This window comes from Gymnodraco acuticeps, unplaced genomic scaffold (genome assembly GCF_902827175.1).
Source record: "Gymnodraco acuticeps unplaced genomic scaffold, fGymAcu1.1, whole genome shotgun sequence".
In the NCBI taxonomy this organism is placed as follows: Eukaryota; Metazoa; Chordata; class Actinopteri; order Perciformes; family Bathydraconidae; genus Gymnodraco; species Gymnodraco acuticeps.
The window spans coordinates 34,272-106,360 of record NW_022991584.1 but is presented as its reverse complement, the minus strand read 5'-3'; the positions used below and the strand labels follow the sequence as shown (position 1 = coordinate 106,360).

The window sequence follows — 72,089 nt, the reverse complement described above, 5'->3', positions numbered from 1 at the left end:
GTGTGTATTTTGCACTTTGTTGTATTGTTTGAAGGTTCTTGCTAATTCTGGCTAACTTTGTGGTCATTGAAGCTAGCTGCTGTATACCTTGTGGTGCCGCTGAATCTGGCCGTTTGTCATGTTGTTAGCAGCTAAGCTAGGCACTGTTGCATTCACATGTCCATACATATGTTGTTTTACCACTGTTAAAGAGCTAAAGATAAAGGAGAATGTAGTCATAATTATTGGTCCTGAAATTTGAGTGTATTCATTGTAAATGTACAAGCTTCATTATAAAGATGGCTCGATTCAGACGAGTGAAGGCGGGAGCTGCGTGATTGTATGTCTTCACTTCTCTCACTCACTATTTCCCTTGTTAAGGGTACAACACCATGTCTGAACGACTCACAAAGCCATGCTTTGAAAAAGAAAAGAAAGGAGAGAAAGAAAAGAGAGAGGAACTAAAGGGCGACAGTATGTCACCCAGTATTTCAAGAGAAAAGGTGAGTGTGGTCCATGAGTGGTGGAAATTAGTCTGTTAGCTAAGCGTAGTCCATTGTAAATAATAATTTTTATGTTTTTTTTTTTACTAAGCTGACATTAAGTACTGTTCATATCTATAAAGAAAATGCAGAGGTTTTTAATTTCACTTTGAAGGAGGTGAGCTGCATTGTGTTGAATTGCATGCCACTTAACATATCTGAAGGGAGACTGGAATACAATATATATATATATATATATATCAAAACAAAAAGACATCTCATTTCAATTATACATTTCAAACACAGTATTTTCCCACATATTTAAGTTATATTTATTTGGATTGATGAATTTGTGTTGAGAATGTTCCATTCAAAAATGTTATTATTAAAAAGGCATTTACACCGTAAAAGATGACTATTGAAATCTATTGTCAGGAATGTTAGTCTTATATGTATGGCCAGAGGGCAGGACCTATAAACACATTTACTACCCAATAGCATGGTGAGGCTGAACAAAAGGACCTTTTGACTATGTAAATGTAGTCTTTTAAAAAAACAAAAACATTTACTGACTTTTTTGGATAGCTTAAAGTAATGTTGCAAAATTACAACCGGGGGCCTTACAGGGTTAAGGGCTATTGTTTATTGTTATTTACTTTAAGATGTTTATTCTTAACCTATCATTTGATTTAAAAACTCTTATTTAAATGATGTGTGTGTGTCTCTGTATTCCTGATGATACACTGAGAGAATGAGCTCATAGGGCTGCTGATCACCATAAGCTAAACAGTCTGTATATTGCATTACATTTGTATAATGTAAGCTTCGTTGATACTTTGCCTGCGGGAATACGAAAAAAATAGTTAGATATACTGAATATTATTTGATCTATTCCACCACTAGCTTAATCCCAAATAATGTAGAGGTGTGTTAAGTAACCCCTTATTTTATAGTGCGATGTATTTTTATGTTCATATAATAGTGATTTCAATGCCACCCCAAAATGATCACTGGTTCCATCCTGGCCACCCCACTGAAAATATCCTGGCTCCGCCACTGTTGGCGAGTGGTGTACATTTGAAAAACTGAGTGACCACCTAAATAAAAATGATTAAACTACATAAAATAGTTATGATTTTACTTAAAATAAAATTAGCTGTATATAGTAGGCTAGCATATAATAGTCATAGTATATATTTGTGTATATATCAGGTGGCTTGAATTTATTTTCCAAATAAATAAAATCCGAGTCATCTAGGTCGTGGGAGAGTGACGTAATTGACGCGACACACACACTGCAGAGTGACAACTTTCTAGAATGGCGCAAAAAAGGATTTTGGATTTTTTTCTCCAACAAACAACCCAATAAAAAGAGTGGACCACAAGCTACTCCTCAGCCCACCACCTCTACAACTAGAGTAATATGACACAGAAGAGACTGACACATCTGACTTTAATGCATGTTCATAGTAACATTTTGGACAATGTGGATGTATCTGCTCTAATGAGGGTCTTCATTAGTGCCACCCCAGAGAGGAAGGCTACATTTGGAGTTTTGTGAAGCCCCAACACAAGTTAAGACGATATTTTTCCTTTAATGCTGCTGCCGCTGTGCAGTGTTTTGCCTTGTCAATCAGTTAAAATTGAATTCATAGTTTTATTAATATTGTAAATAATATTTTATGACTATTTGTAATGTTATGTACGTAGATTTGTAAGACCCATAGTTAGCATGTGGGCATGTGCAGCTGTTGCTAAGTGATGTAGGTCTATAATGGTTTATTAAGCCTAGTTAAGGCGAGACACCCCAGGTGAATAGGGTAATTTCTCCATTTAATTACCTACAATAAGGGAATTGTTTCTTATATTACACGTTTTCTGAATATCCAAATTACCATTATCTCATTACATTTGCGCATATTTTAACACATTTCAGGAACCGAAATTTGAACTTTGGATAAAGCCAGGTTCAAAATTCTCGTTTCATTTTGTAGTCATATTAGCATCTAAGGCTTTTACAGAAGGGATATTGGATATCTCTTTGTATCACTCCATAAATCAGAAAATACTGTCAACAGCCCTAAAATATCAATTTTCGCCATGTTTCTAGGTATAAAATCTTATATAATTCAGGCTATGAATTATATATGAACAAACCCTTTTGTAAAAGCCTTCATAATATTGATAGGAATATAACTGGAAGGTTTGGTGTATGTAAGTGCAACTGAAGTGGAAATTTCGGACTCAGAGTAGGAGAAAAAACTCATTTTGAGAAAATGACCTTTAAAGATTGCAGTGAGGCGCTAGCTAAACCCTCCTGTTCTTTGGATGACAGCTTGCGCCTCAACGCACTCCGTGAAGGTATTTCATGTTCGGGGTCATTTGTTTTTTGTATAACCTTGCTTCGTGCAAGTGACAATTGTTGTCGTCTTCTCTGTGAACGTTTTTTTCGCTGTTCTTTTGCCATTTACATTTCTAGCGGAAAGCTAACCAGGAAGTATTTTAGCACACCACGTGACGCATCTGAACGAATCACGTTGTCAGAAATTGACACCAGCCAATGAGATTTCGTTTCTTGGTTTAAGACCCTTTTGTGCTTTCACGATTGGTTGCTGATACAAAGAAAATGACCATATTTGGATCCGATGAGCAGTGGCGGCCGGCCCATAGGGGCGCCGCCCCACCTCTTCCCACATTAAAAAAAAAATTAAATAAAAAAAAAATATTAAAAAAATATATATATATATTTTATTTTTTTATTTTTAATGAACAAGGTAAATATCATACAATTGGTATCAGTAAAATGTATAATCTACAATAAAATCTCGTTTAAAATTGTGTTACGATGTCTAAAGTTACTGATAAGTCACATGTTTCCTGCCTGGCCTTGCCCATGGCATTAGTTTATCATTACCGGGCGGAGCCCCCGAGACAAACAGCAGCAACCAGCACGTTGCAAAAGTCTCAATAGTAAACTGCCGCCGAAACATAATTTCAGCCAATCAGCGCCGTCAAATATTTTGGTCACGAGGGCGCTCACGTTGGCTCCCACGTTGCTTACGTGCGTTGAGTTGTTTTTTAGACTCGTGAGTGACCAAGGTGGCGCAGTATTTAGAATGGTGTGCAGGTGGAGTCGCCGGTCCTCGGTCCGCACCCAATTCCGTGCAAGAGCTACTCTCCAATCCTTTCCAAAGGAGAAGTTTGGGAGATAAATTGATACTTAAAGACCTTGGACCGGACCAACCCGATTTGTATATATCACAGCAAGCTCGTGAAAAAGACAAAACGTATCAACGAGGCTAGCTGGATGCAAACGATGCAATCAGGTAAATGCTATCTTTTGTTTCCCATGCTTGCTCTTCAAACAGCCGGGGACAGGCAGATCTGTTCAGAAACTAGACAAAAGTTAAACAAGAACAAACCACAGACTGTCTGTGTCATGGAGAATACAGTCGCTGGTTTATTTATGTCTGTATAGGCCGTTGTTGTGAGTGTGGACGGTCGGAGCATATATAACGTTAGCTTAGCCAAGCTCCATTCAGAAAACAAGCATTCTAAAAGGTTTTTCGCCTGCCGTCTGTCTGCAGACTTGTCAAAGCATTAATTCATGGTTTTTACTAACCGGTATCAGTATGTTGTTACGTCGGCATCATTTAGAAACAAATGTATTACAATTTAATCACGGTAAAATATGTTCATTTTGTTGTAGTTGTAGCTCCCGAGCCAGCGCGTCTTGTTTGAATGATGCGAGTAAACACAGCTGGCAGCCGCGGTGAAACTCGAGGGACTAGAGCGATGCGATAGGAGCGTTTAGAGCGAAGCGAATATTCGCATCGCGTCCGGTCTGAACGCAGCATTAAAGCGAGCTCCGCGCTGCACTGGAAACGCGCCATTACATCACCAGAAGTCCTAATTTAAGGGGTAATTTCTCCCAAAAAAAAATGTTTTACTCACTATATCAAAAGCCCCACCAAAAATATTTTCCACCAGCCGCCACTGCCGATGAGATTGTGCAGGAGAGACGGAGCTTTTCCAACGATATCTCTGATGACATGGTGCAAACAGCGATCACGGTACTTTATGTTACATTAGAATGCTAACTTTTGGTGAATGTAGGAGAAATATACAGATGCAAATAGACAAACTATAGTAAAATGAACACTTAAATGTGTATTTTGTACGTTTCCTTCCAAAAGCCTGAAAGAAAACATGTTATGGAATCAAAATAGCACAACATCTCAAAATTGACCAGTGCATGAAAAACGATGTTTTTGCCTGCCGTGTCTCGCCTTTAACAAACAATTTATGCGGCTTGTATCGCTGACAGCCGGGCCCGGCCCGCACCGCCTTTTTAAAAAAAAATGTAAGCGGCTCCATTCACACTTTTGGCAGCACCCCCTGAGCAAAATGACTTCCCGCGGCTATGGAGAGAGGAGACGTCCGCAGCTCCATAAGATCAGTTTGCGTGCCAGCATGTGTAACTGGAGAGAACGCATACCCCCTTGGCGGTTTATATACGATATTGTGGTCGTGTTGTCTGTCCTCACGAGGACATGATGTCCTCTGAGAAAAGGCAGAAAGCGTTTCAGGGTGAGGAACACCGCTAAAAGCTCCAGATAATGTATGTGTGACCGTTGGAGGTCTCTGCTCCAGAGACCCCTCACAGGTCGACCTTCGTATATATCCCCCCAGCCCGTCAGACATGCGTCTGTGGTGACCACCTTCCGCGATAGGACAGCACCCATAGGCACGCCCCGTACTAGAAAAGTCGGGTGCAGCCAGTGGCGCAGTGCCATTATGCATTTAATAGTGACCATCACTCTCCGCGCGCCATGACGCACGGGGTCCAGTCTGAGGGCAGCTACCCAGTGCTAAAACTCCCTCATGTGTAAGCGTCCCAGTCGTACCACCAGAATGGCTGACGTCATGAGCCCCAGCAACCGCAGACATGACCTGAAGAGAACATATTTGCGTGGCAGGAAATGAGCGAGGCAAGCCCTGAAGGCTTTCACTCTCTCTGTTGACAGGCGGGCTGTAAAGGGCACCGAATTCAGGCGTAGGCCCAGGAAGAGTACAGTCTGGGCTGGGGACAACATGCTCTTTTCTGTGTTTATTACGAAACCCAGGTCGAGCAGGTGTTTTACGAGGACATTCGTCTGCGTAATAGCCTCTTGCTCCGACTGCTCTCAAAGCGAGTGGAGATGTCACATCCCTGTCGTCTGCCCTCTGTGTCTTTATTTGTTGTGTTATGGGACCCTCTAGTGTCTGAACACGGTGGTACCCCAGGTCGACAACCCTGGTCGACACTGCGCATGCGCGTGGCGGTGATGCCTTCACAGCCCCGTCCATCGTCCGCCTTCTGAAAGAGGTAGCAGCCACTCTTAGAAGGGGGGTAGACGTCAGACTGTTTATTGTTTTTATTGTTTTTCATTTCATTTTTATTGACTGCGCCCTTGACTTTAAGCCTGGAAACGACAGTGGAAAATGATTTATTAAAAAACAATAGTGATGACATGTGTTTGTGTGACTTAAACAAGCAGCGGAGCTTGCTGTCTTTTATGTTAAGTCCATTTCCCTCATGGCGCGAACTTGAGGATGACGTTCTGACTTCACTCGAGGCGGCGGGAAGATGGGGGCATGGTTGCACCCCGGAAACACATGAGCATCTAACACTGGAATGTGTTCTGGAGCTGGAGAACAGGGAACTTCCAGCTCTTTTATCGAGGAGAGGAGAGGAGGCTGTCAGGCCGCCCTTTTCTTCTTCCTCGTCTGGTGGCTGAAAGTCTGGACCGGCTGTGCCTGAGCGGCTGTTGCCGGAACCGGAGACTTTCTTGGCCAGCTCGTCTTCGCCTCGTGTCTGGGCTGGAGACCCGGGGCGGGCTGTGGCCCCTGCTGTTTCGGGATCTTGAAACGGGCAGGACGTGAGGCAGCCTGAGCGAAGGACTGCCACGGGGCCGTTGAAGGCGGCGGCTGGACCCTCATCCTCCTTCTTTTTGGATTCACACCGCTGCTGCATCGAAGCTAGAGCGGAGCCAAATATGCCCTAGGGAACAATAGGCATGTCCAAGACGTCCTCTTTTTCCCGGTCTGGAAGGTTTGTCAGGGTAAGCCACCTGGCTCTCTCCTGTACCACCATTATCCCCAGTGCTTTGCCCGTGGCTTGGACTGCACAGCGCTGCACACGGAGGCAAATAATCCGTGATCGCTGCGATTTCGTCCCACACGGCAGGCTCAGGTTTGATCGTCATGTCCTCGCAGAGCTCCGCCTGGTAGGCGGTCAGCAGCGAGGAGACTTTGAGCGCCCTGGCGGACAAAGCTGCGGCTTTATAGGCTCGTTCGGTCATTGCTGACTGGAAGCGGTCTGCCTTTGCCGGTAGCGTGGGGTTCCTGCTCGGTGCTGAAGCCAGCCGCGGTTGGAGGTGGGCTGCCACCAGCGGCTCCATGGGCGGCATGCGGAGCAGGCCGAGCTTCTCCATGCCGTCACAGTCCAAAGAGGAGGCACCCATGATTGGGGCCTTGTTGCTGAAAGGGCGGTCTCTCCACGAGACCGACACCTCGTTCAGCATCTCTGGAAAGACTGGGAGAAGCTGCTTCTTCATCCTCGCTGCTTGGGGCAAGTTCTTCCCCTCATAGCGAGATCTGGAGGTCTCCTTGGCCACTTCAGGCCAGGGGATGTCCAGCCTGGACGCAGCGCGTTGGCACACGGCCTGCAAGTCCATACTGAGGCAGGGTGAAGCTGGTGTGCTTTCGCCCGGGGGAGCGGACATCGCCTCCGGCTTGGCAGCCTGGGCAGAGGAAACAAAGATGTCATCTTCGTGCTCATCCGAGTCGGATAAGAGGAACTCAGAGGCATTCTCTTCATCCTCCTCCATATAATCCAGCTGTAGGACATCCTCCGCGGGTGGAACCACGGTGAGGTCCAGTTGGGAGCCCCAGCTTGACACAGCGCGGGGCTCCGCTCTCGCGGCTCTTGCCGCCACCGGGCCCCAGCCTGACACGGCGCGGGGCTCAATCTCCGCGGCGGTCGCTACCATGTCCCGATTGCCGGCCGGCGAATCAACGGACATGAAGGGGTCCCGTACCGACAGGCTAGCTTGGTGCGCTAGCCGTCGGCGGAGGCTCTTGATGGTGAAGCGGGCACAATGCCCGCACGAACCGGGGGTATCGATAGCTTCCTGGGCGTGTTCCAGCCCAAGGTAACCCGTATCACTAGGCTACCAGGGTGGGTGGAGGGGGGTCAGGAGGACGGGACTGAGCTGACCGCCCAGAGGCACAGCAGAAGACCAGGAAGGGATCTCGGGCGGACGGCCCGGGGGCAAGGCAGAGTTCAAAAAGGGGGATTCGGGCGGACGGCCCAGGGGCAAGGCAGAGTCTAAGGTGGGGGACTCGGGCGGCCGAGCATGAGGGCGAAGGCAGCGGCAGGAAAAGTCAGGGGGCCGGGCTCGCGGGCGAAGACCACGGCTCACAGAGGGCCGGGATCGAGGGCGAAGACCGCGGCTCAATGGGGGCCGGGCTCGAGGGTCGAAGACCGCGGCTCACAGAGGGCCGGGATCGAGGGCGAAGACCGCGGCTCTCAGGGGGCCGGGCTCGAGGGCGAAGACCGCGGCTCTCAGGGGGCCGGGCTCGAGGGCGAAGACCGCGGCTCTCAGGGGGCCGGGCTCGAGGGCGAAGACCGCGGCTCTCAGGGGGGCCGGGCTCGAGGGCGAAGACCGCGGCTCTCAGGGGGCCGGGCTCGAGGGCGAAGACCGCGGCTCTCAGGGGGCCGGGATCGAGGGCGAAGACCGCGGCTCTCAGGGGGCCGGGATCGAGGGCGAAGACCGCGGCTCACAGAGGGCCGGGATCGAGGGCGAAGACCGCGGCTCACAGAGGGCCGGGATCGAGGGCGAAGACCGCGGCTCTCGGGGCCGGGATCGAGGGCGAAGACCGCGGCTCTCAGGGGGCCGGGATCGAGGGCGAAGACCGCGGCTCTCAGGGGGCCGGGATCGAGGGCGAAGACCGCGGCTCTCAGGGGGCCGGGATCGAGGGCGAAGACCAGAGAGCTCCGGAGGCCGGGCAGGAAGGCGCTGACGGGCCAGCGCCGGAGGCCGGGCAGGACCCGGTGTCGGCCGGACAGGAACCGGAGCTGGTGGGACAGGCCTCGGCAGGATCCCCCACGGAAGAGGACCAGGACACGGGATTGGCAGGACCCCCGGCGAGACAGAGGATGGCGGGGCCTCCAACAGAACAGGACAAGGGGTTGGCAGGACCCCCGGCAGGAGAGTAGATGGCGGGACCTCAAACGGGACAGGACAAGGGGTTGGCAGGACCCCCGGCAGGAGAGTAGACGTCGGGACCTCCAACGAGACAGGACAGGGGGTTGGCAGGACCCCTGGCAGGAGAGTAGTCGGCGGGACCCCCAACGGGACAGAACATGGAGTTGGCAGGAGCCCCAGCAGAACCTCCAACGGCACAGGACGTAGGGTTGGCAGGACCCCCGGCAGGAGAGTAGATGGCGGGACCTCAAACGGGACAGGACAAGGGGTTGGCAGGACCCCCGGCAGGAGAGTAGACGGCGGGACCTCCAACGGGACAGGACAAGGGGTTGGCAGGACCCCCGGCAGGAGAGTAGTCGGCGGGGCCTCCAACGAGACAGGACAAGGAGCTGGCAGGACCCCCGGCAGGAGAGTAGTCGGCGGGACCTCCAACGGGACAGGACAGGGGGTTGGCAGGACCCCCGGCAGGAGAGTAGTCGGCGGGACCCCCAACGGGACAGAACATGGAGTTGGCAGGAGCCCCAGCAGAACCTCCAACGGCACAGGACGTAGGGTTGGCAGGACCCCCGGCAGGAGAGTAGTCGGCAGGACCTGTAACGGGACTGGACATAGGATGGCAGGACCCCCGGCAGGAGAGTAGTCGGCGGGACCCCCAACGGGACAGAACATGGAGTTGGCAGGAGCCCCAGCGGAACCTCCAACGGCACTTCAGTAGGGACTTGAGTTGGAACTAGAGAGGGGACTCGAGGAGGGACTAGAGGAGGGACTAGAGGGACTAAAGGAGGGAACTGGAGAAGAGACTCGAGAGGGGACTGGAGGGGTGACTTGGGAGGAGACTCGACAGGGGACTCGAGAGGGGACTCGAGAGGGAACTCGAGAGGGGACTGGAGAGGAGACTGGAGAGGGAACTCAAGAGGGAACTGGAGATGGGACTAGAGAAGTGACCTGAGGAGGGACTAGGGAAGGGACTAGAGGGGGAACTCGAGAAGAGACTAGAGAGGGGACCAGAGATGGGACTATGGCAGCTGGGGCAAGAGCTGGGTCTGGAACCATGGCTGCGGGGGCCGGAATTGAAGCCAGAATCATGGCTGTAAGGTCCGGTTCTGGAGCCGGAAACATGGCTGAATGGGCCGGCTCTGGAACCGGAATTGAAGCCAGAATTATGGCTGTAAGGTCCGGTTCTGAAGCCGGAAACATGGCTGTAAGGTCCGGTTCTGGAGCCGGAAACATGGCTGTAAGGTCCGGTTCTGGAGCCGGAAACATGGCTGTAAGGTCCGGTTCTGGAGCCGGAAACATGGCTGCTCGGGCTGCTAGCCTGGCCTTGCGACGACTCCTCTTAGCAGCCGTCTGAATACTCCGTGGACCTCCATAAGCCAGAGTTCCAGAGAACGGCTCCTGGACAGGAGCAGGAACTGGGGAAAAAGCAGAGGTTGACTGCAGACGGAACACACCGAGACGTATGGTGTCAGGTTGGGAATTGGGAGGCAGGGGGCTAGCAGGCCGGGAAAGAGGTTTGACCTCAAAGCTGCCCAAAAAGTCCTCCACCCACTCGGGGAGCAACTCCCTCAACCAGGGCCTTGAGGTTACCTCCTGGCGTGCCGCAGAAATAACTAACTGCCTCTCTTCAGTACTGGAGGCATATCTAAAGTCATTCCTCAAGCTTGTTAAATTGTACTTCACCTCGTACAAACTGTCTGCTGGGTCCATTCTTGGTCGGTTTGTTCTGTCACGGTGGAGCGAAGGAAGCAGGACCCAAATGCAGATTAAACTGATAATACCTTTATTTCAAGGATAATGAAATAGAACTTGGACAGACAGAACACTCACCGGTGAACACAGTCAACAACAAAAGACGAACCGACAAAGACAGATAGAAAAACCAGAACTTAAATACACACAAGACTAATCACACAAACAAGACACAGGTGAGGAGGGAGGAGAAAACACAGGGGCTACAGGTGAACACAATCGGGTAATCAGACACACCAGGGAAACTAACGACAGGGAACCACAGACAGATCCAAACAAGACAAAACACAACGCAGACAGAAAACCAAAAACAGATCGAGACAAGACAAAACACCACAAAGACAGATCGTGACATTGGCGTAATGAGATTGATGCTTCTGTTTGCATACGCGTTGAGGCGCATCCCATAGTGAGACATCGAACGGAGTGTTATGAAGGAGAATTGCGTGCACGAAGCCCACACCTTTTTGTTTTAGACTGTATGTGAGTGGGGAGATTCCCCTTCGATTCTATTGGCTCTAACGGTCAGAAAGAGATGTCAATCGCCAAAATCGACCAATGGATTCCAGAGAACCGGTAAAACCCCCATTTCCACCCAAATCACCTCAGAGGTGGAGTTTTTTTTGCTAAACCTCTAAAAAGGTCAAATGTCACTTGTTTTGCATCAATCTTGATACAGGGTACTTATATGTTGTACTTTGGATTCCTAAAGCTTTTAGTCTACCTTACCATCATCCAAGGGTAGTTTTCACTATAAGTAACAATTTTTGGACGGACACTATAATTTAGTTTTTTACTATGTTCAATCTGAATTTTCTTTAAAATAAAAAACATCTATATTGATTCTGACTTTTCTACATCCAACTCACAGGTTTATCATTACTTTGAGAAAAACGATTATTAATTTAACCCTTTTAGAAGGGAAGATATGGTCATTTGTTCTGGGAATGTCATTTTCGAGCCTGAGACCTGAAAAACAGGCTCAGGGCTAAACTGGTTAAAGATGCAAAGCATTCCTCCTCACAAGACTGACCCCAAAAGCGTTACACGTTTTAAAGCAGATTCAAATCACACTGACTTTTATCCAGAGAATGGGCTGAAGAGGACAGCAGGATTATGTGTGTACTGTGAGATGAACTTGAATTATGACTTCCAAGTACAGAAATTGTCCTGACATATGCATAAAAAACACCAACACTGTATTTTTCCCAACTTGTTTGCTTTAATTTACATAAAACAACATTAACTTAGAAATGTGCCAGTTATAACAACAAATATTTTGGCAAGGTATAAACAAAATTCCCATCCTTCCCCCTCTATATAACAGAACTTAACATTATATACCAGGTTCAATGTTCAACAAAACATTTAACATTGCTTAGTATTAGAACTACTACTCGTCGCCGTCTTGACTACTTTGTTCATTTATGCCACGATCTGGGTCTTTGAGACGGAGGATACGGATATTTTTGCTCTGTGGAAGAGAGCTGAAACAAAACAAACAAACATGACAATGTGACTTGGAGAGAAAGTGTCTGGTGCTCTTTCCCAGAGAAACTAGGCAGCATATTGAAATCACATGACCTTTACTCCTGAACAGATTTACTTAATCAAAGCTAATTTATTAAGAATATATAAACAGTAACCAAGTGAATAAATCACATTTGGGTGGTCCTACTGCTTTGATATACAAATATATAAACATATAAGGCGCCTCTGTGATGGCCCAAAGGGAGACCACAAAGCACACGGTGGAGAAGGAGCGCTCGCCTCCGGACAGAGAGCGCATGTCACTCAACTCCACACTGCTTCCCTGGCCTGGCTGCACCTACAGAGGAAAGAAACCAAACAAAAACATTTGATCTAAGCCAAACTTTTTTCACCGAGGGCCACATACAGAAAGATATTCGAAGGGCTGGGCCACTCACTAGAGGTGAGGTTTATTGCCTCATAAGTGAAGTTATAAGTTAGCTAAATCAATCAAATGTAAGTCAATTGTGCTTGATACAGCAGCCTACATCACAACTCTCCAGAGGGTTTCATTTATTTTGTTAGCAGCTTATTCCTTAAAACAGGAGCCTCAGATTGCTTATCATAAGAGGAAATAGGAAGGGTATATTTCAAGGTTGTTATGTAAATAAGTTATTGGGCTTTTTTCTTATCAACTTAGAATATATTTTCAACTTTAATTGACTGAAAGTGGGCTTATTAACACATGAAAACTACTGTGTAATATATGTTTACAGATATATTTAAGAAGTACAAGACAAGCTCAAGTTTCATTAGTGGGCCATATTCCATTATACTTTTTTAATTTGCTGATGGCCGATTCAAAATGGCCTGCGGGCCGCATTTGGCCCCCAGGCCGTAGTTTGGACACCACATTTTACATCACGTGGTTTAAAAACTGTAGCAGTAATGTCTCATGTTTTTGACAATCAAAGAAAAAGATCAAAGTGGTCTCATTTAGACTTTAGCCATGCTGCTATATTGTTTAGTTGCTCTGGTGTGAACTGAGTGATGAACTTACTGAGATAGAGAGGGTTTCACTCTTGTGATTAAAGGTCATACTTCCAGTGTAGCCTCTCTGGGCCAGTGTGCAGTCAAAGTAATATTTACAGCGGGCCGAGAGGAACCTAGAGGACGCAGAGAAAAACGTGAGCAAATGGACAAAGAAGGAAAGATGGCAGCATGATAATAAATCTAGGAACCAAGAAACAGTGAGGGTGAAGAGAAACATGAAATAAATGTATACGCTTTTAAGTTAAGCGTACAATATTTTTCCCTGGACACAATTTGTCTCCAACTGACCTCTTGAGCTCAGAGTGCACCTGGAGTCTCTGCTTCATGACACCATCGAGACATTGGATGAAGCCGTTTAGGTTTTTAATTTGCATTGCCATGTTCTTGTATTTATGCAGAGCCTCACGATACTGCCTAGTGATTGGAGAGAAAGACAAGCGGAAGAAAGCAACGTAGATTGAATTTATTTGATTTAATGCAAGACAAGACAACAGCCGGTCGTGTTAAAGTAATAAAGTGGCATGACACTACATCATTGCATTTTAATGATCAGGGTGTTCTTCACATACCTCACTACCTCGTCACGGTTCCCCTGCTGCCTCTGCTGGGGGCTGATCTTCACGTTGAGACGGCTGATCTCGTTGTCCAGACTCCTGGCTGTCCTTCGTACCTCCACTCGCTCCGGACAGATTTCGGTGGCTTTGGCCACAGACGTCTGAAATCACAGGGTGAACAACAAAAAATGCTTCTGAGATTCAATGCAGAAGATTCTAGAAGGAACTAAATCTATAAGATTCAGAATGCATAGTTCATGGTTCATACACTTTTTCACCAATGATTTTCAATGACTTTTCCATGACTTCTCAATGACTACCTAATTTTCCATGACCAACATTTTTTTACCACTGAAAATGGTTTATTTGAACATGGAACAGGAAAATAAGGTCTGCATATGAAACATGTAGTGCCTATCTAAAACAAATCAAATAGTAGGCTTACTAGATTCTACACGCTAAAGCAACTGTAGTCAGGGATGCAAACTCATCAGGTATGAAAAAGGTGAAAAGCATCCGAGCCCCCCGACCCCACGGAATATCGGCTTTAAAATTTGGAATAACAGAGGATTTTAGCAGTCAGAACAACTAAAGCAGCAGTGGTAATAATAACAGAAACGCCAAAGAGTCACATCTAATAGAAATATATAAAAGCATTTATTTTAATTGTGTAGCAGTCAGTTTATAATTTTGGCAGCACTGTTGAGCATTTTGAAAATGTATTGTCATGCCTCTGTGCAAGGCTTAGTCTTTCTATCTTTATAGCCACTGGTGTAAAGTAACTAAGTTCATAAACTCAAGTACAATACAAGGGTACCATTTTGAGATACTTGTACTTTACTTAAGTATTTCAATGTTTTGCTACTTTGTACTTCTACCGTTCAGAGGTACATGGTGTACTTTTGCTCCACTACATGTATTTAATACCTTTAGTTACTTCACAGATGTGGATGAATGATGTTAAATATAACCAAGTGTTGAATCAGACATTAGTTCCACCTGGAGTAAATTCACAAGCTACCCTGCAGTATACAAAGTCATTCAAACTAGCTGCACCTTTACCAGCTTTGAGAACACTTTCATGATCAATCATTATAAAACATCATATATATTATTCTGAAATGGACCAATCTGCACAATGACTACTTTTACTGTCGCTACTTTAATAATAATAATAATTCCTTACATTTATTATAGCGCTTTTCCAGATGCTCAAAGCGCTTTACAAATACACATTACACATATTTTTTATACATGCAATGGTCACTGTGGACAATACCCACAGGAGAAAGTTCAGGTGAAGTGTCTTGCCCAAGGACACAACGGCTTTACAGACGCAGCAGTGGCGAGTTTCACCCCTTGATCTGATGATCATTGCACAGCACACTGCGCCACACCGTCCATCTTCACGCCTCGAAGTCATCGAGGCGCTTTTACAAGTACACATTGATATCATACATGTACTGTGGACATTACCCACAGGAAAAAATCCGGGTGAAGTGTCTTGCCCAAGAACAGTGGCGGCGCCAGAGATTTTTTCTAGGGGGTGCTGTGGGGTAGCTTGACGTTTCATAGAGGGTGCTCAAACATTAAGGGTTTCCCATTAATGCACCAGCGCTACAGTTGAATTGTCTACTGCAACACTCCCCACACACACACACAGTGTACCCGCGACTGTTACAATGAAGGCTCGGTAATCAGCTCACGGCATATAGGTGTAAGCAGGGGTAAAGTGCTATTTTTACAAGTGGGGAGTGGACCTCACCTCCTCTAGGAAGGTCCTCACCTCCTCTAGTGGGGTCCCCCGGGAAGAGTTTTTTTTAAATATTGAAGTTAAAAGCATCAATCTGGTGCACTTTGAGAGCAACATTAAGAGATCTATGGATACATCTCTCAACACCCATATGAAACAGAACTGTAAACAGATTTTCTATTTCTTTATAGATATTTTACAAATCACTCCCCTTTTAAAACAAACCGTTTGAGACCCACTGAGATAACTAGACTAAAGTTAACTATCTAAACACTGAGAGTCCTTTACTTCACCTGAGCTGAGGTTATCTTAGACTCTCAGTCTGACAGGAGAGAGTTCTCCCTCCACCCATCCGAAAATCGAATGGGTGCTGGCCATTGGCCTAATCATATCACCTGTGTTGGCTTTATGTTTTTGGTCTCAAACATTTATTTGTTTCACATTTGCATTGATGTAATCAATAATTTTTCTGATTTGATTTAATAAAAATAATAATAATTTTTTTTTAAAAACACATATTTATTGGGGGTGCTTAGGGGGTGCTTTGGCAATCCTGGGGGGTGCTTCAGCACCCCCTAGCTCCCCCCTGGCGCCGCCCCTGCCCAAGGACACAACGGCCTGACGCAGTGGCGGCAGGAGCGGTTTCGAACTGGAGTTCCCCAGCACCCCCTTGATCTGATGATCAGATGCACAGACCACTGCGCCACCCGTCCCACAAACTTTCCCACTTTAACTATATTTTGATGAGAATACTTTTCTACTTTTACTTGAGGAACATTTTGAATGCAGGTCTTTTACTGTAACAGAGTATTCCTACACTCTGTTACTTCTACTTTTACTCAAGTACAATATCTGAGTACTTCTACTTTTACTCAATGTACAATATCTATACTTATACCACCTCTGTTTATAGCCTATGAAAACAACTATTAGAAAACGAAGGCTAAAGCTAACGTTAGCTAGATAGATAGATAGTGACAATGTATGCTAGCTAGCTAGCTCAACGATTCCTTAAATAATATTGCGACAGAAAAACGTTTCAGTTCACATCACGCTCTGCCGCTCTGCTCTGAACACCTGAACGGGCCGTTCTGACAGCTGTTCACCAGCGGCTCAGTCTCTGCCACAGTGACTCCGCACAGTTAACGAACGCACCGTAGATAATGTAGCTGACCCTCATCCCGGAGCAGCAGAGTTCAGCCGGCCCGACAGGCAGGAAGACCCGAGCACACAGTTTGCACTTCATATATTAAAAAATAACACCATGCGCGTCATGATGGCACATAACAGCTCGCGACCGCAGATTATTTCGGCGATTAGATAAAATGTAAATTATATTTGACGCAACTTTAGTTACATTTCCATGACTTTTCCAAAACTTTGGGAAAAATATTGTTTTCCATAACTTTTCCAGGGCCTGGAATTTGCATTTTGAATTTCTATGACTTTTCGGTCTGTACACAACTGACGGGGGGGGGAGAGCACGCTCGTGAACTGTCAACGGGGGTGGGGGGGGCACTCGTGAACTGTTAGCGCTGGTGTTATGCATGCCCACTGCACCTCGCGGGAGCGCGCCACAGCGTAAAGCACAAACTCCCAGACATTTCAATGATTTGTATGGCAAAGTTAGGTCAGGAAACGATATAATTTCCTTTTTTGCGGCCATCCATAACAAGACATAACACCGGAGCCCTGCTGCGGGGAAACTTTGGTGCTGTTTTGAGTTTGTTCTAATCCGTCAAAATGACGGACTGCTTTCAGATTTTTCAGTCATTGTTAAAAAAAATCACACACAAAGACAAAATAAACCACTTGTAAGTGCAGCCTTTACATGTTCATAATGTAACTGTAATGTGTATTTTCTAAGTGTACTAATTATTATTGTTGTAATGCATGCAATATTTCGTCTTTTATTTTGAAGTCCAAGCTCACGTCTCGTTATACTGTTCTCGCGTGAGTTAGAGAGCGAGAACATGAGAAGCACCCTCAGAGTAAGATGCACGGATACTTACACCGAACATCCTTTAGGGGGGTCGTCGCCTCCTCTCGGGGGGTCCGGGGGCATGCTCCCCCGGGAAGATTTTTTTTTAAATATTGAAGTTGAAAGCATCAATCTGGTGCACTTTGAGAGCAACATTAACCCTACCTTAATAACACCTTAAAGCGGACAAAAGGCACTGGAGAACACTCATTAACACCCTTTAATGAAGCAAACTAATGCCTTAACTCACTCAAAAGTCGTTTACTTATTAAGGTGAAACGAATGTGCGTAGAGTTTTAAAGGATGCGGATAGTCTCACCTTGATTCTGGCGCATTGCTTATCGTTTTATAGATCTATTCTCATCCACCTTCTTTGTTTGTGACGTAAAGAGTGTAACGGCCCGTCCACACAGCGGCGTGCGTTGACGCTTGCCGGCGGGCGTGTCTGACACTCGACCAACAACCAATCACATGAATCTCCCGCCCCTGACACACAAGCAGCGGTTTGATTGGCTAGAGCTTGTACTGGCATATGATTCGATTGGCTGACGCTTCTGCCGAGGCGTCAAAAGTTGAGCATTGCTCAACTTTTGCAGCGAGCCACGCCAGCAATGCTCCGCGTCGCTTCCCACGATGCAGTTCGGCTAAAAGTGACGTCACCCCATTCAAAGTGAATGGGCAGAAGCGTTGGAAGCTTCGACGCACGCCGCTGTGTGGACGGGCCGTAAGAGTCACGTTTCTGAATCGGACACTCTGAGTGGATGCAGTCACAGCCAATCGGAGTCTGATTCAGAGGGTTGCCTGTCAGTTCTGTTGTTACACTGAACAAAAATATAAACGCAACACTTTTGTTTTTGCTCCCATTTTTCATGAGATGAACTCAAAGATCTAAAACATTTTCTATATACTAGGGGTGTAACGGTACACGTACCCGTACCGAAATTATTCGGTACGGGCCCTTCGGTTCGGTACAGGTGTGTACCGAAGTGTACCGAACGAATATAACGTTAAACGTAAAAAATTGAGAACGTGAACAACTTTTTGGAAGTAATCTCAGGTGCTGCGTCGCAGCATTCAGAGTAATTTGCTCACATTGGGTTCAACGCGTCATAGAGCGAGCAAGTCATTTCATTGGATGAGAGGCATACTATGAGAGCTGGTCAGAGGGATGCGTTCAAATGTAGTTAGTAATTTGAGGAACTGTCGAAATGGCGAACGCAGATAAAGTTGAGCTCGAAAATCCTCCAGCATCATTGAAGTCTCCGGTTTGAGAACATTTTGGTTTCGCAGTTACGTACAAGGATGAAGGACAAAGACAGGTGGACCGAACCAAAGCTGTTTGTCGGCATTGTTCAACTAAAATTGGTTACGCGGCTGGCAATACATCAAGCTAGCACACTCATTTGAAAAGGCATCACCCGAACGTGAATATCACCGGTACCAAAAGAAAAAAAGACTGAAGTGCAAACCCAACTCCCGCTAGCATGTAAGCCTCCACCACTCGCAGAGAGTTCAGACCGAGCCAAAGCTGTTACAAACACCAAATATCCTTATGTTGCCATGTTAGCAAAGCGCTACCTGGCTGTATCTACTGCCTCTGTCCCTAGAGAGGGTGTTCTCCACAGCAGGAGACTGTGTTAGTGCCAGCAGATCTGCCCTTTCGGCAAGCAATGTGGACAAGTTAATTTTTCTTTAAAAAAACATGAAAATACAATGACAAGCAAGTCCTAATGTCAAGCTGGCTGCTTAGGAACTAGTACAGTAGGCTACAGTTCAAATACAGATTATTTCAGTGAATCGAAAAGCTGCACCTTAATGTTTATTTTTTATTTATTTTTTTTTAGTGAAGATTCACAGTTTAATAAAAAATAAAAAACCCAAAACTAATAGTTTATGTTTTGTGAGTACTAGTAGCCTACAGTAAAGTTCAAATACAGATTATTTCAGTTCATCGAAATGCTGCACCTTAATGTTTATTTTATTATATTTTGTATTTATTTGAGTGAATACATTATTCACAGTTTAATAATAATTAAAAAAAAAAATATATATATATGTTTTATTTTGTGAAAAAAAATTCTGCTGTACCGAAAACGTACCGAACCGAACCGTGACCAAAAAACCGAGGTACGTACCGAACCGAAATGTTTGTGAACCGTTACACCCCTACTATATACACAAAATAACCATTTCTCTCAAATATTGTTCAAAAATCTGAAAAAATCTGTGATAGTGAGCACTTCTCCTTTGCCGAGATAATCCATCCCACCTCACAGGTGTGGCATATCAAGATGCTGATTAGACAGCATGATTATTGCACAGGTGTGCCTTAGGCTGGCCACAATAAAAGGCCACTCTGAAACGTGCAGTTTTGCTTTATTGGGGGGGTCCGAAAACCAGTCAGTATCTGGTGTGAGGGGTAGGATTAGGGGTAGGGTTAGGGTTATGGTTAGGGTAATGTTGTGAATTGAGTGGCCCATGGTGGTGGTGGGGTTATGGTATGGGCAGGCGTATGTTATGGATGACGAACACAGGCCACTCGATATGATTAACATCACTCTTTTTCACTTCTTACTCAGTCAGCCAGAGTGCAGATATCACCATTAGATTAACAAACCTGAAACATCATCCATTTCTTCACTGCTGGTGATGACATTGTTGTCAGCTGCTGATACTGCTGCTGCTGCAGTATAAATGACAAACATAGTTTCGTGTTAGACTCTAACACAAAACTATGTTTGTCATTTATACTGTTTGTTTGTGTAGTTTTCACGGTGGATTCGGAGGAATACACCCGTTATGAGAAAGCCACTTGTGTCTGCCTGTGCTTCGAGGGAATTACAGTGAAAACTCGACTGTCCATCGACGCGAGTGTGTCTTAATTGACGAAGCGGCAACTTCAGAGGATCACGGACTGAGCACGAGGCTGTCTTCAAATGGCCGCCGGAGGAGGAGAAACTACGCATGCACACACAGAAGTGGACGACGCGCGCAAAGAACTTGGACACTAAGAAATCAAGAGTGATCTGAGTAAAGGGCTTCTGTAAAGGTTTGCTAAACCGTTATTACTGTGAGTGCCAACTATAGTAGTGTGTGTGGTTAGCGTTTTGACTTATTTGCTCATGTCATTTTATTAAGGCTTGTTAATTAAGGCGTAACGTTATTTCCAATTTCTAATTCAAAGTGTGTTTTTGGGAATAATAAGTGAAAGTTATTTAATTGAAGTTCTGAAGTCTTATTTTTGAGTATATTTTTGAAAGGTGTAAAGTTCAATTAAGCTGTTTTTTGCACATTTTCTATTTTAAGTGCATTTCTACCTCTATTGAAGTCTTATAGGGTACATTTAAGTCACACTTACATTTGAGTAAGTGTTGAAAGTTCATTAAAAGGTTTAACTGCATTTTGCTGTTTATAAAAGTGAGTCACTTTAAAATAGTGATTACTAATGTCTAAGTCTAGTGAGCCTACAATTCAGGTTAGGGAAAGTGCAGAGTCCCAAGACGAAGCTGTGGATAACACTGAAGCACAGCAGCTAAGAAGAGGTCAAAGAACTAAAACTCCTACAGAAAAGGGTAGAGAAATGCAAGAAGAACAAATGAAAACGCTCCTACAAAAGTTCAACTACAATTATGAGAAATGGAGAACACAAGTGAAAACAGCCAAGCGGCCATTATCTCAAACAACAGAGTCTGAAGTGATCTGAAGATTTGCTTAATGACATAATTCATGATGTCACAAGTTTGTCAGAAGATGTCCGACATGTTTATGAGGATCTGCGTACAATCTTAACTCCAGACCAGGACACGTGTCGAAGAGTGGATCTGTGTGCAGAGATTTCTAAGTTTGTCATCATCAGAGCCTCAAGTCTCCTGGATGGAAAGGTTCCAGAAGGAGAAAAGAAAGATTGGCCTGAAGCAGGTTCTCTCTTTAACTCAAGCACCTACACTTCTTCTTCGAAAAGCAACTCCAAGCAATCGAACCAGTCTTCTGCGAAACGACAAGAAGCTGCTGCTGAGGCTGCTGCAAGCCAAGCTGTTCTGAAAGTGTTACAAGAACAAGAAAGAGAACATTTGGAGATTCAGCGCCTGGAAGCAGAAGCTAAAAGAAAGATAGCTGATCAAGAGACGTCGTTTAGAAAGAGAATCAGAAGAGTTAAGACATCGTTCAGAAAGAGAGGAAGAGGAAGCTACAATTAAAGCTCGTCTAGAAGAAGAGCATGTAGCTCTACAACAGACTCTGGATGACAAACGGAGAAAAATACAGCATTTGGAAGCAGTAAAATATTTCAATGCAGCACGAGCAAGAATGCAAGTGTATGACCAAGAAGAGTCCATTAGAGAAGAATGGAAAGACGTGCTAGAGAGGGATCTGGTAAGTAACCCAGTGCCTGCTCCCACAAGTCCTCAACGACAGGTTGTCACTACTTCCTCAAGTGGAAGTACAGCAGAGCTTGTTAAGGTGCTAGCTGGTGCCTTAACTGCCAACAGAATTCCAGTTCCTGAACCTTCAGTATTCAGTGGGGATGCATTGAAATACAATGACTGGAAACTTTCATTTGAAATACTGATTGACCAGAAGAACATCCTAGACAAAGAAAATATATACTACTTAAGGAGATATGTTAGTGGACAAGCTAAGAAAGCACTTGATGGATATTTCCTGCTCGGAACCAAATCTGCCTATGTTGCAGCATGGGAGATTTTGGAGGAGAGATATGGGAATCCATTTACAATTGCAAAAGCCTATAGAGACAAGCTTCAATCGTGGCCCAAGATAGGATCTAAGGACTGCTTTGAGCTCAGAGATTTTGCAGACTTTCTCCGTAGTTGCGAGGCTGCCATGGTCCATATCAAGGCATTAGAAATCTTGAATGACTGTAATGAAAACAGGCAAATACTTTAAAAATGACCAGATTGGCTAACTGCAAGCTGGAATCGGAAGGTTACTGAAGTCCAAGAAGACAGTAAACAATTTCCCTCCTTCAGCCAATTTGTAAGGTTTTTGACAAGAGAAGCAAAGATTGCCTGTAACCCTGTCACATCATTGCAATCACTGAAGCAAGGTGAAGCTGAAAACACCAAATCTCAAAGACAACAAAGCTTTGCAGCAAAGACACTGACCACAAGTTCAGACGAAAACACCGTCTTAACATGTATTCTCTGTAAGAAGAATTGGCATTCCTTGCACAATTGCAGGAAGTTCATGGAGCAAGCTGTTCCAGACAGAATCAAGTACATTCAAGCTCAGAAGCTATGCTTTGGATGTCTCGAGACTGGCCATCAGTCAAGGAGCTGCCACAGTAGGAGTGTATGTGAAGTATGCAAGAAGCAACATCCTACCTGTCTGCATGAAGAGCGCACAAATCGAGAAAGATACAAAGAAAGACTTCAACCAACACAACAAGAAGAAAGAACCACAGCGGCTATTTCCAACAGAGTAATACTTGGTGAAGGTAATACAGAAACAGCTGCTATAATTCCAGTCTGGCTTTCATCCACATGTCAACCAGCAGAAAAATCCATGTATATGCTCTGTTAGATTCTCAAAGTGACACAACATTTGTGCTAAGTGAAGTAGCTGAGGCTTTGGAAGCAAGTAAACAACAATTCAAGCTCAATCTATCTACTATGACCTCAAGAACCACAGTTGTAAGCGCTCAAAGAGTGAACAACCTACAAGTCAGAGGCTTTTACTCCGGTAAAAAGATTCCCTTACCACCAGTCTATACACGTGACTTCATTCCAGCCAACAGAACTCATATACCAACAGATGAAACTGCAAAAGCTTGGTCTCATCTAGAGCACCTCCAACAAGAGATTGCACCTCTGCAAGACTGTGAAGTGGGTCTGCTCATAGGGTACAACTGCTCACAAGCTTTACTTCCAATAGAAGTTGTGTCTGGCAAAGAAAATCAACCTTACGCACAACGTATAGACCTTGGATGGAGTATTGTTGGAAACAGGAATCCCTGTCTAGATTATGGAGACGCCATCGCATAGTAGTAAGACAAGTGACACCAGGTGTAGAACCTTTTCTCAGTCTCAAAACTGAAGTACACTATGTGAGCCGAACCAAAGTTAAAAACAATCCAGCAGATCATGCCTCTCGAGTTTTAACTGCAGAGACACTGAAGACTTCAAACTGGTTCACAGGACCAACGTTTCTTTGGCAAAAGGACCTACCTGTAAGAGAATGCAAGGTGGGAGAAATCAATGAGAATGATCCTGAACTTCGCAAAGAAGACGGGTCATTATTGGATCGCTTACAGAAATGCTGATTGGTCAAGAGCAGTTGCAAGACTGAAACGACATGCCAAAGAACACCAAGGTGTGAAACAAAGAACCAATGAATGTACAACCATTCAAAGGCGAAAGACCAAAGTTACCTGACAACAAGACGTGCGCAGTACACTACCTAAATTGTCTTGAAAGAAGACTAAATAAGTCTTTCCAGGGTCAGATAGTAGGGTCAGAAAACTTAAATTACTGGTTAGCCAAACCACATTTGACAAAAAGGGGAAACCCATAATTAGGACTGTGTTCCTTGAAAGACCTGTACACAAGGTTGTTACTCTGCTTGAGGCAGAATAAGGTGTTTAATGTGTTGCATGAGATTCCATCCATCCATCCATCCATCTTCTTCCGCTTATCCGTGGTCGGGTCGCGGGGGTAGCAGTTCCAGCAGAGAGCCCCAAACTTTCTTTTCCCTGGCGACATCAACCAGCTCTGACTGGGGGATCCCAAGGCGCTCCCAGGCCAGCGAAGAGATATAATCCCTCCACCTGGTCCTAGGTCTACCCCTTGGTCTCTTCCCAGCTGGACGTGCCTGGAACACCTCCCTAGGGAGGCGCCCAGGTGGCATCCTAACTAGGTGCCCGAACCACCTCAACTGGCTCCTTTCGACGCGAAGGAGGAGCGGCTCAACTCCGAGTCCCTCCCTGATGACCGAACTTCTCACCTTATCCCTAAGAGAGACACCAGCCACCCTGCGGAGAAAACCCATCTCGGCCGCTTGTATCCGATTGTATGAGATTCCATGTTAAGTTGTTATCTACAGGTAATGTCTATTTCAAAGGGTAAAGCGTTTACTTTGTACAAACAATCTTTTGTGTTCCTAAAGTGAGCCCTGCACCTGTGAACAGTGACCTAGCACAATCACAGAATCCAGAAGTAGAAACACGGGTCAGTGTACAAGTCACGATGATAATACTCAACTTTTGATGGTGGTAGACATCTTCACAATGTTTTAAGTTGAGTCCATCTGGACCACATTACACAAATAAAACATGTCAGTACTGGAATTGTGAGCTGTTGATTAAAATGGCGGGCTTTGCCGTAGTACTTTATCGATAAACTGTTCCCCTACTTTCTTGTTCACAACTACCTTATTTGCTGGGGAATGACCATTGCTGCTATGGATATACATTTCAGCACTGTTTAACAATTTTAAATCACTTCCAGTACTGGTATGAAAGTGAATGTACCAATTGTCAGTACAGTGTTTTGTCTGTGCTCTTACCTCCCTGGAGTTGAGCACAGCATTTTTTTCCCGGGCCTCAGACTTGAGCTGAGCAGATTCGGGCTGGAGCTCCTGGACTTGTTGTGTGATTCCTTCCAACCTTTCCTCGATCTGTCTGTATTTCCCCCAGTCTCTTCGGCCTTATTCTGCATCATGACATAAAAACAGATCAGAGAAATAGGGCGATTAAAAAGTGAGAGGACAGAAGATTGCTTCGCATGGACAAGTACAAAGTTGCGGTGTTCATGTTTAAACAGAAGCTTTTTAATTGAAATCACTCAAGATCACACAACTGATTCTGCGGTGAATAATACAGAAATATCCTACCTTCCATTCTTCCACCTTCGCATCGTATTTCTCCGTAGAATGTCTGTCTAATTGCAGCTTCTCCTTCAATGGCTTCAACTCGTTCTCCATATCTTGCACCTGCAAAATGAAGTCACTCCAAAATATTAGCTAGATGAATTACCCTTTAAAAAAGAATTGCTTATATCCCAGAGTCCCGGGATACTGAATAAAGGGGGTTGGGAATTCAAAACTGGGAGAAATGATCTCACCAAAACCCAAGCCATTTGATTCTGTAACTCCTCTAGTTTGGTCTCCATTTCATCCAATGATGACAGGTTCTTGAAACGCTCCTCTTTCTCCAGGTACTTCTGCTTCAAGTCTTGCAAGTACTGTAACAGTCATGTAACAATATAAATGGTAATATATATATATATATATATATTGCTGGTCAAATAGAGTAGTAGACCAACCAAACAAAGTTGTACAAATTATTAACAGTATAGGACTGCTTCAATATAGTTAACTCCTCTCACATGGTCCTTTGAGACATTGTGAATTATTGGTTATAGCTGCATATTATACGAGTCAATCAAACTTTTTCTTACTTGACCATGTTGCTCAACTTTTTCTTCTGTGATACGCTTGGTGGTTTTGATGTGCACAAAGTCCTCTCTCATCTGGTCCAATTGGGTAGATTTCATGAAAAACTGAAAGAGGAATGAAATAAAAACAAAAGTGGAGAAATCAAGATCACAAAAACTAAATGATAAAACATTGTTATTTAAAAAAAAAAAAGTCTTATTTATTACCTTGTACTTGTCCCCTTCCCCTTTGGAATGTAGGAAGTATTTGCTCATGTCTTGAGTGAGAACAGAGACAGGGTTGTTGACCTTTGAAAGACCCAGTAACATGGTTATCGTACAGGATTTACATTTTGTTGAAGTTCAACATTGCATTGTGTAAGATTTGCATAGCTCCTACCTGTATGTTAAAATTGTCCAGGATAGAGAGCAACTCTTCCTTTTTGGTTGAGACAATTTGACCTGTAAGAAGAAAAATAATCTTTATGAATATCTTATAATATAGACTGAAGCTGCTTACGGTAGTATTTTACTTGGTAATATTGAAACACGTTTCATTTTCCTTTGTTTTTGCACCTTGTTCCTATACATGTTGTTGTAGCAGATCAATGTACAGTAGCAGCAGTATCTTCAAAAAAATACTAATTTTTAGAATGAGTCATCTTTACCAGATTTGCTCCTCAGTTTATAGGTTCTCAACCCCTCGCGTGTTATTCTCAGGTCTACAGTGATAGCTGGGCCGTACACCTCAAATTTGAAGGCGTCCCTTCCTTTGTTTCGCAGGGTGATCGAAACATCAGCCGAACTGAGGAAAGAGAGTATAACCAGTGCATGACATTAAGGATTTTGGGAGATGGCCCTGTGGGCCATCTAAGCTAATTTACAGATGGCCCTGCGCCCAATAAAGATTGCCCTGAAAAATGCGTGCGGACGAAATGACGCACGAAGGGCCTCCCCCTAGAACATTTTGATTTTTGCAGGTCTTAGATGCTGTCTGGTGCATTCTCTAGACTGAATTATAAGATGAACCACCACAATATTATATTGTACAATTCAATTTTTTCTTCATTTCACTTGTTTGTTTGTTCTTGTTTGTGTTTGCTCGCTTGCATGCCCTGCATAGCTATAAGAAATACTTAAGTTGTTGGTCAAGACACTTTCCATTTGATGAAGGCAAATGCCTTCCCAGATGTAAAAAAGTAGAAAACATTACATTCAGTTATAACTGCCAAAACAAACATTATTTACACTATTATGGCTCCTGTTAAAAATGTTTGTAATGTTATCTACTGTAAGTTAAGTTGGTCGAACGAATGCCTCCTCAGCTGGAAGCTGACCGAGCAGACCCGAGCAGCAGTCGAGAGGAGCCGAGCGCATCCGCGAAGCACACAAAATGTGTTCCCGTTAGCCGGCAAATCTAAATCTCTTTGGTCAAAATGTCCGGTCAAAATAATTTCCCTTTAGCGCAATACCGCTTCAGTTGCGCCACTTATGTGACAGACAAGAAGAGTATGTGACAGACAAGAATAGTCCATTCTAATGTCTAACACTTAATGTGGAGAAAGAGATGTCCTGTATGGGTTGATTGTGCGTTGATCTGTTGGTAATGCCTCGGGGTTCCGGTGGGCATGTAAACAAATGCATAATGCTGCGCTATACTTTGTGGCCTCACCCAGTTGCATAGCAACTTCATTGCCCGAGCTAAATACTAGATGGCCCCGGGCCATCGGACAGTCGTTAATGTCGAGCCCTGGTAACGGACATTACACCTACGTGAATCAAGGGATGCAACTTTTAATTAAGGGTACTTTTGCATGCGACGTTATGAAAAATGTCATATGTGACATGAGTAGACAAAATACATTTGATGTGGTATGATATGTGTGGTGCTATAGAGCAAATTCATGGAATATTTGTTTATACTAGAATTTCTGGACATTGGGGGATGCGGGCGAGAAGAGTAAATGATTTATACCTTTCTCCTTCCTTTACAAATCCTTTGAGGGACAATCGTCTGTTGGTGGCATGTGCATTACCGCCTAGGGTAACTATGAGAGCTGTCAGAACGGCACTCTTTCCACCTGTCACACAAGCAGTAAAACATGTTTTAGACACTTTCAAAAGCAAGAACATAATGGAAGATAAGACACAAGAGAACAGAGTGTGTTGCTTGAGTTGAAATACATGATTTAGGTTCAAGCCATTACAAAGATTTAGGGCAAAGTAGATAATTCATTATATGCATATCATAGGTTTACAGAAATACGTCTGATTTTCATGAATACAAGAGAGCAGACAGTGTTAAACATATTGTATTATTAATGTACAGAAAGACAAGCTACATCCACCACAAACGATTATATTAAACTGTTTAATATCGATTAGTGTGGAGATGATGCAACTCAATTCACTTGCTCATCATTCATAATCTTGCTAACATATGTCTGGTATGATTGTGAACTACATAAACAAACTTAAAGTATTCCAACTAAATTATAGATGAGTCAAGATAGTCAGCACTTCTTGGCAACTAATAAACAGTTCACAACAATGAGTATTTAACTTGTATTTCACTTACTTCCATTGTTGCCAACAACAAAGTTCACATTTGAACCAAAAGTGAATGGGCCGAGGTGAGAGTGGCACATGAAGTTCTTCAGTGTGATGCTCTCCACAATCCCTGCATCACTCGCCACCTCACTCACACCCTGCACCTAAACACAGGGGAGCTGGGCATGTCATTTCCCACTAATACATCTCATGCATAGTCATATACAGTGATGCAAACACAGGTATGGTGAAAAAAGAGAGAACTATTCGAAGCAACAACAAAAAACAGCGTAATAAACCATCTGACAAAGGCCTGTGCTATAATGCTTCAATTAACTGGCTATTCTTTATAAATACTCAGATCAATAGGAGACGGAGATGTTAAGTTATAAATCAAGGGTTTTTATTATTATTTACAGGTAGATATTATACACTTTTGACTTTAAAGAGCCTGTGACACGAGTTTCCCCCATCATCCAAACCCATCCATTTGAGTAAATATTGTCCCCTTGAAAACCGTTACTGAACTGATTTTGGATATTTGTACTTTGATAACCATTAATCTGCCCTTCAATGTTGATCATTGTCTGGATCTTCTCGGGAATTCTTCAAGTCCTGCCAAATTATGTGTGACGTCATTGCGGGCACAGCGCTCCAGCTGCACCGTTCAGGATCCCAGCATCTGCATGTAAACGCACGATGGCGCACACAGCAGCAAGCTCAGACAGAGATGACAGTTTAATTTTGAACGTGTCTGAGAGCTCATATGAGGCTGAAGGATCGGTTTATGTTGTATCTGTTAGAAGTTTAGGAATTAGGTGCGTCAATATGGGCGATCATACGGTCATGTAGCCAGTGGTGGACTGGGACTAAAAATCATCCCGGGACTCTCGACCGGCCCACTTCGGTACCGCTAGTAAATTGTCAACGGGGGGAGTGGGGGATGTCAGGGGCGGCGGGTGCTGTAGGCTAGGGAAGGCTAAGCCTTCCCAAATATTTGTGTCACTGCATCCTGGTAAAATACAAATATAATGTCTGTGTCTTTGACATTAGCGCTGCTAGCCACCTGTGCCCTGTACTACGAAGCCAGTTCAACATACCCTGGATATGTTTGAGTAACAAACTAACAACAACAAACTAACAAAACGAGATCTCGCTAAGCGGTCCTACGACGCTGGTTATCAACTCGGTAAATCAAGCCAGGGTTTCTCTCACCAGCTGAGAGCGCGTTCACGTGAAAGGGGCGGGGTTAGCTACATTTGACCAATCACAAACAGGGACAAATGTACTGACAGCGCAGCGTCATACTTCATTAATGAAAAGTACACTAATATTAGACAAATATGAGCTTTAAACATCCATGACTTAAACATATAATCCAGGATACAAGCCACAGAGTTGCACCTGCAAGGTGAATACAGAACAACTGGTTAAAAAATAACTAGGCCTACCGAGTGTTTGAAAGCGTATAGTTTTATGATATCACTGCCCCATCTAAGACACGAGTGGATCTGACTTTAATTACATTTGACTCGAGTGTTTCGTCAACATAATGTGTTGCTTAAAATAATACTTCTGCATACAGTATGTGACACTGTAAGTGTTGCACGGCCAGATACGGCTGGAGAAGCTGACTCAGATAAGGAAATATATGATATATTATATGATCTGATTGATGATGTAATATGAATGATAAGTGCGACACGTTGGCGTCTTCTCTGCATAAGGCAATTTAAACTGTATTTCCTTTATCCTGTAATATGACTTGAGAGATTTAAACTCCGCACACTGAGTTGATCTCTTTTCTATCTTTTTCTATCGGAGTCGGGCAGCGTCAGGTAAAAAAAGTTATTTAGCCTTCCCAAACCTGAGCCTCACGCGCCGCCTATGGGCGATGTGCTAGTGACTTATCCGACGGCCCACTTCGGTACCGGCCCATCGGGATTCGTCCCGATGGTCAGTCCGCCACTGCACCCAGCCCACGTAAACTGTCAACGGGGGAGCCTCGCTGCAGGGAAACGGTGGACCTAGTGTCCCGATCGGAGTGGGAATAATAATAATAATAATAATAATAATCCGTGCATTTTATCCATTAATTTCCCCAACATTGTGGTAAAAAAAAACACACGTTTAATCCATGTTGGTGTACTACAACTACAAAAAGCATCGGTTTGTTTTCTCATCAGGAAATGCAGACCGGCTCAAACAAACAATTTTTATTCATCATCCTCACGATCATTTAATGTATCATATGTTCGCCGAATTGACATGAAAGCACTAATAAATGTAGTTTCATCCACTTGAGTTTACAACTACAAAAATAATCGATTTGTTTTTATATCACATCCGACGGGAGGAAATTCAGCAGCTCTCACTACCGATTTTTAATCCTAATTTAATCATCATCTTCACCACGATCATTTATGTTTATGTTCGCCGAATTGACATGAAAGCACTGACAAATATGAATATACTGTAGTGAACTTCATTAAAACGTTATTAACGTGCCTAAACTCAGTAATTCACCATTTCTACGCATGACAACACACTTTGTCCGTGTTTGGCTCTCTCGCCGCACAGTGAAGCGGTCCCGCATTGACGTCACTTCCGGCTTCCCCCAAAACTTAAAAATAAGTCGAAGGAATTTCCCCGCGATGTTCGAAATTATTGATATTTATCGGAACGGTATCGCAACTTCTTTTTTAAACTGACGGTTTGAGATGACTAGTAGCCGAATATTTCATTGCACAACAGTTGTTGGGATACTGTCACAGGCTCTTTAAGGGCTTCAGTTTTTCTTCTTCTCCTTTGCTTGCGAAAGTGTTTCTACTGCTTTACGTCTGCTTTACTAACTGCTTTCCACAACCGACTGGTGCTGCTGCTGCGTCATGACGCAACTCAGTCTCACGGCATTTCGTGTTCACCAACACGATTTTTAATCTATTGATTCGTGTTCACCAACACGATTTGCCCCTTTTTTTCGTGTTGCACAGCACGATTTTAAAAGCAATGTATTTCTACTTCCTGCAGCACGTCTTTTTCTCCGGTCGGGTTGAGGAAGACCGGAAGCTGTGTGGTTCATAAAAACATGTTCTTACATGTGTTTTTCTGGATTTTTTTTCTCATTTTGTCTCTCATAGTTGAGGTATACCAGATGAAAATTACAGGCCTCTCTCATCTCTTTTTTGCCCCACTGTATATATTCATATATCATATCAATGTTTGATGTGCCATAATAGGTGTGGTCATCATTCCTGACATTAACAGCTGGAGGCATACTCCTTGACGTGGATTTCCTCCTTTTCGGCTTAGACCGATGTATAAATACTGTTGGAACAGCATCTGGCCTCAACCTCAAATTTCCTCCTGATTTGTTGCCAATATATTGGTCGTCTTCAAAGTGTACCTGTAGGTAGGTAGGTTTGATCAGTTTCCACTGCACACTTCAAATGTCATTGAAGAGTCATAATTCTCTACACTTGGAAAATGTTAAGTCATGTCACCTCTGTGAACATTACTTACATGACAGAGTTTTCTGCTGTTGTTGTCCTCTGTCAGACACAGGTTTTGTCTGTTGACCATTGCCATCCATCTCTTCCTTCGCTCTATGTCCTTAGGGAAGCCATTAGGGCTGTACCCGAATATTCGTACGTTAGCCAACTATTCGGGTTTTAATTTTATTATTCGGATATTCGTTTGTTTTTGTTTTTTCCTAAATGTATGCTATCAATAAAGGCGAATTGCCATATTCTTATACTATATTTATACTTTTGAATTGCACTGTTAAAATGCGGAAATATATACAATCTCAGCCTGTGCTCCTGACATCGCGTTCACTCACAGTCACAAACGGCACGCTTCACCTCGCTTCACACACCTGAACATAAAATGCCGAAGACTTCAGCTGTGTGGGACCATTTTAAATTGGACGACTGTGTTCAGGTGCCTAGGGAGGTGTTCCAGGCACGTCCAGCTGGGAAGAGACCAAGGGGTAGACCTAGGACCAGGTGGAGGGATTATATCTCTTCGCTGGCCTGGGAGCGCCTTGGGATCCCCCAGTCAGAGCTGGTTGATGTCGCCAGGGAAAAGAAAGTTTGGGGCTCTCTGCTGGAACTGCTACCCCCGCGACCCGACCACGGATAAGCGGGAGAAGATGGATGGATGGTGTTCAGGTGCTCCTTTGAGAACCAGGGCAAAAAAGTTATGTGCACCCCTGAATATAAATCGTAATAGTATGCTCTTTCTGCGCTTCTGCTTAACAGCGTGTTGTCAGGTGTCGGAGCGTGTTATGACATTTTTTATTAAAAAATAAAAAAATCTCTCCGCACCGAATATTCGCTGCTGATTACTACCGAATATCCGGAGCCCGAAAAATGGTATTCGGGACAGCCCTAGAAGCCATACATCCGGAACCCCTTCTCGGATCGATTAGAGCAGGGGTGGGGAACCTCCGGCCCCGGGCCGTATACGGCCTGCGAGACCATTTGGTATGGCCCCCGAGGTAATTTATAAACACACGCAAAAAATAAAAAAATTAAAGAAATCTAGACCGCAAAATAATTAAACAAGCGAGTGCCTGTTTTTCCTGGCAACGGTCATGGTCCTTGAACACAACACGAGCCTAACGCGTCATCACGTGGTATATGTCTCGTCTGACAGGGGTGCAATTCTGACGGAGAGTATGGAGACAGATTTGGGTCAATATTCTAGCGCGTAAAACAAGCTACTCACGAGCGGAAAATGTGCTTTTACACGCGCATAAAATGACCCTCGCGCGCATATTAAACCCCCGCGAGCGGCTCTGCGCGCGTGAAAAGTTTCTGGCACTTTGGGGCGGAGCCACTGGACTTTGATTGACAGCTGCCAGGAAACCCGGAGTTGCCAGGTTTGATAAATGCCTAAACTACCAAGAGCCGAGGAGTGACGGCAGCAAAATCAGTTGAACGAGATTGAATGGTCAAAGTTGTCCATAAAAAACTATTATATTCGAAAGTGTACGCGCTCGCGGGGGTTTAATCTGCGCGCGAGAGTCATTTTATGCGCGTGTAAAAGCACATTTTCCGCTCGTGAGTAGCTTGTTTTACGCGCTAGAATATTGACCCAAATCTGACTCCATAGGGAGCACCAGAACGCCGCTCCGGGACTTCAAAAAATTGCAGTACCCATAAATCCGTATGCTGCAGTTTTTGCGTGGCTTTGTCTTTAGTTGTAAGCCCAGTGGCGATCTGCTCATCTGTCATACTGATCATACAGTCAATAACTTTGTTGTTATTAGCATCTGGTTAGCTAGCTATGCTAACGAATATAAGAAGCTTTTTCTCCAACCAGTGAGGTAAAGGCACATCTTTATATGATTATTATAGTTATCAAAAAACAAGAGAATTAAGTAAACAGGTATAAAATACTATATGACAGTAAAAAAAGTTGTTATTAATAAACAAGAATACAGTTTGAAAGGGGAGTGATTTGTAAAATATCCATAAAGAAAAAGTAAATCTGCTTACAGTTCTGTTTTCAAATGGGTGTTGAGAGATGTTTCCATAGATCTCTTCATTTTGCTCTCAAAGTGCACCAGATCGATGCTTTCAACTTCAATATTTAAAAATAAATCTTCCCGGGGGAGCATGCCCCCCTGGACCGCCCTAGAGGAGGTTAGGTCCCCCTCCCCACTTAAATCATGTCCACATGGATAGGAAACTAAATACATTTGCACACATCTTGTGTCCATATCTTTCTGTTTGGTGATCATGCCACAACCGGGCACGTGCATGCATGCGCGAGTCATGGCAAGATATCTAGATTGAGAGGTTGCTTTTTCTTTGCACAGCATGAAAGAAAGGCCAAATGAATGGGCTGTGATTTTTAAGCAGAGGTCAATAATTTGTGCGGCTCTCGGAGGATGTTGAAAAAATTTAAATGGCCCTTGAGAGGAAAAAGGTTCCCCACCCCTGGATTAGAGCATCCAAATGCTGCACATCCAACCATGGTATGACAACAGATCTATTCAAATGCAATATAAATGAAAGTGCCATAATATTTGTTGTGCAAACATTTTAACATGAATATTGCTATGTCCTCTGTTCAGTCTGCTCCAAACGGTATTCTCTCCCCTTATTCACCACTGTTCCTATTCTTGCTCTGCTTTTTAGGGCCTAGGAAACAGATGAAGAGGATGTCCCTTTCACAAAGGAACCTTTTTGTTTTTTTTCAAAATGGTTAGGCTCCTGGATGCCCTAGAGTTCTGTATTGCTTTTTTGTAAATAGTTGCTTGTAAATATTTGTTAAATATTTGTAAAATGCCCCCCCCACAATTGTTGTTCGCACAATTATGCTTCTGTTTTTCACTTTTTGGTGTCCATTGTTCAGCCACTGTATTGGTAAGCAACAACTTGTTTTGGCCAAAATGTGTTATTCACACTCCTGACTCCAGTTTGATGTGCTGCATTCTCCTCTGAGTGGTCCTGATTTCAGGCAGAGGTCATGGCTTGGAAGGTTTTATATCCTGTAGTGCCACAACAGAACCTAATATGAATTGCTTTTTTCAGTTTTTGTTTTTATTGTCTCATCGCTGGATCACCTCCCCCTCGCAAAGCGGCCTCGTCATTTTTATTTTTATTGTTGACAAACCTGTTTTTGTTGCTTGTAGCTTCTGTAAATAGTTTTGTAAATAGTTTGAATATTTATCATAGTAATCATTTTCAGTCTCCCACTCTGTCTCAATTTAATTTATCGTTTCTTTGCCCCACCATATGTTTTGTTGTCCAAGGGCACTAATTTGGTCTGTGTTGAAGATTGTTTTACACTTTAGATTAATTAAATTGTGTTTTTTGGCTGAATTAATCTTTTTCTGTTTAAACCTAACCCTCTTTTGCCCCTTTCACACCAACGCGTTTTCAGCTCCGGCTCGGAGCTGGAGCCTGAAAAGTGCAGTTTTTTCCTGTTCACACCGCACGGCGCCGGCTCTTAGCTCCGGAATCCGGTTCACTTCCAGCTCCAAAAATTGTTCGGTCTAGAGCAGTGTTTCTCAAACTTTTTCATACCAAGGACCACTTAACCAATAAAAAAAAACTCGCGGACCACCTAACTCCACAAATATCCAAAAACACATCGTTTTTTTAGAACAGATTACATGTGTGATGAAGGTGTTGCGCTGGGCTATATCATGCAATGGAAAGTGAAACTTAAGCTCACTCCATTGCAGAGAGTGCGGAAAACTTAAATTAATTCATTTATTTCAAATGTGAAATGTTACCAATATACTCACGGACCACTAGGGGGCGCTCACAGACCACCAGTGGTCCGCGGACCACACTTTAAGAAGCACTGATCTAGGATGACACCAAAAGCCTCCCAGACGTTGGATTTCGCTCTTGAGGAAGTGTTATTGAAAATGCTGTATTCTCCGCTAGAGAGCTTCACCTCAGCCATTTCGAATGTGGCGCGCTCAGAAGCAGATTGATGCGCTGCAGATGTTATGATTATGCGCGGGGGAGAGGTCTGAGGATTTAAACATTAAACAAAATTATTATTATTTTTAATATATTTATTATGCAACACCCACGACCCGACCCGCATCATCTTTGTTTTACCCAGAACCGAACTCGGAAAAAAGCGTTTGAAAAAAATACCACCCGCAAATCACTTTTTTTGCGGGTCACCCCGCGGGTACCCGACCCGATGCAGGACTCTGGTCTACACTCCTTTCAGACGAGACATAACCATGTGAAGACACGTTACGCTCGTGCTGTGTTCAAGGAACCTGTCCTTGGCCAGGAAAAACAGGCACTCGTTTGTTTAACACTAGAACCGCCAACGGGTACATTTTACCCGCAGCTGTTTTTTGATTGTATGTAACTTTATTTCAATAACATAACCTATTAAAATCTCCCAGTCTGTAACTTTTCCTGAAAGTGTGTTATGTAGCACCCTCTGTTGTTAACAATTGTCAGATTGAAAAAATCGCCCAAAAAATATATACCTCATAGAAAATGCAGCGTAAACATGACGTGTTGCTATTGCAACGTCTTTTGTCTACTGCGGTTCCTTATAGATAGAGCAGTTGTTTCTCAAACTTTTTCATACCAAGGACCACTTAACCAATAAAAAAAAACTCGCGGACCACGTAACTCCACAAATATCCAAAAACACGTCGTTTTTTTAGAACAGATCACAAATCGCCTGAAAATGGTACAAACAAGTGGCAACATGTGTGATGAAGGTGTTGCGCTGGGCTATATCATGCAATCGAAAGTGAAACTTAAAGAGCCTGTGACAGCATCCCAACAACTGTTGTGCAATGAAATATTGGGCTACTAGTAATCTCGAACCGTCAGTTTAAAAAAGAAAAAGCGATACCGTTCCGTTAAATATCAATAATTTCGAACATCGCGGGAAATTCCTTCGACTCATTTTGAAGTTTTGGGGGAAGCCGGAAGTGACGTCAATGCGGGAACGCTTCACTGTGCGGTGAGAGAGCCAAACACGGACAAAGTGTGTTGTCATGCGTAGAAATGGTGAATTACTGAGTTTAGGCACGTTAATAACGTTTTAATGAAGTTGACTACAGTATATTCATATTTGTCAGTGCTTTCATGTCAATTCGGCGAACATAAACATAAATGATCGTGGTGAAGATGATGATTACATTAGGATTAAAAATCGGTAGTGAGAGCTACTGAATTTCCTCCCGTAGGATGTGATATAAAAACAAATCGATTATTTTTGTAGTTGTAAACTCAAGTGGATGAAACTACATGAATTAGTGCTTTCATGTCAATTCGGCGAACATATGATAGATTAAATGATCGTGAGAATGATGATTAAAAATTGTTTGTTTGTGCCGGTTTGCATTTCCTGATGAGAAAACAAACCGATGGTTTTTGTAGTTGTAGTACACCAACACAAACGTGTGTTTTTTTCACCACAATGTTGGGGAAATTAATGGATAAAATGCACGGATTATTATTATTATTATTATTCCCACTCCGATCGGGACACTAGGTCCACCGTTTCCCCGCAGCGAGGCTCCCCCCGTTGACAGTTTACGTGGGCTGGGTGCAGTCGCGGACTGGCCATCGGGACGAATCCCGATGGGCCGGTACCGAAGTGGGCCGGTCGGATAAGTCACTAGCACATCCCCCATAGGCGGGCGCGTGAGGCTCAGGTTTGGGAAGGCTAAATAACTTTTTTTACCTGACGCTGCCCGCCTCCGGCGTCTATAGAAAAGAGATCAACTCAGTGTGTGGAGTTTAAATCTCTCAAGTAATATTACAGGATAAAGGAAATACAGTTTAAACTGCCGTAGGCCTATGCAGAGAAGACGCCGACGTGTCGCACTTATCATTCATATTACATCATCAATCAGATCATCGATCATATAATATATCATATATTTCCTTATCTGCCGTGTCTGGCCGTGCAACACTTACAGTGTCACATACTGTATGCAGAAGTATTATTTTTAGCAACACATTATGTTGACGAAACACAGTCAAATGTAATTAAAGTCAGATCCACTCGTGTCTTAGACGTGAACGCGCTCTCAGCTGGTGAGAGAAACCCTGGCTTGATTTACCGAGTTGATAACCAGCGTTGTAGGACCGCTTAGCGAGATCTCGTTTGTTAGTTTGTTGTTGTTAGTTTGTTTGTTACTCAAACATATCCAGGGTCTGTTGAACTGGCTTCGTAGTAGGGCTGTGCGATTATGGCAAAAATCATAATCACGATTATTTGGGTCAATAATTGATATCACGATTATTTTGACGATTATTCATTGACCATTTATTGAACTTTAAAACAAATAATATTTTACCAATAAACAAGATCAACAAATATGTTGGAGCGCTCTTCCAAAACCATACTAAACATATATTATTAATATGATAAATAAAAATAAATTAGACCAAAATAAATGAAATCAAACATGTTGCAGTGCACTGTCACAACCTACTGAAAACTCCTTAACATATAGCCAACATTTTGGTAAAACATATTCAACATATTCCACTCAGTTAAACGTTAAAGGCTGGCCAACCGTCATGGTCCAGAAGTAACAGGAAATAAATGTTGAACTACAATTTAAGACCAAATAAAAATGTGTTGGCCACCATGGCAAATGCTGGTAGGGCTGCTCATGTCATCTCTTAAAGATGTTTTGCAAGAAACACCAGGCTGTTTACATGGTCTGGTTTCAGAGATGAGCGCAGGCAGGTGACGATATTGCCACCTGTACTGAAGACCCTCAGCCACGCCCCGACACAGGGGTGACGCCGGCCAATCACAAAGCTTTGATGCATTCAAGTGCATTATTCTGGCACAGGAAGATTATGTTACAGGACATTAACGATAAAACAGAATATTGTTGTTCTATTTTTAGACACATCTCGCGATCGACTGGTTGGGCACCCCTGGGCTAGACCATAGGTCCGTTGTGGTGGCAAAGTAGTCAGCTGAAGCCACATCTCTCTCAACTTCCCCACGGCATTTGTCACATAATACCGAATGAAATAATACCGAGACAGCATCGTGTAACGCTTGTCCAACGTGTTGACAAGTTGCTTAAAGCCCTGGTTGCTAACAGTGCTAACTGGGCACATATCTTTAGCGATGTGAAATGTAATGGCACCTGTAATATCTCTGTCTCTGCGAGCTCGTCGCGTAGGCCGTTGCTCTGTACAATGCGTCCTGAATCGATGACTGTGATGATGTTGTGGATGAAGTCGAGCGGCATCTGCTTTTTGTTGTATTATTGCCCAGTCGTATTGCACTTTGTGGTTGTATTTCAGATGATTAAAGAGATTGGTTGTGTTAGCGTGTGGTGCCAACACAACCTGGTAACAAATCCTGCACTGTAGGCCTACTTTCTTTTGCTCCACGTCGGACTCCTGAAAGCCAAAGTACTTCCAAATAGTGGAAATAGTTGTACCCTTCTTTTTAACGAGTTGCTGCTCTTGTTCTGACATCTGCGCTTGCGCTGAACACTCACAACACATATCACTACTACGTGGCCAAGTGGGCTTTTAGGGAGGGGTGAAGCGCACCCAGCAAAATAATCGTATTTTGTCAATTATGCTGTTTTCATAATCGTCGCAAGCCATAATCGTAATCGCGATTAAAATACGATTAATTGCACAGCCCTACTTCGTAGTACAGGGCACAGGTGGCTGGCAGCACTAATGTCAAAGACACAGACATTGCATTATATTTGTATTTTACCAGGATGCAGTGACACAAATATTTACATATTTACATTTACTATCTACAGCACCCGCCGCCCCTGACATCCCCCACTCCCCCCGTTGACAACTTACTAGCGGTACCGAAGTGGGCCGGTCGAGAGTCCCGGGATGATTTTTAGTCCCATTCCACCACTGGCTACATGACCGTATGATCGCCCATATTGACGCACCTAATTCCTAAACTTCTAACAGATACAACATAAACCGATCCTTCAGCCTCATATGAGCTCTCAGACACGTTCAAAATTAAACTGTCTGAGCTGTCTGAGCTTGCTGCTGTGTGCACCATCGTGCGTTTACATGCAGATGCTGGGATCCTGAACGGTGCAGCTGGAGCGCTGTGCCTGCAATGACGTCACACGTAATTTGGCGGTACTTGAAGAATCCCCGAGAAGATCCAGGAAATGGTCAACATTGAAGGGCAGATTAATGGTTATCAAAGTACAAATATCCAAAATCAGTTACGTAACGGTTTTCAAGGGGACCATATTTACTCAAATTGATGGGTTTGGATGATGGGGGAAACTCGTGTCACAGGCTCTTTAAGCTCGCTCCATTGCAGAGATATTGCCGCAAGAGTGCGGAAAACTTTAATTAATTCATTCATTTCAAATGTGAAATGTTACCAATATACTCACGGACCACTAGGGGGCGCTCACGGACCACCAGTGGTCCGCGGACCACACTTTAAGAAGCACTGGTCTAGAGGCAAGAGCTTCGGAGCTAAGAGGTGGCATTGCTTACGTCTCTCTTACGTCGAGGCGTGCAGGAAACTAACCCCACCTCCCCTGAACATGGGTCGACTGTCATGCCTGCCTACAAGCAGTAGTGCTTATAAACACACTTTATAAAGTCAGGCAACACTAACCAGGCTTCATGTGATTCTGTTTATTTGTACCTTACTTTGACCATCCGTTCACTGTTATTGATCATTGTGGAGAGAGGCAGACGTTTTGTTTTGTATTATAGCAGCTATCTGATGGAATCATTACATGGGCTGCACAGGTTGTCGTGTCCGACTATCACAAGTAGAATCATAATAAAAATACGCCGGTAAAATGTGCCTGTAGAAAACGGTTTATGCCACAATAGGATAGCAATAGCAAGTAGTCAGTTTAGCTTTGGTTGCTATGCTAACATCACCCATTTTATACCAGAGAAACTTTCATAACAGCGTTGTGATACCAAACAGCGTCAATTCAGACTGACACACATTCACTTAAGGGGAACTGGGGATATGTATCAGCTGCTTGTGTGAGTCGCCGCTGCAGTGTGAGCTAACCGGGAGCTAACGGGAGAATAAACTCCCGTGGAAGAGCAGCCAACACTGCAGCGGTCGGTAAATGCCACAGAAACACATTAATAAACAATGAACCACGGCACTCTGGAGAAAAGCATAAGGTTGGAGAAGTCGTTATTTAATTTAATCTGGCTTTGTGTGATTAAAAGCAACACGATCATCGACCCGACGCAGTTGTTGTTGTTGTTGTGAGCGCCGTTGTCAGTACCAGATATGTTCGGGCTACCAGATATGTTCTGGTGTATTTCCGTCGCATCCGTCATCCGTCATATCCGTCTACTCACCTCCCTCTGCTCCCAGCGCTCTGCTGCCACACACCGGCCGTCTGCGGAACTGCAGCCGGAGGAACTCGGTACAGCTTGTTATGTGTGTGTACTTGTGCACATAAATAATGTTTCTAATTATTTACAATTAAAAAATATATATATATTCTGCGTTACTTTAGCCAACACTTTTATAATATATAAGCCTGATCATGTCGTTGAAAGCAAGTACAGATGTTCTCCCTTTTCCACAGTTCTGTGTGAACTTCATCTAAGGCAGATGCTTTGCTTCTGCACCAGTTTAGCAGAAGTCTGTTTTGTAAGACTGGTTTTGTTGCAGTCTGTTCATGCTATGTGTTTCTTGTGTAAGACTATATACACACGGAACACATGTATTACAGGGCTGTACCCAGTGTGCTTCATAAAACATTTTTGAAGCTTATTTTTTTAAATTAAGCCGTTTCCATGTTATAACAGCATCTCGTTAAATCAATATCGGAAACAATAATTGTTTTTTCGTGGTTGTTTAAATGTAATTTATGGTGCTGTTAGAGTGCTTATAGACTGACCCGTTAATACAGATGCCCCCCCCTCCCCCCTTTGTGTGCGGTGAGCTGGAGAGAAGGCAGTCTATTTATTGTGGTGAAAATGTTGTTTAAAAAAACCCATAACATATATGGATTGAATCAGAATATTGTGTTGGATCAAAACATATTTTACATTTTGAGAATTCTTACATCTATTACAATACATTTTGAGCTTTGGACAATGTTTGGATCAAACGAGCCAGAAACAACCTTAAGCAGCCACCACTGGAATATTTCGTGGTCATTATGGGGAAGCGGAGGGATCTAGATCGTTCACACATAACAAGCTGTACCGAGTTCCTCCGGCTGCAGTTCGGCCGGTGTGTGGCAGCAGAGCGCTGGGAGCAGAGGGAGGTGAGTAGACGGATATGACGGATGCGACGGAAATACACCCGAACATATCTGGTAGCCCGAACATATCTGGTACTGACACCGTAACGCCGTTGGGGAGCAAATCAGCGATGTAAACGGTGACGTCATGACGCAGCAGCGTCAGCACCAGTCGGGCTCTGGGCGATGTGAACAGAGCGGGAGCAGAAAAGGGAAACCGGAGCTGAACCAGAAAAGCTCTAGCTCGGAGCTAGAAAGGGAAAAGCGCTGGTGTGAAAGCCGCATATGTTCTCCTTCTCATTAATTTTACTTTGTTCTAACACCCATCACTTTTTCCATACACTGTTCTTAATACTTGTTCACACATTTGTTCGTCCCTTTTACTTTGTTCTTCCTGTTGTTCTTGTTCAAACACATATATAAATTGTTCATCCACTGTTGTGGTAAAATGATATTCATAGTCTTAACATGATCATGCTACCCATGCTAACATGAACACAAGCGTTTCCCTCCAAAAATGTAAAACGTATCTAAGTAATAGGCTACCAAGCTTTCCGTTGTCACCCTGCCTCTCCAAATGCAAAACTGTCAATAAAAAGTATGTGTGTGTGTGTTTTTTTTATATATATTTACCATTCAATAACGCAATCGCTGCTGTCTGTCTGTCCCATAGAAGAACATGACAGCGCAGCGCAACTATACTACGGACGTGACTGCCCTGGCAGTGACATCAACATAGCCTGCTTGTGCTACCACACTTTCCCCTCAAAATATCGTTAAATAACGAAACTTGGAAATAGTGCCAATCCATACAAAGTGTAACCACATCATGTAAATATGAAAGTAATCTTTAAAAAATAACAGCGTTGGTTTAATCTATGACTATTTTGCCATAGAGAAGCATCGCCACGGAAGTGCGTTTGGAACTATCCCGGCATACATAAACCACGTGACCGGCTGGCGGCGACATCAAAGAGTGTCGTAACTCTTAGTATCTCTAGGGCTCTGCCCTAGATCCCCTAGTCGTGCTCACGGATGGATACAAAAATATAATTTTGGCGGCCGTTAATAGACTATACGTGGGCGACCCCGCCCAAGTAAAGTCTATGTTTTGAAGTGAGAAGTTGACTGCGAGTCGCCCCCAAGCCCCCAGGAAGTGCGCCGGACTCAGATGAAAATATTCGTGCTGGCCAAACGGCGGTACTACACTTCCGTTTGGTTGCCAGGCCCGGAAACACTTTTTCCCATTGACTTACATGGTGAAAGAGTGGTCTGTAAATCGTTGGATAATTTTTTTTAAACTAAATAAACTACCCAGTATGAACACTTGTCTAGCCCTTATTAAAAACATTCGTTCCTCAAGTTGTAATAATGTGCTAATAACGTTATTCTGAGAGTTATTTCCCTCTGCATTATGAACGTGCATCTAACCCACGGGACCGCACCGCCCGGCACGTTCATGTTACGTGTCCCGACCAATCAGAGCACACTGTGCTCACAGGGAGGGTGGGGGCTGGAGCTACAACGAGCCGTTAAAGAGCCTGTGACAGCATCCCAACAACTGTTGTGCAATGAAATATTGGGCTACTAGTAATCTCGAACCGTCAGTTTAAAAAAGAAAAAGCGATACCGTTCCGTTAAATATCAATAATTTCGAACATCGCGGGGAAATTCCTTTGGGGGAAGCCGGAAGTGACGTCAATGCGGGAACGCTTCACTGTGCGGCGAGAGAGCCAAACACGGACAAAGTGTGTTGTCATGCGTAGAAATTGTGAATTACTGAGTTTAGGCACGTTAATAACGTTTTAATGAAGTTGACTACAGTATATTCATATTTGTCAGTGCTTTCATGTCAATTCGGCGAACATAAACATAAATGATCGTGGTGAAGATGATGATTAAATTAGGATTAAAAATCGGTAGTGAGAGCTGCTGAATTTCCTCCCGTGGGATGTGATATAAAAACAAATCGATTATTTTTGTAGTTGTAAACTCAAGTGGATGAAACTACATTTATTAGTGCTTTCATGTCAATTCGGCGAACATATGATACATTAAATGATCGTGAGAATGATGATTAAAAATCGTTTGTTTGTGCCGGTCTGCATTTCCTGATGAGAAAACAAACCGATGCTTTTTGTAGTTGTAGTAGGCTACACCAACATGGATTAAACGTCTGGTTTTTTCACCACAATGTTGGGGAAATTAATGGATAAAATGCACGGATTATTATTATTATTATTCCCACTCCGATCGGGACACTAGGTCCACCGTTTCCCCGCAGCGAGGCTCCCCCCGTTGACAGTTTACGTGGGCTGGGTGCAGTCGCGGACTGGCCATCGGGACGAATCCCGATGGGCCGGTACCGAAGTGGGCCGGTCGGATAAGTCACTAGCACATCCCCCATAGGCGGCGCGTGAGGCTCAGGTTTGGGAAGGCTAAATAACTTTTTTTACGCCTCCGGCGTCTATAGAACAGAGATCAACTCAGTGTGCGGAGTTTAAATCTCTCAAGTCATATTACAGGATAAAGGAAATACAGTTTAAACTGCCGTATGCAGAGAAGACGCCGACGTGTCGCACTTATCATTCATATTACATCATCAATCAGATCATCGATCATATAATATCATATATTTCCTTATCTGAGTCAGCTTCTCCAGCCGTATCTGGCCGTGCAACACTTACAATGTCACATACTGTATGCAGAAGTATTATTTTAAGCAACACATTATGTTGACGAAACACTCGAGTCAAATGTAATTAAAGTCAGATCCACTCGTGTCTTAGACGTGAACGCGCTCTCAGCTGGTGAGAGACACCCTGGCTTGATTTACCGAGTTGATAACCAGCGTCGGAGGACCGCTTAGCGAGATCTCGTTTGTTAGTTTGTTGTTGTTAGTTTGTTTGTTACTCAAACATATCCAGGGTATGTTGAACTGGCTTCGTAGTACAGGGCACAGGTGGCTAGCAGTGCTAATGTCAAAGACACAGACATTGCATTATATTTGTATTTTACCAGGATGCAGTGACACAAATATTTACATATTTACATTTACTATCTACAGCACCGTTGACAATTTACTAGCAGTACCGAAGTGGGCCGGTCGAGAGTCCCGGGATGATTTTTAGTCCCATTCCACCACTGGCTACATGACCGTATGATCGCCCATATTGACGCACCTCATTCCTAAACTTCTAACAGATACAACATAAAGCGATCCTTCAGCCTCATATGAGCTCTCAGACACGTTCAAAATTAAACTGTCTGAGCTGTCTGAGCTTGCTGCTGTGTGCACCATCGTGCGTTTACATGCAGATGCTGGGATCCTGAACGGTGCAGCTGGAGCGCTGTGCCCGCAATGACGTCACACATAATTTGGTGGGACTTGAAGAATCCCCGAGAAGATCCAGAAAATGGTCAACATTGAAGGGCAGATTAATGGTTATCAAAGTACAAATATCCAAAATCAGTTCAGTAACGGTTTTCAAGGGGACAATATTTACTCAAATTGATGGGTTTGGATGATGGGGGAAACTCGTGTCACAGGCTCTTTAAAGGCAGAGAGTGAAATTCAGTGAATATAATACACGTAGTTTACAGAGATGCTGTTTGAAAAACCAATGTGAGTTGCGTTTATCTTTACCCATGGATGCACAATAAGAACGGACCCATATCCTCTTACTGCCATCCCACGGAGCTGTAATAATGGATATATTGCACATGTTTGCTATAATTCATTATCATACTACATGGGCTGTATGATTAAATCTTGTACCGTAAATGTTGTATTAAATAAAGTTAATATTACTTATTATTATAAGTATATATATATATATATATACATACAGTGCAATCATTCTTTCATGCTAAATTAAGCTCTGTTGCTTGGATATCACTAGATCCTGTTACAGTTACAGCGTAATATAAGTACATAACGATTGATGTGTACATTAGCATAATGACTAGCTAGCTGCTAACTGCCGCCTCGTTAATATCAAATCCATCATAATAACAAATCATTACCATGCTGTCATGAACGTGCGGTGCTGTTACGTGTATGCAAATTAACGTGCTTGATGTGAACGAGCATTTTGGTTAAAGTTGCGCATGCGCTATGAGCGCACATACGGGTACTTCTCAGGCATGCCGGGTAATCTGTGACGTTTCGCTCTCTCAAAAGTTGGGCCATTTTATCATCATGCGCTAATGAGCAACTCTCATAGGAATGAATGAGGCCCCGCCTCCCACGCTGTATCCAGTTCTTATTATACATCCATGGTCGTTTCCCATCAAGCATTTCGCTTCCGCAGCCCGTGGAGAGGAACTGCGCCGCCGCGCCTCGCTCTAAAGGCTGCGGGCGTCTTTGTCCCGCGAGATTTCAACGTCTCATGTAGGAGCCTCCAGAGCAAGTCGGACAAAATGACTAACCATCATGCAACGCACTAGCAAGACGTTGATCGCAACTGCGCAGGTCTCGCTTGTCTCAAACAAGCCTACTAGCTCTGTCCCCGTTGTTTTCACAAACACCCCCGCCTGTTAGTACACATTTACTGACACAAACATTTGTATCAACTGTTGTAGACCCAAATACATTAAATAAAATAAGAACTCATTCTCAAAAAAGATAAACGCCATTCTTAAAATGTATAAACGAACAATAGTTTGATTAATATTGATTAGAGTGCACAATAGAAATAAAAATAATTGAGAGAAGAAAAAGAGATATGTTATCTATCAAAACCCAGTTAGATTAACATTCATTGAAACAAAACACGGTATAAACTTAGGAGTGACTCCCATGAGGTTCATGTGTTTTCTTCACTCCGCTGGGAAACTGCTCTCATGTCAAGAAGCATGAGATCAGTGCATGCACGGCATCGTCCAATCAGTGAGCGATACACAGTAAGGGGGCGGGGCGAGGATTTCATCGGAGGATGGATCGGTGGTTCCTCCATTATCGTTCCTCGCTCCTCGATCCTCCGGCAGAAATAAGAGCCATGGGACGGTACTCAAGATGGCGCAGACAAATCAACTTCCGGTGAGACCGAGGAGCGAGGACATGAAAATAGTCGACCTGAGACAGGGCCAGGGGGCCCTTCTCACTTCGGTTAAATGGATTCCTTGCGTCCCTCACTTGCATCGTTTCCCTGCGACTAGTCCCTCCCACCAGGGAAGCATGGAGAGATGCAAGGAAATGAGTTTTAAGAGCAATGGGATCCTTTCCTCCGGAGCGTCACGTGAAGCGACGTCCGTTTGTGATGACGCTGCACAGCTGATCGTCTGACAGCAGCCAGCTCTGTCCCCGTTATTTCCACACACACCCCCGCCTCTGTTAGTACACATTTACTGACACAAACATTTGTATCATCTGTTGTAGACCCAAATAAATAAAATAAAAACTAATTCTCAAAAAAGATAAACGCCATTCAACGTCCATTTAGCTTAGGAACCTTCCAAACGGAGTGAAATGACCCGGAAGTACGTCACTGGCAGCCAACATTTCACAGTCTTTACTGAGCTGTGTGGAGTTTGTTCAACTTTTAAAAGATGTTTGAATGGTGATATACACAGTGATAGATGTTAAGGACTAACGTTTATAATAAATACATTTGTATTGATTTTAAGATATTTTCATAGTTCATACAATCATACGTATTGGGATCATTTGTATTAATGTGGACCGGAGGGAGAGGGTGACGAGCATAAGTTTAATTTCCTTTTTTATTTCAATTCCAACTTTGGTCATGAAGAATATGTTTCTCTGTTGTCCCCGTTCATAAAGCAACAGCATCAGAGCACGGTGCAGAGTCTCTAGATGAGTTTACAGTCCCTCGTTCTTATTAAACATCCATGTTGTAGTCCGCTGTATAGAAAACTGTAGTTTCCATAGTTTCCCCACAGCAGCAGACGCACATTCATGACGTCCGCTGGCGCATCATAAACACGTCGGATAGTGAAAGTGCATATCGGCTGCAGTCGAAGGGCCCTTCTCACTTCTCTTATTTTTAATTTCCTCGCTCCTCGGCCTCACCGGAAGTTGATTTGTCTGCGCCATCTTGAGTAGCGTCCCAATGGCCTTATTTTTGCCGGAGGAGCGAGAATGGAGGAACTATAACCGAGGGAACCACCAGACCATCCTTCGACGAAATCCTCAGACACTCGCCCCGCCCCCTTACTGTGTATCGCTCACTGATTGGACGATGCAGTGCATGCACTGATCTGATGCTTCTTGACATGAGAGCAGTTTCCCAGCGGAGTGAATAAAACACATGAACCTCACGGGAGTCACTCCTCAGTTTATACCGTGTTTTGTTTCAATTCATGTATCATTTAGTTACAAATATGTGATATATCTGAACAACAAAGTGGTCAAAAATCATTTTATTCATTTATTGGAAACATTTTCATGATCACTTTTTTCGTTTTACATTTTCATTTGTCATTTCCATTCAGTCAGTCATTAAGTGCTATTAAAATGTTAATGTGCTACATATCCACACAAACACACAAAGTGTGCAATCCAATGAATGTTAATCTAACTGGGTTTAGATAGATAACATATCTCTTTTTCTTCTCAATTATTTTATTTCTTTTGTGCACTCTAATCAATATTAATCAAACTATTGTTCGTTTATACATTTTAAGAATGGCGTTTATCTTTTTTGAGAATTAGTTCTTATTTGATTTTATTTATTTGGGTCTACAACAGATGATACAAATCTTTGTGTCAGTAAATGTGTGCTAACAGAGGCGGGGGTGTGTGTGGAAATAACGGGGACAGAGCTGCTGACAGCGTCATCACAAACGGACGTCGCTTCACGTGACGCTCCGGAGGACAGGAAGTCCCATTGCTCTTAAAACTCATTTCCCTGCTTCTCGTGGTTTCCTTGCGTCTCTCCATGCTTCCCTGGTGGGAGGGACTAGTCGCAGGGAAACGACGCAAGTGAGGGACGCAAGGAATCCATTTAACCAAAGTGAGAAGGGCCCGAATAGTCCATTTAGCTTAGGAACCTTCCTAACGGAGTGAAATGACCCGGAAGTCCCTCAGTGGCAGCCATGATAAGTGCCGTTCGAATTCTCTAGAATGATAGGAAAGGAGGTTTCAAACTTCCTTTATAACCTCCTTTAGCTTAGGAACCACTGGACCTCCATAACCGAAAGAAGAGGAGAAAATGCTGCCCCACAATGCCTTGCAGCCGCAGCATTTGACGTCACACAACAGTCGGCCGTTCACGGAAACAACCAATTATGACGAAGAAATTATATCATGAAAGTTACGGTGCTTATTAAGCTTTTTAAAACGTATGTGGTAAGTTGCCAAAGTGGTTTGTTCTGAACGTTCATCAGTATTATAATCAAAAAGAGAAATATGAACGTTAGTTTTTACTGAAATGATCAAATAAAGTCAACATTTCACTGAGCTGTGTGGGGTTTGTTCAACTTTTAAAAGATATTTGAATGGTGATTATTGTTAAGTGTAAGTATTAATATGTCTGCATGTAACTGCACTATAACTGTTCCACAGTAAGAGGGCGCTATAGGCGTAAGGAGGCGCAGCTATTGTAGCTGACGTCAGGTATCAGATATAAGGGATTGTTCCCTCCCCTTCTATCTCTCTCTCTCTATTTCTCATGGAGAGCAGGTCAAGTGGTGCAATGCACATATGAAAATAAACCACGCCAGTTAAGGCTAAAGAAGACCTCGTCGTCATGACCAGTTTATTGCTATACATGTGACTCTGTCAACAGGTTATGGGCCCAGATCACGGAAGAGCGAAATAACGATAGCTAGTTAGCTGAAAAGTTTAGGCTAGTTTAGCGGCGGGAAAACCGCGGGACGCTAAAGCTAAGCTAACGGGCAGCTAAGCTAAGCTACAATCAAAAGATGGCGACCAGAGGCAGAAGCAAGTGGCCCACGTTTGACGGAAGGGCAGAAGAATACGAGCTCTGGGAAGAGCGGATGTTGTGCTGTATGCACGGAGTGGGGCTGAAAAAGACAATTTTGACGGGCCTCACGGGAGAAATAACGGAGGCCGCACGAGCCCTGGATACTAAGCTGAACGCCGACGCATACTGCGAACTAGCACCACTCCTAGACAACACAAGCTTGGGGCTGATATCTCCGGGACACAAAGGACAAAGGCCGAGAGAGTCTAAAAGTGTTAAGAGAACACTACATCGGCAGAGGTAGGCCCCGGATTGTATCCCTGTATATAACATTGACCGCGCTGAAGAAAGCTAACACAGAGACTGTGACTGAATACGTCATCAGGGCGGAACAGATCATCACGGCGCTCAAAAGTGCAGGAGACGCACCGAGCGATGGACTAATGATGGCAATGGTTATGAGGGGACTACCGGAGATGTATAAACCGTTCACACTGTTGGTGACGCACGGTTCAGCGGACATGTCGCTGGGGGAGTTCAAGGCCAAGTTGCGGAACTTCGAGGCCTCAGAAGACTCAGACCCGGTCGCCGAGGAGGCGGGAGAAAGGGTAATGAAGGCCCGGGCAGCGCCAAAGAAAAAGACCGGACCCCCGACGGAGATGGCGTGTTGGCGATGTGGAGAAAAGGGTCACCGAAAGGATAATTGCACAAAAACTGTTTGGTGTAGTTTCTGTAAAACTTCGGGACACGCAGACAGAGTGTGTAGAAAGAAGCGCGAACAGAGCGCTCGGTACGCGCGCGTGCAAGATGGCTGCTGTGGACAAGATGGCAGCAGCGGTGGAAGTGAGGCGAGTCAAGACGACGCCCGGAGAGCAGCGGGAAGAGAGGACTTCACTTTCGGGGCGCAGACAGCATACGACAGCCGGTCGCAGCAGCAGCAGGCCCAAAGGAAGGGACTGATCGTGGACACAGGTGCGTCGTCCCACATTATCAACGACAGGAACCAATAGACCTATCGCTAAGCCACGCCCCCTTTGAAAACTCGGACAAACAAAGCCGACCGTGAATGACTCTTGACAATGGCCGCGGGGGGAGTTCAAGTTAAAATAACATTAAAATAGAAGCAAGAGCTAATAAAAGCAACAGCAGATGAAAGTTAACAGTTAAAAGCAAGAGTAAAAAGGTAGCCATGTATTTCTTTATATAAAATATCTAATCTTGTTGCCTGTCGTGTGTAGTGGTGACTGTTGTGTAACCATTGAAATTATAATATGATGTTGAATGTTAGCAGTGGTGGTCACTACATTAAATCTATAACTATAACTGTCCTTGTTGGTCATCATTTTCACTGTTATGCACCTGGCTGACTGTAGCGTTACCTTTTTTTGGGTGAGGGTCTGTGTCTTTTCGGAGCAGCACACACGAGAGCCCGGATGGGATCTGATATTCCAGAGTTGGCTTCCCATCTCTGAAGTGCTTTGAGGTGAAAAGACAGTTAGCAAAAGTTAGCTAAAAACACCAGCTAACTAGCGAGGACGAAAAGTCAGACAGCAAACGTTGATGTTGATAACACTGTAGCTAGTTAGCTGGCTAACAAGTTGGCAGCTAACGTTAGCTAGCTGGGCTGGATATACGCTAGCTAGTTGGCAGTCAAAGTCAATCGTTAGCAAACTAATAGTTTGGTCTACGTTTCTAATACATACCGTCAAATATGATGTCTTTATGAATTGACCTTACCTTTGAGCAAACATAAGTGTCCTTGATAATTGTCTTCACATTCAGTTGTGTATGTGGTTGACGACACAGCATAATCCACCGCTTGCATTTGTCGAGTTTTCTTTTGGGCTTCGGAAAAGGTACGAAATATACTCCTCCATCCAGTCTTTCAGGGTACCTGGTGTCCGAAATTACAGGTACCCCACGCACAGCGTTTCACCATCAGATATTAGCTAGATAATAAACATAGAAACTGAACTCTTCACAGTAGTTTCGATCACAGACGTCTGGTTTTGGTTTGATGCGCCCCACAAACGGCTTTTCTGGTGATGTCCGAGTTTTCTGTCAGGAGGGATTTTCGCTGTGATATGATTGGACAAATTCTATTTGGGGCGTGGTTTAGCGATAGGTCTATTCAAGAACTTTGACAGCACCTTCGAGCCGGAGAGACACAGCATGGAGCTGGCAGACGGGAAGCGCACTTTCGGGTTGGCGCACGGGAGAGGAGACGCACAGGTATGCCTCATAGACAGTGAGGGGCGCCGGTGTACAGTGACGTTGAAGAACGCCCTCTACATACCCTCGTTCCCCCAAGAACTATTTCTGTAAAATCTGCTACTGCAAATGGTGCCAAGGTGTTCTTCAATGAAGGTAACGATGTTCTTGTGGAGCCTGACGGTACGAGATTTAACATTGAGGTGTACAAGAGAATGTATTATCTACAAACAGAATGTAATGAAAATGATGTGTGTAATGTCAGTCATGATATTCAGACATGGCATGAGATCATGGGTCATTGTAATTACGAGGATATACTGAAGCTGCAGGCGGTAACAGTAGGCATGCACATTAACGTTGAAAAGCATAGACCTAACAAAGAATGTGATGTGTGTATAAAGGGAAAGTTCACTCAAACAAGGAACAGAGGTCCCACAGAAAAAGTAAAGACACCACTTGAGCTAGTTAACACAGATCTAGCCGGTCCAGTAAATAATGAGTCCATAGGTGGCTTTAAATATATGCAGTCTTTCACAGATGTGTATACAGGGGCAGTGTTTGTTTACTTTCTCAAAGCAAAGAGTGACGCACTTCAGACCACAGAGAAATTCCTTGCAGATGTAGCTCCGTATTGCAGCGTAAAATGCCTGAGGTCCGACAACGGAACAGAGTTTACAAATAGAGAGTTTCAGTCACTGCTGAGAAGGAGCAAGATCAGACACAAGACGTCCTGTCCTTACTCCCCGCACCAGAACGGGATAGCTGAGAGGGAAGGGCGCACTCTTTTCGAAATGGCTAGGTGTAAGCTAATAGACGGTAACTTACCTAAGAGTCTATGGCATTATGCGGTCCAAGAAACAGCTTACACCAGAAATCGGTGTTTTAACAAGCACACGGGCACCACCCCATATACAGCACTGACAGGAAGAAGGTGTGATCTAGCCAGGATGCACAAGTTTGGGTCAGTGTGTTATGCTTACCAACAGGACAGAGGAAAACTCGAGTCCAGGTGTGAGAAAGGACTTTTTGTAGGGCATGACAAGGGCAGCCCTGCTTTTCTAGTCTATTATCCCGGTAAGGGGAAAGTGCAAAAGCACAGGTTAGTAAAGTTTGTCACAAAGACAACATGTGAGAACGAGACACAGACACAGGAGCCAGAGCTGGACTCCAGAATAGGGTGTGAGAAAAGAGAGACGCCACAGCCTAGTGTACTGAGCACAGACATGCAGACAGACGGTCAACAGCCACCGGAGGATGATGACGAGAAGCACCCTAGGGTGACATCACGTGCCTCATGCAGTGGGAGATATCCCTCCCGGGAACATAAACCCCCAAAGTATCTGAAAGACTATGCCCAGAGAGAAAGTGACGAGGATGACAATACACTTACCAGCATAGATTACTGCTACAGAGTAGTGAGTGGTGTACCTCAGACCTTTAAAGAGGCCATGATATCCCCTGAGTCGGGAAAATGGGAGAGAGCGATGGATGAGGAGATGAGGTCTCTGGAGGACAATCATACTTTTACTCTAACAAAGTTACCCGAGGGTAGACAGACAGTGGGAGGCAAGTGGGTGTACTCAATCAAGGAGGGTATTGAAGGGCGCGACAGGTACAAGGCCAGGTTTGTAGGCTAGTCAGAGGGAAGGAATAGACTACGGTGAGACATTCTCCCCTACAGCTAATCTGACCAGTGTACGGGTAGTTATGCAGAAGGCTGCCTAAGAAGACTTGATTTTACACCAGATGGATGTGAAGACAGCCTACCTGCACGCACCCATTGATAGGGACATATATATGGATACCTATGTATATAAGAAAACTGTTGTTTATGAAGACAACCAGGGAACCATTGCACTTGCCAGAAACCCTGTGTGCCGACAGAGATGTAAACATGTGGATATAAAATATCACTTCATTAGATCTGTCATCAGAGAAGAAAATATGATACTGGTTTACTGTCCTACAGATGACATGGTTGCAGATGCTATGACCAAGCCTGTCTCCAAACTGAAATTGAAAAAATTTGCAGGGGTCATGTTCGGTGTGTAAAATATTGCCTATTATGTAATATTGACTGCCATGTTCTTTTGATGTTTTGAACTGTTATTTTTCTTGGAAAAGTTGTACAGTATACATGTCATTCATAAGTGGGAGTGTTAAGTGTAAGTATTAATATGTCTGCATGTAACTGCACTATAACTGTTCCACAGTAAGAGGGCGCTATAGGCGTAAGGAGGCGCAGCTATTGTCGCTGACGTCAGGTATCAGATATAAGGGATTGTTCCCTCCCCTTCTATCTCTCTCTCTCTAGCTCTCATGGAGAGCAGGTCAAGTGGTGCAATGCACATATGAAAATAAACCACGCCAGTTAAGGCTAAAGAAGACCTCGTCGCCATGACCAGTTTATTACTATACATGTGACTCTGTCAACAGTGATATACACAGTGATAGGTGTTAAAGACTAACGTTTATAATAAATACATTTCTATTGATTTTAAGATATTTTCATAGTTCATACGTATTGGGATCATTTGTATTGATGTGGACCGGAGGGAGAGGGTGACGAGCATACGTTTTGCTTTCCTTTTTAATTCAATTCCAACTTTGGTCATGAAGAATATGTTTCTCTGTTGTCCACGTTCATAAAGCATAAAACAACAGCATCAGAGCACGGTGCAGAGTCTCTAGATGAGTTTACAGTAGTCCCTCGTTCTTATTAAACATCGATGTTGTAGTCCGCTGTATAGAAAACTAGTTTCCATAGTTTCCCCACAGCAGCAGACGCACATTCATGACGTCCGCTGGCGCATCATAAACACATCGGATAGTGAAAGTGTATTCGGATTCTCTAAAGCACCGCAGTCTCTTCTCCTAAATCCTTTTGAATTCTCCTATCCACTATCCCTTAACCCTGTGACGTTTCACTCAGAGGTCAAGGAATAGACGATACGGTTAGAACTTAGAAGCTGATTTTTAAACTATCCGACCGCAACCCCTGCTTCTCGTTGTTTCCTTGCGTCTCTCCATGCTTCCCTGGTGGGAGGGACTAGTCACAGGGAAACGACGCAAGTGAGGGACGCAAGGAATCCATTTAACCGAAGTGAGAAGGGCCCCATGTGTGGAATCCATAGGGCCCTTCTCACTTCTCTTATTTTTCATTTCCTCGCTCCTCGGTCTCACCGGAAGTTGATTTGTCTGCGCCATCTTGAGTATAGGCTACGTCCCAATGGCCTTATTTTTGCCAGAGGAGCGAGGAGTGATAATGGAGGAGCTATAACCGAGGAACCACCAGACCATCCTCCGATGAAATCCTCAGACACTCGCCCCGCCCCCTTACTGTGTATCGCTCACTGATTGGACGAGGCAGTGCATGCACTGATCAATGGGACGTACTTTCCTCCGGAGCGTCACGTGAAGCGACGTCCGTTTGTGATGACGCCGCACAGCTGTTCGTCTGACAGCAGCTCTGGCCCCGTTGTTTTCACAAACACCCCCGCCACACATTTACTGACACAAACATTTGTATCATCTGTTGTAGACCAAATAAATAAAATCAAATAAGAACTCATTCTCAAAAAAGATAAACGCCATTCTTAAAATGTAAACGAACAATAGTTTGATTAATATTGATTAGAGTGCACAATAGAAATAAAATAATTGAGAGAAGAAAAAGAGATATGTTATATATCAAAACCCAGTTAGATTAACATTCATTGGATTGCACACTTTGTTTGTTTGTGTGGATATGTAGCAAATTAACATTTTAATAGCACTTAATGACTGACTGAATGGAAATGACAATAAATGAAAATCTAAAACGAAAAAAGTGATCATGAAAATGGTTCCAATAAATGAAGAAAATGATTTTTGACCACTTTGTTGTTCAGATATATCACATATTTGTAACTAAATTATACATTAATTGAAACAAAACACGGTATAAACTGAGGAGTGACTCCCGTGAGGTTCATGTATTTTCTTCACTCTGCTGGGAAACTGCTCTCATGTCAAGAAGCATCAGATCACTGCCTCGTCCAATCAGTGAGCGATACACAGTAAGGGGGCGGGGCGAGTGTCTGAGGATTTCATCGAAGGATAGTCTGGTGGTTCCTCGGTTATAGCTCCTCCATTATCGCTCCTCGGGCAAAAATAAGGCCATTGGGACGCTACTCAAGATGGCGCAGACAAATCAACTTCCGGTGAGACCGAGGAGCGAGGAAATGAAAAATAAGAGAAGTGAGAAGGGCCCCCTATATATAAAGGTGGAATCCCTTCGCTTGCAAGAGCCGCCATGTTGGATGGATTTTTCTCGTTTCGTCGCAACATCATGACGTCAGACGCTGGGTGACTGTTCACTAATTCAAATTTGAATATTCACTCATAAACTATGATCCACATAAAATTAAACAGCACTTTTCGTTAAAAGAACGTATACGTTTATTGTTCGGTTGACTTGATATTTGGTTTTGATTGCAGTACCCATAATACTTATGAGTTAGTAGTACTGTTGGGGTTTACAGTGTGTGCACATCTTGCAAAGCTTAGTGTGCCATATTATGACATTAGGATTGTTAACACCGACATGTCACACATGTACAGGTTTAAATAAAGAAATACATGATGACAGTTGATTAGTACACTGTGTCTTATTAGAAACACCAGTTTTTTTCCAATGTGGTAAAAAAGGCCTGTCTTACAAAAGTATATTTTTTTCAGATCCTACAGCAAACATGCTTATTGTAATTAAAATGTTTAGTAACAAAATACATTCTCATACACAAATATTATACACATATGAAAAGTCTTGTGTCCGTTGGTTCACTGGTATGTACAGCTAAAAAAAAAAAAAGTGGAGGCTCAGGGCTTGTTCCTGCCGTGGTGGAAATCAGGGACAAAAGTAGCAGCCACTGTGATCGGAGTAGAGTAGCCCAGGGCAAAATTGTACAGACCGAGCATTAGACACTTCCAGGTGGAGCGCAGAGCCTTGCCAACATTCTGAAAGACAAACATACAGCCAAAGATTAATCATTATTCTGTAGATTTAAAGTAACCTGTTCCTTCATTCAAATGAGGGTTCAAAGATAAATAAAACTACACAACCATGGCCCTTTCTCATTTAATCAATTCCCCCTCCTCGACTCCTCGGTCCTCCGGTAGTAACCCGGAAATGGATTTCAGCGCGCCATGTTGAAGGACATCTAATTTCTCTAAATGCACTTCGAGGATCGAGCGTCGAGGAGGCTCTCTGGAGGAGCAATAACCGAGGATACACTGATGGGTCCTCCACGGCTCCTTCGTGGATGCATTTCCGGCAACAGAGATGTTTCAAAGAGTCGTGACGCACGGCCGGACATATCTCAGCCAATGACAGCTCTGCATGCATCCCCTGGATATTATTTTACCAACTGCTTTCATCGCGATGCGATGTTTAAAGTGAGAACAGCTGTGAGGTCCGTGCAGAAAGCAGAGCAGTGCGTATAATATCCATAACTTTATAGGCTATTAGCTTAAAACTCGTCAGGCACTAGATCACTTCTTCTTCAGGTCAGGCTACGCAGTACTCAGGCTAAATGTCCCGCAGCAGCTGACTCTCTGGTGGACTCCGGTACTGCACATTACTCCCGAGACGTTTTCAACAAAAACTTTTTTTTTTCTTCTTTTTTTAAGTGAAACATCCGGGGCTTTTCAGAAAACATCCGGGGCTTGATCCCAAGTAGCCACCCCCTAGCGCCGCCACTGGTACTAAGTCTCGATGATAGGAGTCGAGGAGGGGAATTAGTGAAATGAGAAAGGGCCCATGTCAGAAGTATTTCAATAACATCATTGTTTAGATTATTATTCCGTCTTTTGTATTAAAATAGGACTCGTACTTCATTTCCAAGCACAAACACTTGTCATACAATGACAAATATACTTGTTTTTAATGATACTTTGTGTTACTAAGCTCAATCAGTGGTTTTGACAGAATTTGGGAATAAAAAGACCTATAATCAGTCAGAAGCTGGAGAACACATGTGGTGTGGTCAGAACAATAGCACCATGAGGAGAGCTGCAGTCTGTATTTAACCCTGAAATGTAAACAAAAAGCCCTGTGAATACTATTGTCTCCTGAGCTCTGAACAGGAAAAGGCCGACCGGTACTTCCTTCCTCCTTGGCTGAACTTATCAAAACTGATACACATAAAGCAATCCAAACTGTCACCTGTATATTAAATGTGATTTTAGTGTAAAAGCAGTTACTATCTTGACTTAAATTCAGATGAATCTTCAGTTAATGTAGAACAGATCAATACAAATCTTCAAATAAGACATTACCCTCTAGTTAAAGATTTTGATCTTTTATACGATTAAAAAAAGAAATGGATTATATTTGGTTTATTTAAACAAAAACACTTTTTTTTTTTAAATTCCAATTAATTTGTTAAATCATTTGGATTGAGGCTGATTTTGCCCGAGTGTTCACATTTGCCTTGGATAAACATGTAGTTTTAACAAATCCACTATTTAGAGGTACTAGATTTATTTTTAAAGTATCGCAAGAATCAGACAAAAGATACAAATAAGTTAACTGTAACTTTCTATCTGATCAGGTTTTTAATTACGCTTTGCCAAATCTTTCCAACAAAGCAGAACAAGATGCACACACACCCATCAGTAGGCGGTTTTTTCAGTACAACAGGACATTAACAGAACACCAACCTTCCTGACTTTTTTGTACATTTCTTTCTTCCTTTTCTTCTTCTCTTCTTTTGCCTCGTCTTGCTCCTCCTCATCTACCAGCGGCTCATACGTCTCTGGCAGAAATGCAAAATGAACTCCTCGATGGCTCTTCTCATTTTGTCTGTTGTCACCCACTGTTCGGCTGTCGTTGTGTCCAGAGTGATCCGGGCTCTCCTGGTGATCCACATGTTGCTGATATTTTGCTGCTTGTACATTGAGAGTGTCACCTGAGGCTGTATTTCTATCAAACAACCTCAACGGAAGAGATTTGGTCTTCATGTTGTCCGCTTATCGCAGTGCTCAGGGATGTCATAAAAAGTACCACTTGCCTCAGGAGGTCAGGTATGTTGTCAGCAGATGTTATGTGCATGAGTGGAAGTGCATTCCAACGGACCGCCTTGTGTGGAGGATTTGGCACAGAGCTCTTAAAGGTGCAAAGCATTCCTCCTCACAAGACTGACCCTAAAAGCGTTTCACGTTTTAAAGCAGATTCAAATCACACTGACTTTTATCCAGAGAATGGGCTGAAGAGGACAGCAGGATTATGTGTGTACTGTGAGATGAACTTGAATTATGACTTCCAGTTAGCGAGACAAGTACAGAAATTGTCCTGACATATGCATAAAAAACACCAACACTGTATTTTTCCCAACTCGTTTGTTTTAATTTACATAAAACAATATCATTAACTTAGAAATGTGCCAGTTATAACAACAAATATTTTGGCAAGGTATAAACAAAATTCCCATCCTTCCCCCTCTATATAACAGAACTTAACATTATATACCCGGTTCAGTGTAACAAAACATTTAATATAGCTTAGTATTAGAACTACTACTCGTCGTCGCCGTCTTGACTACTTTGTTCCTTTATGCCACGATCTGGGTCTTTGAGACGGAGGATGCGGATATTTTTGCTCTGTGGAAGAGAGCTGAAACAAAAAAAACAAACATGACAATGTGACTTGGAGACAAAGTGTCTGGTGCTCTTTCCCAGAGAAACTAGGCAGCATATTGAAATCACATGACCTTTACGCCTGAACAGATTTACTTAATCAAAGCTCATTTATTAAGAATATATAAACAGTAACCAAGTCAATAAATCATATTTGAGTGGTCCTACTGCTTTGATATACAAATATATAAACTAGGGCTGTCAAGTTAACGCGTTAATAACGCAAACAAAAATTAACGCCACTAATTATTTTAACGCGATTAACGCATGTGCATTTTTTGTCCTCGGCCACCCCGTAGTTTCAGAGCGCATCGAGTTTAAAATACCATCTACAAGCTGATGCTGACAGCCCCTCTCCTGCCGCCCGCTTGCTGCAGACCACACTTCCACGCTCCCTGACTGGCCATCAGGAGGACCGGGAGAGACCTTACGCGTATTGTTGTTGTTAGCATCTGGTGCTAGCTAGCTGTGCTAACGGATATAAGGAGCTGTTTCAATGAAAACAGAGGAGTGACATTTCGCCGACAACTGCGCCGAGCACTTGACTTTATGCAGGTAACCAGACAGTGGGACATTGTACGAAAAGTCAGCACACTCAAATCGGATAGTGCGCGCAACATGATTGCAGCGTCCAGGCAGCTCCCGTTCGAGCATATGCCTTGAGTTGCAAATAGCTCCAACGATCCATCACACACACACACACACACACACACACACACACACACACACACACACACACACACACACACACACACACACACACACACACACACACACACACACACACACACACAGTATTATTGTATGAGAGAGGTTCCAGGTTGAATTGAGGCGAATATTTGTAATGTTCAGAGGTTGTTGTTTAATATTCATGAGAATTGTTGTCATTGTTCAAATGATAATAAACATTTGCATAAAGCATATTTGTCCACTCATATGTTGATAAGAGTATTACAAATATTCCTCTAAGGTACATTTAGAACAGATAAAAAATGTGCGATTAATTTGCGATTAACTATGGACAATCATGCAATTAATCGCGATTAAATATTTTAATCGACTGACAGCCCTAATATAAACATGTAATCAGTGAATACCTTATGCTCTGTGGTGTGAGGAAGATGAACTGTCTGTAGCGCTGACCGGAAGCCACCTTTAGCATCATGTCCATTGAGATCCTCCTGTTCACCATGTCCTAAAGAAAACCAAGACTCATGTTATCTTTTGATAAATAAGGCTATAGAGACCATTTCATGTAATGCCAAGACCTTGCATAGGAACTTTCTCCAAACTCCTTCCTAAAATAGTAATTCCATGCTATTTTTAAGATGCCATTTAGGCACGGTGCAACCTTATCTAGACAAACTTGCAATATCAACAAAATAGGTTTTGTATTACCATGAAAACATCAAACTCGTCAAGACAGCGGAAAGGCGCCTCTGTGATGGCCCAAAGGGAGACCACAAAGCACACGGTGGAGAAGGAGCGCTCGCCTCCGGACAGAGAGCGCATGTCACTCAACTCCACACTGCTTCCCTGGCCTGGCTGCACCTACAGAGGGAAGAAGCCAAACAAAAACATTTGATCTAAGCCAAACTTTTTTCACCGAGGGCCACATACAGAAAGATATTCGAAGGGCTGGGCCACTCACTAGAGGTGAGGTTTATTGCCTCATAAGTGAAGTTATAAGTTAGCTAAATCAATCAAATGTAAGTAAATTGTGCTTGGTACAGCAGCCTACATCACAACTCTCCAGAGGGTTTCATTTATTATTACATTATTACATTGCATTTAGCTGACGCTTTTATCCAAAGCGACTTACAATAAGTGCGTTCGACCAACAAGATACAAACTTGAAGAAACAGAATCATATAAGTACATCAGGTTTCATAGAGCTAAAACATTTCAAGTGCTACTCAACTGGCTTTGGATAAGCCAGTCCTATTAGTATATAAGTGCTTTGTTAGCAATTATTTGTTAGTAATTATATCGCTCGAAGTGGAGTCGAAAGAGATGAGTTTTCAGTCTCCCCCGGAAGATGTGTAAGCTATCTGCTGTCCTGATATCAATGGGGAGCTCATTCCACCATTTTGGAGCCAGGATAGCAAACCCAGGTGCTGATGGGAACTTGGGTCCCCCTCACAGTGAGGGTGCAGCGAGCTGTTTGGCTGATGCAGAGAGGAGTGCACGTGCTGGGGTGTATGGTTTAACCATGTCCTGGATGCAGGAAGGGCCAGATCCATTCGCAGCATGGTATGCAAGTACCATTGTCTTGAAATGGATTCTAGCAGTTACAGGAAGCCAGTGAAGGGAGCGGAGGAGCGGCGTGGTGTGGGAAAATTTAGGAAGGTTGAAGACCAAACGAGCCGCTGCATTCTGGATGAGCTGCAGAGGTCGGATGGCACATGCAGGTAGACCAGCCAGGAGGGAGTTGCAGTAGTCTAGGCGTGAGATGACGAGAGCCTGGACCAGAACCTGCGTCGCTTTCTGGATTTATTTTGTTAGTAGCTCATTCCTTAACCAGTTAAGCCCGAAGGTCCCCCCAGTGGACCCCTCCCACAGTTTTTTTTCTTCTCACATGTCTCAGGGCTTCTTAACATTTATGAAACTATTAATGTTTCATACCCTTTTAAAGGTAAGAAACTCCGCTAACTGACAATAAGAACAATTGTTAGCTAAAAAAAACCACAAGAGTAATACCAAGCCTTTGAATTAGCATTGAGCGAAAAAATGCTAACTAATGCTAACGCTTTTTTACACACAACACACGGTAGAAATGCCCTTATTACTATCTTAACTGCACAAACAAGATATACGATTTAAAGCTGAGACTCCACAGATTCCACACATGTAATGTCATCACTGTCCGACCTCGAATTCCTGGAGCTATCAGCCAGAAAAGAGAAAGTAAACAACATCCGGTTTCAAAAATATTACAATAATTACGTCTTACCTTTTTTGATTTGTGATCAAAAGTTGTGTTCAACGGAATAAAAACGCATCTCAAGGTTAATCCAATGTCTTTGTGTCACGTATAATTTTTTACTGATAATCAATCATCATATTTATGGCAATATACTCGGTATAAAGTATTGCCGTCCAGGCTTGCACTTTCAGATATGCTTCGTTTGCTTCTCTATTACATCCGCTAATCCGGTAATGTTTACGTAGATTTGGGAACTGCCCATCGATTCTATTGGTTCTGATGGTTAAGAAAAAGGTGTAAATCACACGAATCGACCAATGGGTTTCAGAGATATGGTCCTGCGTAAAGTATAAAGAATGCCAGCCAGCTTAAGTACATTACGCAGCCGACTTCATTTATTGTTTACAACGTAACGAAGCAGGAAATGCAGCAGGACCCAGAGCGCACGGAGCACAGAGCGGACAGCAGATAACGGAATTGCAGTTTTATTGCTTATAGATTATCAGAACATTCCAAAGGGGACACAGCCCCATTGGATATTAATCTATGGATTAACTACATCATCGTTTTTATCGTTTTAATGCCATTGAAGACCAGTTTAGACCAGACAACGAGGAAGGTAAGTCATTGTTAGCCTAGCGCATTAGCGCTAGCGCCATTTGTTTTGATGTACGTTTTTGTTGATAACGTCGCGAGTTTGTATCTTTCAGTGTTGGGCTGTTCAGGTGGGCACCGTTAGATTCTGTGTCTCCTTGCGATCATAAACAATGTGTTGGATGTGCAGCTAGGATAAGTAATAAGGGAGCGAGGAGTGATTTTCGGTGCTGTAATAGGTTAGCATTTTTCGCTCGGGGCTAATTCAGAGGCTCACTGTAAGAGTAGGCCTATGTTTTATTTTATTTTTTCACAACAGTTGTATTTGGATGGAATGAATACCTATAGTGATAATTCAAAGTAATAAAATGATTTTTACAGTGAAAAAGTTCAAATGGAACCGATGGTTCCCAAATTACCCAGAGGTGAGTCCGCTTAGACTTTATTTTTCTAAATCTCTCTAAAAAGGTCAAATTTCACTTGTTTTGCATCAATCTTGATACAGGGTACTTATTATATGTTATAGTTTGGATTCCTAAAGCTTTTAGTCTACTAACCCATCATGCAAGGGTGGTTTTCACGATAAGTAAAGGTTTTTTTTTAGGTGGACATTAGAATTTACAAGTTTTTACTATGTTCCATCTGAATTTACTTTAAAATAAAAACATCTATATTGATTCTGACACTTCTACATCCAACTCACAGATGTAACCTTGCTTTGAGAAAAATAATTATTAATTTACCTCTTTTAGAAGTGAAGATATATCATTTGTTGTGTTAGTGGCATTTTCGAGCCTGAAACCTGAAAAACAGGCTCAGGGCTTAACTGGTTAAAGAAGGTAAACAGACATCAAGGTTTGTCCTGTATGTTACAAATTGGCGTCTATGATAATTATTTCCATAACAGAGTGTGCTGACTTTTCGTACAATGTCCCACTGTCTGGCTGCCTGCATAAAGTCAAGTGCTCGGCGCAGTTGTGGCGAAATGTCGCTCCTCTGTTTTCATTTAAACAGCTCCTTATATCCGTTAGCGCAGCTAGCTAGCACCAGATGCTAACAACAACAATGCACGTAAGGTCTCTCTCTCGCTCGGGCCACACATACACACTAGGGCAGGGGTAGGCAAGTAAGTTTGGCCGTGGGCCAATTTTTTGCTGAGCCGCAAGATGGCGGGCCAGAACATAATCAAAGCCTAATTCAAGGAATTTATTTTGGTAAGAGGGCGCAGCGCCCCTGTTCCCCGGTTCAGAAAAAACTCTGATATCGCTGATAACCCTCCCCATCAACACTCTGATGCGCAGTCAGATCCGCTGATTGGTTCACTGATGATATAAGCGCCCAATCCAGAGCCTCTGGCTAGACCCGCCCAAAGGGAGGCTCGTCCTCTCTAGCCCCATTTCAGTCCCAAAGCCAGGGCAATTATCTGTATTTTAACAGACTTATCTTTTAAATTGAGGTGTATTTATTGTTCTCTTCAAAGTTAATTTTTCTCTGAAATTTTAGGGAGGATGGTCCTTCCTTTCCTCAATGGACGAGCCTCCACTGAGTAAAGTAGAGTTATTAACTAGGTAGCAGTGTTGTTTAACATACTTTTATTCTGATAAGTATTGTCAAGTTCTCTGGGTTTTTGGCATTTATTTGAGTGTTTGCCCACATTTGAGAGGCTTGAGGGACAACTGGAATCCTTTTTCCTTTTCTTTATTTCAACTTTTCAAGGACACATTAGGATTCTTTCAGGTTGAAAACCTTTAAAAAATACCAAAGTACAAAATAAATCAATTACAGCAGTTTTGCTTTGCAATTTCATATATTATAACCTAAATTAATCAGTAACCAAGTATTTTACTCAAACTCAATGTATTTAATAGTTAAATAAGTACTTTAATTGACCTGGTTCCCCCCAACCACACATTTGCCATATGTGACCCGCTCTATCGAAATCAGTCGAAAGTCGCAACGGCTCATTTCAAAATAAACGTGGATTTGCGTAAAAAAATAGTTTTTCGGGGATCGGGTGTTTTGTTTGATTTTAAATAAACAAAGTCTTGGCTTTCAGAATATGACATTTTTATTTCCAAAATCACACGATAAATACATGTTTGAAGCTTGTAAAGGGAAGATGACAGCTCTCACTAGCCACTCTGCTCTTCCACAGCGCCGCTTCCCCTCCCTCCGCTGACATTATGAATGTAAGCGGATATATCGGGACAGAATTTATTTTACCGGACAAATTTGAAACTTACCGGTCATGTTTCAATAATAATAATAAGAATTGTGTAGCAGAGTTTCCGTTAGCAGGTAATCACCGGACTAGGACCGGATATGCTGATGTTTAAAACTCAGTTAATGGGGCTCATTTGTATATTGCTTCAGTTTATAATCGTTACAGATCAAAAAATTCAGATTCATTTTTCCATAAATGATTCCACAAACAACATAATTATTACATTCGAACAAACTACTTGTAGTAGATGAAGTACATTATTCAAAAGTTTACATTAACTTTGAATAATAACACGGGAGAAACGGATGCTCTCTTTTCCCCTCTCCCTCCCTCTCTCTCATGCAGCTCGCTAAACAGTGGGCGGGGCTTCAGGTGATCATGCAGAGCTGCATGTCTCCATCAGACTCAGCAGCTGATCTGATCTCTCTCTCGGTCCGGTTATACTTCACTCGCGTTTATGTCCATATCGATCAGATCCAGCTCTCCTGATCGGCCTTTATAGAGAGCACCGATCAAACTATTAAGAGTGAATATCGATCGGCGGCTAACGGAAACCCTGATGTGCGACTGTCGGTCCTATGTTGTAAAAAAAAAAAAATCTAAATAATATTTTATTTTTGATTCTCAAAATTACGGGCCAAATATTATTGCTGGCGGGCCAACAATGGCCAGCGGGCCGCCTGTTGCCGACCCATGCACTAGGGGCTTCACCAACTAATCGACTAGTCGACTACCTTTACCACTAGTCTGCGCTGTAGGCCCTAGTCGACTAGTCGTGAACAAAATGGAGGTGAACGAGGTGCTGCAAAATGCTCCCAAAAACGTCCGACATTCATATGTATGGCAGTACTTCAAAGAAGACGTAACCAACTCCACAGTTAAGTGTCAGTTGTGTACATCTGTACTAAAGTACAACAAAAATACTTCTGCTATGCGCAACCATCTAAAAATGAAACACCCGCTGCCGACAGCTAGCACTAGCAGTAATGCTAGCAGCACCAGTGAGCAACAGACCGCCGTCAGCACAGGACAGAGACAGACGAGCATTATTGATTTTTCCAAGCGCCCCGTTACGGACAAAAGAAGACAGCAGATAACAGACTTGCTTATCAACTTTGTCGTCAAGGATGTTCGACCACTTTCTGCCCTTTCCGGAGAAGGCTTCAGGGACATTATGAAGTTTTTCGAGCCAGGCTATAAGATCCCGTCACATGCTACACTTTGGAGCAACATCATGCTACAGTACAACACTGTGAAAGCAAGGATTGCCAATGAGATGAAAGATCCACTGATCTGTGGACATCTTGCACCATGGATCCATACATCACCATAACTGCCCACTACATCACAGACACCTGGGAGTTAAAATCCAGAGTGCTGCGAACCACTATCATGCCAGAGAGACACACCGCTGTGAATATAGCCCAGAGGCTCAAAGAAACAATTGAGGAGTGGGACTTAGTTGTGTTTTGCACTATTCATGACAATGCAAGCAGCATGAACCTGGCAATGGAGCTCTGCGAGCAGTTTCCCCACCACCTTGGATGCGCCGGACACACCATTCAACTAGCAATAAAAGCAGGGTTGCACTTACCAGAAATCGCCAAGACCACAGATGCTGCCAGGCGTGTTGTCAGTCATTTTCGTCACTCCTCAGTAGCAGTTTGTGCTTTGAAGAAACGTCAAGAACAGCTTGGAGTAAAAGTACACAAACTCCAAAACGACCCGCTGGAATTCAACGTTCACTATGCTCGAGCGACTGTATGAGCAGAGACTCCCAGTGCAGGCCGTCTTTGCGGATGAGACAGTGACAAAAGTTGGCATCCGAAGATCCCTCGCCATGAGAGAGTGCCAGTGGGAACTGGTGGAACAGCTGATCCCGGTGCTCAGGCCTCTAGCAAAGGCGACAACTATCATCTGCGGAGAAAATCACGTCGGGCTGTCCTTCATCTACCCCGTGCTACTGAACATGGCTAACAACACGCTAAGTCCAAATGAGTCCGATCTGGCGGCTATTCGTTCCTTCAAGAATACCGTGAGGAAAGAGCTCATAACCCGCTTCAAGCTGTTGTCTCGCCTGCTGGCAGAATCCATCCCGATCACGGCATGCATGCTAGATCCACGATTTAAGCATCTGAAGTTCCTTCCAGACGATGTCAGAGAGGAAGCCCAGGCGCGCCTGACTCAATTAGTGCGTGAAGACGGAGAGGTGGAACAGCCGGGAGCTACAGGTAAATAGAGTTGAACTAGCGATAATTGTTTCACAAACAAGTCCTACTTAAACCGGCCAAATTGTAAAACAATGTGTTTATCATTAATGTGGTTCATTTTTGCTGTAGGTGAAGAGGAGATCGCAGACAACGTTGGAGTGGAGCTGGCGGAAGCAAGTTGCAAAAAGGCGAGACTGGAGAGTGACTTTGAACAGCTGTTTGGAGCTCATTTCGAGAGCAGCAGCAAGAGAAAACGGGTCAACGGTGATGCTGATGATGAGCTACGGGAATACTGCCAGCGGACACCGCATATCCCCACTATGGATAACCCACTGGAGTGGTGGGCAGGAAACGCGCACCGATTCCCCCGTTTAGCCAAGCTTTCAAGGAGCTACCTGGCTATTCCAGCCACGAGCACCCCGAGCGAGAGGGTTTTTTCCCTGGCAGGCAACACTGTCACCCGACAGCGGTCAAGCCTCCTTCCCTCACACGTCGATGCGTTGGTGTTCCTCAACGCAAACCAGAAAGGTGGACGTTATCGTGGAGGACAGCGAATAATGTGTTGCGCAATGCGCTGTTGCGCACTGGATTTACGTGGCATTTAAGTTTGCGAGTTTTTTGCTGTACATTTTGGTGAGTCCAGTTACCGTTTCTTATTGACTAAGTCACTGTTTGTTATTTACTCAGCCATGTAACACAAATTTAAAATAAAATACAGTTGAACACCTCTCTTTGTGTGTCTTTATTATGACGTAACGACTAGTCGATTGCTATTTTGAAAAATGTGTCGACTAGTAAATATTGGTAGTTGTGAAACCCCTAATACACACACCCTCCCGGTCCTCCCAATAGCCAGTCGGTGCCTGCCGGTGAGCGTGGAAGTGTGGTCTGCCACAAGCGGGCGGCAGGAGCGGGGCTGTCAGCATCAGCGGGGCTGTCAGCATCAGCTTGTAGATGGTATTTTAAACTCGATGCGCTCTGAAACTACAGGGCGGCCGAGGAAAAAAAATACACATGCGTTAATCGCGGTAAAATAATTAGTGGCGGTAATTTTTTTTAGTAACGCGTTAACTTGACAGCCCTAATATATATATAAGGGATGCACGATATTGTTTTTTTTAAACCGATATCGATAACTTCCTGCTTCTCAAGACCGATACCGATAATAACAATTTTTTTACGCCACTAATTTTTTTTAACGCGATTAACGCATGTGTATTTTTTTTCCTTGGCCGCCTCGTAGTTTCAGAGCGCATCGAGTTTAAAATACCATCTACAAGCTGATGCTGACAGCCGCGCTCCTGCCGCCCGCTTGTGGCAGACCACACTTCCACGCTCACCGGCAGGCACCGACTGGCCACCGGGAGGGTGTGTGTATGTGTGGCCCGAGCGAGAGAGAGACCTTACGTGCATTGTTGTTGTTAGCATCTGGTGCTAGCTAGCTGCGCTAACGGATATAAGGAGCTGTTTAAATGAAAACAGAGGAGTGACATTTCGCCACAACTGCGCCGAGCACTTGACTTGCAGGAAGCCAGACAGTGGGACATTGTACGAAAAGTCAGCACACTCAGCACGGATAGTGCGCAACATGATTGCAGCGTCCAGGCAGCTCCGGTTCGAGCATATGCCTTGAGTTGCACTGCACATAGCTCCAACACCATTTACGTCACAGCCAGGCATGAGTTAGGGAGCGCTGGATTTGTGAAAAACTCCCCTCTTCCTAAACCACTAATACCACAGTACTGGCAAAACGGGAGGAGCCGAGTGAAAAACAAGCGCCCCTCATCCCAATCCACCCACACCGCAGTATTTTTTTCTTTTTTTTTACCCAAAAAATATATTGTATATTATCGGGGCTATTAATACTGGTATCGGGTTTATCGGGATGACGTCATAATTCCTAATATCGGACCGATAATTATCGGGCCGATAATTATCGTGCATCCCTAGTTATAACCTGTTGTGTGTGTGTCTTGTAAGGAAACTGTGAAAAAGCAGCTTTTGAAAAGGATCCAGAATGTGACAACCCCCAAAAAGAAGCAGTGTTCAACTCCTTCAAGAAAGAGGCCTAGGAGTTTAAGCTTTCAGAGCAGCCACTGATTAATCCACCGCATCAACCTTGATCTTGGAGAGATCACCACCATCTCGATGCAGCGCCCCGGAAACTGAACAGTTATGTGGTAAGTACAGAAATTGAAATAGTAGATAGTTCTGTCTCTTCAAGAAAATGTAACAATATCAATAAGCTATTTTAGAACCCTTTTTTATTCAAGATTACTCATCTATGTTTGCCCTGTGTCAGTCACTATGGCTGTTTGTGTGTTAATGTCTCATTTAAACTTTAACATCAGAAATGAAAATAGTGGGGTTTATGTTTTCTAGCATCAGAAACTGAGAGCCCACAGACCCAGGCGAGACATTATAAGACTCTACAGGCGATGTATAAAACCAAGGCCAGACCAAACAAGATGGATGTTGCTCAGCTCCTGGACCTCGAAATCCAAGCGAGAAGGGCCTTAATTGACTGATGTTACAAAGGAGCAGGACAGGCCTTCCAACATTCTTAAAGCTTATCCTTGCTTTGGAGAACTGGATCATGTAAGCAAATGTTTTCGTTTTATGTACAACTATGCTTCCTAATTCGGTTAACGTTAGACCAAATTTGAAATGAGAATTGGTATGACAATTAAATCAGATCTGTCTCATTATTTATAAATAAATGACTCAAATATGCTTATTGAATACACATATTTATTCTGCATAGATATATAAAAACCCTCCACTTATTTAAAAAGAACACATTTCACAAATGTGCTTCTGATACACACAACATTATTTTGTTAGTAGTATTGGTCCACAATACGTATTTAAAAATAGTGTGTGCATCAGACATATTTCTATGTGCACTGTTATATTTTTGTTAAGTGACCATTTAAATCACATTATACACATGAATCTTTTTTTGGAAATTAAATTAAGAGACGAATTACTAACCCTTGGAATGTAGATTTGAATGTTTCTCCTATATATTTTCTCTCGTTGTCTTAGCTAATGGATAAACTATGGCGGGTCCTCAATCAAGGCAACTCCCACTTCTTAATGGAACTTAAGACCCAGTGGGGGACCTTTTGTGAAAGGGCACAGTTTTATGGAGTTTTCAAAAAGCTCATGAGGCCTCCGCAGCTTGACAAAGGTGATTATTATCTCTGACCATGTCTGTTTATTAACTGACTGCAGGAAACGGAATGACATGATGAAGGCTTTACCAGAGATGTTCCCATCACCTATGGCCCCACCCAAGAAGTTAAGGCATGCAAGTGAGGCTGTGCTCCACGTCCTTGAGGTAAGAACATTTATAAGAATTTTCTCATGTCGATACAAAGAGTGAAATGTTGTGATCATATTTGTTTGGCTTTTTGTGATGATTTCTTTGTCTGTTTTTCTGTCAGTCTGCAGAAGACCCCAACACCTTTCTTCAGACACGACCAATCTCCAGCCCTGTTGTCATCATCTGCGAAACCAACTGTATACTGGCCATTGGAACCAAGCCCGTACTCATCTTCCCAAAAGAGGACATTCATGAAAGCATGATGTATCTCATGGCATGTTATTACACCTTTCACATCACCTATCCTAAGTGCATTGCAACACTTCTGTCTGTGGTGCAGACTGAAGTCCTCTTGGACGCCATTCACGACTGTGACATGACTACTTCATACAAAAAGGCTATGGCCGACTGGAAAAAGTTCATAAGTGATTAGGGCACTTATATATGAGGGGCCGCTAGGGACATTATTCAGAAATACTGTTCACATACACATGTGAAACACTCTCTCACACACACAACTGAAACCAAAATAATTTACAAACATATGTAAAAATCTCTCATATACACATGAAACGCTCGCACACACCAGAGTTTCCGTTAGAATATTTTTTCGCCGGTCAACATGTCCGTTCAAGTTTAAATCTTCCGGACAAAATGAGAAAAGTGCCGGTCAAAGGTCTTCTTTGTTATTTATTGTGCTGTGCTGTGTCCGGTAATTACCGGCTAACGGGAACTCTGGCACACACATGAAATCCAAAGTTATTCACATATACATGTCAAACACACTCATATACACATGTGATACGCACTCACACACACACACACCTGAAACGCTCTGACACACACCTGAAACGCTCTCACACACACACATATAAAACACACTATCCCATATCTGTGGGAGAGCCTCATGGCTACATTTTAAAACACTACAGCAGCAGTCATAAGGCCCTGTTGTCACACAGGAACCATCCACCTCTTGTTTGCCCTGGATGTCTGGATACGGTTCAGTAAAGTTGGGCTGCACTTAAAAAGCAGAAGAATAACAAATAAATACATCCTCTTCAGTCATGTGTTTATGTATAATAAGGACATAGACAAGT

At 43.5% G+C, this 72,089-nt stretch overlaps 3 protein-coding genes across 3 annotated transcripts; all 3 read right to left on the bottom strand.

Annotated features, from left to right (window-relative positions):
- Positions 1-11,662: 11,662 nt before the first annotated feature.
- LOC117533766 (structural maintenance of chromosomes protein 6-like) lies at positions 11,663-51,670 on the bottom strand. Its single transcript, XM_034197684.1, is given in 16 exon segments — positions 11,663-12,290; positions 12,993-13,098; positions 13,274-13,399; positions 13,555-13,700; positions 24,792-24,919; positions 24,922-24,937; positions 25,119-25,217; positions 25,349-25,468; positions 25,685-25,786; positions 25,889-25,969; positions 26,061-26,122; positions 26,329-26,465; positions 27,636-27,741; positions 28,239-28,374; positions 51,196-51,292; positions 51,554-51,670. Coding segments are annotated over 16 exon segments (1,680 nt in total). The 5' UTR covers positions 51,568-51,670; the 3' UTR covers positions 11,663-12,086.
- Positions 51,671-56,478: 4,808 nt separating this feature from the next.
- LOC117533805 (uncharacterized protein C1orf115-like) lies at positions 56,479-59,208 on the bottom strand. The gene is made up of 2 exons (XM_034197754.1): positions 58,733-59,208; positions 56,479-57,028 (listed from the first exon to the last, which is right to left on the bottom strand). The coding sequence occupies exons 1-2, from the start codon at positions 59,030-59,032 to the stop codon at positions 56,891-56,893; spliced, it is 438 nt and encodes a 145-aa protein (XP_034053645.1). The 5' UTR covers positions 59,033-59,208; the 3' UTR covers positions 56,479-56,890.
- A 212-nt stretch (positions 59,209-59,420) lies between these two features.
- Positions 59,421-61,397, bottom strand: LOC117533806 (structural maintenance of chromosomes protein 6-like). The gene is made up of 3 exons (XM_034197755.1): positions 61,106-61,397; positions 60,805-60,902; positions 59,421-59,684 (listed from the first exon to the last, which is right to left on the bottom strand). The coding sequence occupies exons 1-3, from the start codon at positions 61,217-61,219 to the stop codon at positions 59,588-59,590; spliced, it is 309 nt and encodes a 102-aa protein (XP_034053646.1). The 5' UTR covers positions 61,220-61,397; the 3' UTR covers positions 59,421-59,587.
- Between the last annotated feature and the right edge of the window lie 10,692 nt (positions 61,398-72,089).

Bases quoted from the DNA above. Each gene is read 5' to 3' on its own strand.
- LOC117533806 (XM_034197755.1), bottom strand. From the start codon at position 61,219: ATGCGCTCTCTGTCCGGAGGCGAGCGCTCCTTCTCCACCGTGTGCTTT. The intron at 60,903-61,105 runs GTAATACAAAAC...GGTTTTCTTTAG, and splicing joins ACGAGTTTGATGTTTTCATG to GACATGGTGAACAGGAGGAT. The intron at 59,685-60,804 runs GTATTCACTGAT...TTTTTGTTTCAG, and splicing joins CTCACACCACAGAGCATAAG to CTCTCTTCCACAGAGCAAAA.
- LOC117533805 (XM_034197754.1), bottom strand. From the start codon at position 59,032: ATGAAGACCAAATCTCTTCCGTTGAGGTTGTTTGATAGAAATACAGCC. The intron at 57,029-58,732 runs GTTGGTGTTCTG...TTTGTCTTTCAG, and splicing joins TGTACAAAAAAGTCAGGAAG to AATGTTGGCAAGGCTCTGCG.